The sequence below is a fragment of the Ovis aries genome, chromosome 16 (assembly GCF_016772045.2).
Source record: "Ovis aries strain OAR_USU_Benz2616 breed Rambouillet chromosome 16, ARS-UI_Ramb_v3.0, whole genome shotgun sequence".
Lineage (NCBI taxonomy): Eukaryota > Metazoa > Chordata > Mammalia > Artiodactyla > Bovidae > Ovis > Ovis aries.
Genome location: NC_056069.1, coordinates 66,503,567 through 66,573,135, shown reverse-complemented (window position 1 = coordinate 66,573,135; position 69,569 = coordinate 66,503,567). Strand labels below are relative to the sequence as shown.

The 69,569-nt window shown below is 53.6% G+C and overlaps 1 protein-coding gene and 1 long non-coding RNA gene across 3 annotated transcripts; one reads left to right on the top strand and one right to left on the bottom strand.

Annotated features, from left to right (window-relative positions):
• Positions 1-13,260: 13,260 nt before the first annotated feature.
• LOC114118700 (uncharacterized) lies at positions 13,261-18,506 on the bottom strand. Its single transcript, XR_003591881.3, has 2 exons — positions 17,478-18,506; positions 13,261-17,329 (listed from the first exon to the last, which is right to left on the bottom strand). It is a non-coding gene; the product is annotated as an uncharacterized LOC114118700 (long non-coding RNA).
• A 921-nt stretch (positions 18,507-19,427) lies between these two features.
• On the top strand, positions 19,428-60,750 carry TENT4A (terminal nucleotidyltransferase 4A). 2 transcript variants are annotated; one of them, XM_027980175.3, is made up of 13 exons: positions 19,428-20,204; positions 44,654-44,777; positions 45,563-45,609; positions 46,446-46,566; positions 47,467-47,574; positions 48,638-48,766; positions 50,869-51,082; positions 52,953-53,079; positions 54,063-54,163; positions 54,710-54,882; positions 55,132-55,290; positions 57,825-57,989; positions 58,594-60,750. In XM_027980175.3, the coding sequence occupies exons 1-13, from the start codon at positions 19,459-19,461 to the stop codon at positions 58,783-58,785; spliced, it is 2,406 nt and encodes an 801-aa protein (XP_027835976.1). In that variant the 5' UTR covers positions 19,428-19,458; the 3' UTR covers positions 58,786-60,750. The 2 variants fall into 2 exon arrangements, with proteins under 2 accessions (XP_027835976.1, XP_027835975.1); XM_027980174.3 differs by having other exon boundaries at positions 58,591-60,750.
• The last annotated feature ends 8,819 nt before the right edge of the window (positions 60,751-69,569 follow it).

Here is a 69,569-nt window from a genome sequence, read left to right as displayed (position 1 = left end):
CCTGACCCAGGGATCGAACCCGGGTGTCCCGCATTGGAGGCAGACGCTTTAACCTCTGAGCCACCAAGGACATTAAACATGCCAATTTACAATCTAATAATTAAAATGGTATTTTTCTGGTTGAAGAATGGACAGAGTAATGAACAGAACAGAAAGAAACTTTAGAAACATACATCACAATAGTTAGAGACATACTGGACTGGATCGCTAATTATTTGGAAAAACTAAATCAGATTTCCTATTTCAGTTTACACACAATCAGCTCAAATACATTAAGGTTTTTTTTTTTTTTGACTGCATCAGGTCTTAGCTTCGGCACGGGGGGCTTAGTGGTTGTGGCACAGCGGCTCAGTCGCCCCTTGGCACGTGAGATCTTAGTTTTCAGATCAGGGAGGGAACGTGCGTCCCCAGCATTGGAAGGCAGATTCTCAACCACTGGCCCACCAGGGAAGTCCCAAGATGCATTGTTTTAAATTCGAGATATAAACTCGTATGTTTAATTCCGCCATAGATGCATACTATAAAGCAGACCTTATGGTGGAAATAAACACATGCATTCAACTGGTTGAGGGATGTCTAAGCCTGACTCACAGTCAGAAAAAAGTATTCTATGAATAGTTCATGCCTTCACTGTGCTTGATCATTACTCTCGAAATACTATACTAACCCACTGTAATGTTTCATGTTTCACGATCCACCAGTTGAAAACAGTAAGCATGTTCTTCGCTGGAGTTATTTTCTCAGACAACACAAAAGTCACAAATGTAGAGGGTATTTCCAGTATTGGGCCTAAGTTTACCGTGAGTGTTTTTTCTGCCATGAAATTACACATCAGCCTTCAGACATTAGGAGACTGGGTCCTGAGTGGTCTCGACTTGAATTTAAACACGTCTAGCTTTCAGATGGACAGGGAGGCCTGGCGTGCTGCGATTCATGGGGTTGCAAAGAGTCGGACACGACTGAGCGATTGAACTGAACTGAACTGAGCTTTCAGAAATGTTAACTAGCAACTGTAAATGGTGTGCCAGTGTGGGCAGTAATTGTTCACAGCTACTTTAAATGCTTGCATTCTGGAAATGCCTTTGCCTCCTCAGCCAGTCTGTTTTACTTTAGGCATTTTGCAAACAAGATGCTTTCGAAACAAAACTTTCTAAGTCCCCTGATGGCAGGGGGTGGGGCGGGGGGAGTGTTTTGTCATTTTATTGTTTAGAAATGAAATGGATTCATCTGCCTGCTACGAGACAAGCCTTTGTTACGTACTGACCTAATTGCGGGATTTCTGCATATATTACTTATGACACTTCAAATTTCACAAACTCATTCTTAGAGGTTAGTGGTTAAGAAGCAAGGTGAAAGTTTCACCTCCCTCCAATAGCTCTGTCTGGTGGAAAACACGTGCTGTGATTTGTGCCTCTAAAACAAGCTGAGTCCATTGTCCTGAGAAAGAGCCAGTTCTTTGGGAAACAACTTAGCCAAGATCACATGCGAACGGCATGATGAAATGTAGGGTTTCATTATAAAGCACATGCAACCCACTCCAGTATTCTTGCCTGGAAAATCCCATGGACAGGGAAGTTCCCATGGCAGGTGCAGTCCGTGGGGTTGCAAGAGTTGGACATGACTTAGTGACTAAACCACCATTTCAAAAGGAAAGGAAATAATTTTTAAAGTTTTTATTGAAGTGTAGTTGATTTACAATGTGGTATTAGTTTCAGGTATATAGCAAAGTGATTCAATTATACATACATATTCTTCAGCTTCTTTCCCCTTATAGATTATCACAAGATACTGAGCAGAGTCCCCTGTGCTAGACAGTAGGTCCTTGTTGGTTACCTGTTTTATTGGGCTTCCCTGGTGGCTCAGAGGTTAAAGCATCTGCCTGCAATGTGGGAGACCTGAGTTTGATCCCTGGGTCGGGAAGATCCCCTGGAGAAGGAAATGGCAACCCACTCCAGTATTCTTGCCTGGAGAATTCCATGGATGGAGGAGCCTGGTGGGCTACAGTCCACGGGGTCGCAAAGAGTCAGACACGACTGAGCAACTTCACTTCACTTCAGTGTGTATCTGTTAATCCCTATCTCCTAATTTATCCTCCCCTGTTTCCCCTTTAGGCTTCCCTGGTGGCTCAGACGATGAAGCATCTGCCTACAATGCAGGAGGCCTGGGTTCGATTCCTGGGTCGGGAAGATCCCCTGGAGAAGGAAATGGCAATCCATTCCAGCACTCTTGCCTGGAAAAATCCCATGGACAGAGAAGCCTGATAGGCTACAGTCCGTGGGGTCGCAAGAGTCTGACACACTGAGCATCCCTAAATCTGTTTTTGTGTCCGTGAGTCTCTTTCTGCTTTGGAAATAAGTTCCTTTTTATCTTTGTTGCTGTTCAGTCGCTCAGTTGTGTCCCACTCTTTGTGACCCCATGGACTGCAGCACACCAGGCTTCCCCATCCTACACTATCTCCCAGAGCTTGCTCAAATTTGTGTCCATTGAGTTGGTAATGCCATCTCATCCTTGGTCACCCCGTTCTCCTCCTGCCTTCAGTCTTTCCCAGTATCAGGGTCTTTTCCAAGGAGTCGACTCTTCGCATCAGGTGGCCGAGGTATTGGAGCTTCAGCTTCAGCATCAGTCCTTCCGGTGACTATTCAGTGTTGATTTTTTAAAAATCATTTTTCCTTTGGATCTCACATGTAGGTGATATCATTCCCTTCTGGAAGTGAATTTTAAGAATATTATTTGATTGAGCCAAAGATAAAGACAAAATAAATTGAACATCTCCTTTTGGGCTTCCCTGATAGCTCATTTGGTAAAGAATCCACCTGCAATGCAGGCGACCCTGGTTCTGTCTCTGAGTCAGGAAGGTCCCCTGGAGAAGGGATAGGCTACCCACTCCAGTATTCTTGGGCTTCCCTGGTGGCTCAGCTGGTAAAGAATCTGCCTGCAATACGGGAGATGTGGGTTGGGAAGATTCCCTGGAGAGAGAAAGGCTACCCACTCCAGTATTCTGGCCTAGAGAATGCCATGGGATCGCAAAGAGTCAGACATAACTGAATGAATTTCACTTCACTTTTCCTCTAAGTGACATTTTGGGGAACTTTTAGCACCCGATAATCCATGTCAGCAATTGTGTTAAATTCACTGGACACCACTTGACTGATCGAGTGACCCATTTCAATCTTACTGTTTTAACTTTTTTTGTTCCGTTGCTCAGTCATGTCTCTCTGTGACCTCTTGGACTGTAGTCCACCAGGCTCCTCTTTCCATGGGGTTCTCCAGGCAAGAATACTGCAGTGGGTTTCCATGACCTTCTCCAGGGGATCTTCCCCACCCAGGGATCAAATCCGCGTGTCCTTACACGTTTCTTGCACTGAGGGCAGATTATTCACTGCGGAGCCACTGGGAAAAGCCGTTTTTCTTGGTAAGGACTTATGTTTTCAAACCAGCGTGGAAAAGTTTCTCCCTTGTCCGCTAAGCTGAGTTCTTTGGGATAGCGGCCAGCTCAGAGCCTGGCACCCTGGCGTGGGGTGGTTGCTTCTTAAATATTTATAGATTCGAATGTCTTTCTTGTCTTCAGATTCCTTTTTCTGCTGCCTGTGGCAGGAGATGAACCATGTCTTGTCTGCTGCTTGTTTGAAACTTCTGTAGCTCTTTTTAAAGATCTGGACCCAGATGTGTTTAGGGACGTTTCGGAGAAGGCAACGGCACCCCACTCCAGCACTCTTGCCTGGAAAATCCCATGAACGGAGGAGCCTGGTAGGCTGCAGTCCATGGGGTCGCTAGGAGTCGGACACGACTGAGCAACTTCACTTTCACTTTTCACTTTCATGCATTGGAGAAGGAAACAGCAACCACTCCAGTGTTCTTGCCTGGAGAATCCCAGGGACGGGGGAGCCTGGTGGGCTCCCGTCTCTGGGGTCGCACAGAGTTGGACATGACTGAAGCGATTTAGCAGTAGGAGCCTCCCCTGAGATGCTGCGATATCTCTGCCCACTGTGAGAAGGCCCAGTGCCCTCCCTGTCAATCAGGAAAAAGGGGAGGAGCCGCTGGAAACACGCCACACCCGCGTGCATTGAGCGCCTCCTGCCGGCCAGCCGCGGAGCCGGGGCGGTGCAGGGCTCAGTGTCCCAAGACTCCTGCTGGGATGAATCCTGCGGTCCACCTGGAGCACTGAGTAAAAGGGTCATAATCAAGTGATACCAGAGTTACCTCATTCCAGACAATGGGAGAAGCCCACCTCTCCTTTTCAAAATCACTTGGGTGATGTTCAGAATGACTGTCAGCCTCCACCTCCCAGTCCCATCTCACTGTGGCCAGGAAAAGTCCTGCAAAGATTTTGGCTGCACCCAGGTCTGGGAGGTTCAGGTTACACTGGGAGAGGCAAAGACGAGGTTGAGAGAAACTTTCAGAGAATGCAGGTCAGAGACAAGAAAGCTGGCAGCTCACTTGGCTCAGAGGCTGTGAGCAAAGAACTCTGAGAGTCTGGGCTCCAGCAAGTGGAGGAGTGGTTTGGGGAAAGGCTGGTCTGGAGACTGAGGTCCAGTTGGGAGGATCTTGAATGTCAGTTCTTTTATTCAGCAAACAACATTGTATGGGACACCCTGTTGAGCTCTGCTGAAGGGTGGGAAGGTTGGCAGTCTCCCTGTCCCAGCCCGGGGCAGGAGACGGGGACATCACCAAGGTCACCTCACTCTGAGCTGGCTCATGGTTCATGGCCCATGGTTGGTCCTATGAAGACTTTCTGCCCAGAACTTTTAGCACCTGCTTCCAAGCCTTGACCTTTTGCTCCTTGGGGCAGGACCTTCCCTGCGACCGAGGTAGGTAAGTAGAAGCCCTCATTCTGACTTTCTGATGGGAGGAGTCACACAGACGGTCCCTAAAGTGTTCCCTGCTGTCCATCCTGCGCCTGTCTTGTGGGAGGGACTCCACACAGGTCTGTGCAGTAACTGTGTCATGAACGTGCAAGTGGATGCATTTATTTACAGAAGAATCGAGACAGACACAACCATGAGGACAAAGCAGAACCTTCACCATCCGAAGTGGTTTCTTATCTCCAGACATCCTGATGGCAAAGCATTCACCAATCTTGAATATTTTTAAGATAAAAAGAAATGGACTTGTTAATGGCTGTTTTTAAACTTAGCCAGACTGAGGCAGAGCCTGCAAACCCCAGAAGCAGCTTGGACCACAGCAGCATCGTCTGTGAGTGGGTGGACCACTGGTGAGAAGCGGTACCTGCAAGGTAGCATCCTTCATCCAGAGGTGTTGTGGGAGCTGATTATTGGAGCATCCTTCCTCCTGGTTGTTCTCCATCTTCTATCAGAGGGCCACCCATCACATCTTCTCCCTCGGGCATGGCTTCAGCCAGCAGAATGAGACTGTATGTAGCATCACCACATCCCAGCAGAACACTGAGGGTCACCTGCGGCTTGGCTAGGTCTCCCTTTTCCCTCGCCGTGGGGCTGAGAGGAGCTGCTCCTCCTGTGAGGGTCCCTGAATGGTGCAAGTGTGATGAAGATAGTGCGGGGGAGGTGTTGCCCGTGTTATTCCTAGAAGCCGGTGAGATGGGGTCATGGGTCGTTCAGTTCAGTTCAGTTCAGTTGCTCAGTCGTGTCCGACTTTTTGCAACCCCATGAATCGCAGCACGCCAGGCCTCCCTGTCCCTCACCAACTCCCGGAGTTCACTCAGACTCACATCCATCGAGTCAGTGATGCCATCCAGCCATCTCATCCTCTGTCGTCCCCTTTTCCTCCTGCCCTCAATCCCTCCCAGCATCAGGGTCTTTTCCAATGAGTCAGCTCTTCGCATGAGGTGGCCAAAGTACTGGAGTTTCAGCTTTAGCATCATTCCTTCCAAAAGAACACCCAGGGCTGATCTCCTTTAGAATGGACTGGTTGGATCTCCTTGCAGTCCAAGGGGCTCTCAAGAGTCTTCTCCAACACCACAGTTCAAAAGCATCAATTCTTTGGCGCTCAGCTTTCTTCACAGTCCAACTCTCACATCCATACATGACCACCGGAAAAACCATAGTCTTGACTAGACGGACCTCTGTTGGCAAAGTAATGTCTTTGCTTTTGAATATGCTATCTAGGTTGGTCATAACTTTTCTTCCAAGGAGTAAGCGTCTTTTAATTTCATGGCTGCAGTCACCATCTGCAGTGATTTTGGAGCCCCCCAAAATAAAGTCTGACACTGTTTCCACTGTTTCCCATCTATTTCCCATGTAGTAATGGGACCAGATGCCATGATCTTCGTTTTCTGAATGTTGAGCTTTAAAGAGCCAACTTTTTCACTGTCGTCTTTCACTTTCATCAAGAGGCTCTTTAGTTCCTCTTCTGCAGCTGGGAGGAGCTACCCCACGTCCAAGGAGTGGTGGCTGCACGGGCGCAGGAGTGCCTAGAGGAGATACTCCACATTCAAGGTCAGGAGGGGCAGCAGTGAGAAGATACCCCTCATCCAAGGTAAGGAGCAGCGGCTGTGCTTTGCTGGAGCAGCCATGAAGAGATACCCCACGTCCAAGGTAAGAGAAACCCAAGTGGGTCATTACTGCAGCATAAATGAGCAAAGTTGACTAATGAAGCAATTTTAAAATTTAATTTAATTCAGTTTGTGGCCGTGCTGCTTGACTTGTGGGATCTTAGTTCCCTGACCAGGGATTGAACCCTGGGCCCAGACAGTGAGAGCTCAGAGTCCTAACCACTGGACTGCCAGGGAGTTCTCGTGATTTGTATTTGAAACTGTTAAACCACACAGAGTAGGCCAAAGGAAGTGTGTGTTAGGCCAGTGTGTTCTTTGAAACACAATGCCCATGCCCTCCCAGGCAGGAAGGTTGATGTGATCTCAGTGCTTCTGGCCTGTCTAAACTTCTGCCTCCTGCAAGGTGTCTGGGCCAGGACGGGCAAATGTAGCACGCAGGAGCACCCTCCAGGAGCACCCTCCTTCCAGCCCCTTCCTGTAGGGGGATTTGCTGACCCCACCCACTCAGAAGACTCTTGAGAGTCCCTTGGACTTCAAGGAGATCCAACCAGTCCCTCCTAAAGGAAATCAGTTCTGAATATTCATTGGAAGGACTGATGCTGAAGCTGAAACTCCAATACTTTGTCCACCTGATGCAAAGAGCTGACTCATTGGAAAAGACCCAGATTCTGGGAAAGATTGAAGCTGGGAGGAGAAGGGGACGACAGAGGATGAGATGGTAGGATGGCATCACCAACTCAATGGACCTGAGTGTGAGTAAGCTCTGGGAGTTGGTGATGGACAGGGAGGCCCGGCGTGCTGCAGTGCATGGGGCTGCAAAAAGTCAGACACAACTGAGTGACTGAACTGAACTGAACTGAACCCACTCCTTTAAAATACCAAGTGAAAGTGAAAGCTTTCACCTTTTCTCTGCTGGTGGTAACACCCACACCTTAATCACAGCCAGTGGTCTGTGAAGGAAGCACAGGTGCTGGTTTGAAGCTTCAGGAACAGGTTCCCTCTCGCTTGCTCAGTCATTTCCAGGGGGCTGCCCTGTGCTTTGGAGAACATGACGTCCTTGTGTTTCTCCCAATGACTGTTTTGTTTCTGCTGTGGCCGCCATTCACGTTGGGGGGCTCTAACCATTGCCCTGTGTGTGTGTGTGTGTTTGTGTGTGTGTGTGCACTTAGTCGTGTCTGACTCTGTGCAACCCCATGGACTGGAGCCCATCAGGCTCCTCTGCCCATGAAATTTTCCAGGAAGAACACTGGAGTGGGTTGCCATTTCCTCCCTCCAGGGGATCTTCCCGCCCCAGGAATCGAACCCGTGTCTCTTGCGTCTCCCTGCTTTGGCAGGTGGGTTCTTTACCACTAGCGATAGTTGGGACACCTGGCCTGAATCAAATTCAGAAGGAAGGCAACGTGAGGATGAGGATTTTTCTCAGCAAACAGCCGATTTGGTGGACCGGGCTGCCCTGGCCCTGTCTCCATCTGCCCTTATGGCTGCGCGGAATCCACTAGCAATGTCTCCCCAGCAAGTCTTCGCGTCCAGGCCTGCCTCCAGCTCCAGGGCTGCTTGGCTGGGCCTGCGAGGTCTCACTGTCGTGAGAAAAGAACCCACAGCTCTGTCAACTCGCTATTTTTAGGCCTGAGTGGACTTCAGCCAGTTCCCCAAGTGTAGTAATTACTCAGCTATTTTATTGAACAGAGCCTTGAAAAATGACAGCACACATCCTAACTCCACTCAGAAATTCAAATGGGCTGAAAAATGCCACGCAGTGGGTCCAGGCAGACAGTGACGTGTCTACTTGCCCCGCCGTCAGGCTGGTCCCGTCCCCATTTGTCTGTTCTGCTCACCGACACCCCCTGGGCGAGCTCACCGCCCGCGCTCCATGCCAGCAGGGAAGGCTTCCCTCCCAGTCGCGCCTCTCCAGACCAGCTCCTCGTCCAAATGCATCACTTCTGTGGCCGGCTGCCTCCTGGGTATCTCCCCGGGATGTCAGGCCAGGACATCATAAACCTCATGTTTCCAAAGGAGCTGCCTCCTGCTGCCCTGTGTCTCCATCTAGGAGAGGAAGCCTCTCAGTTGCTCAGGGCACCACCCGGGGTCCCTTTATTCTCCCCTCTGCCTCACTCCTCAGTCAATCTGAATGATTCTGCCTTCAGACTGCACCCGCGCCCCCCCCCCCGCCCCAACCATCATGGTACCAGCATCCACAGTTCTTCGGTGGGATGGCCAAGGCCCCAGACTGGTCCCCTGTCTGGATCCCTCCCTCTCGCTGGTTCCCTTCCACTCAGGGCAATTCGTTGGGAATGTAGACTCTGCCTCCATCCCTGGGCTCAGAATCCTCTTGCCCTGGCCCGTGAAGGGGGACATGTGTCTGTGGGTCTTGCTGCCCCTCGTCTCTGGTCATTCCATGTCACACACGGATGTTCTTGACCCGAGTGACGGTTCAGCAGCAACTGGGAACCGACATGTTCCGGCCCACGGGCCCAAGGGCTCCATTTGCACAATAGAACAAAACAGACCCCCGGAGAGTTTGTCTGAGGATGAAGATCTATTAGAGAAATAGAAAAATGAATGAGTTCATCAGACCTGCGGAGCAGTGAGCTCTTCTCTTTCATCACCAGGGAAGTTGGAGCCTGACCAAGAGCGAAAAAACAGGAAGCAGGGCCCTTGACTGCATCTTTCCACTGAGAGCAAGAGGAAACTAGGAAACTGAGGGTGTAAGGAAAATTCTAGCTTCTTTAAGAACCTCTGAGGGACTTTCCTTGTGATCCAGGGGTAAGAATCCACCTCGCGATGCAGGGGAAGTGGGTTCAAACCCTGGTCGGGGAACTAAGATCCCACATATGGCAGAGCAGCTAAGCCTGGGCATCACGACTACAGTCTGCGCATTGCAACAAAAAATCCTGCATGCAGCAACTAAGACCCAATACAGCCAAACAAATAAAATATTTTAAGAAGAACCTCTGAGAAATAACATGAATACAAGTGTAGGACAGATGCTCTGTGCCCGTCACTCTGGTAAGCACTCCACAGGTGTTGACTCTTCATCTTCACACAGTCCCATGCACGTGTGTGTGTGCTAAGTCCCTTCAATCGTGTCCGACTCTTTGCAACCCCGTGGACTGTAGCCCTCCAGGCCCCTCTGTCCATGGGATTCTCCAGGCAAGAATACTGGAGTGAGTAGACATGTCCTCCTCCAGGGGATCTTCCCGACCCGGGGATCGAACCGCATCTCCTAAGTCTCCTACATTGGCAGGCAGGGTCTTCACCACTAGCGCCATCCTGTGCATAAGTCCAAATTATTGTCACCGTTCTGCCAAAGGAGGCGACTCGGGCCACCCAGGTTAATCAGCTTGCCGGAGGCCCCACAGTCAGGAAACAAACAGGAGAGTGATTGCAATGTGAACTGGTTCCCGCAGGCCCTGTTCTTAAACAAAGAAACTGATCTTGGTTTGAGAACTGGCTGTCCCAGTCAAGCGCTAAGGCAGAGGGAAATTTCAGCAAACCCCTGAGATGAGAGCCTGGGTCCCCGTATACCTGGCACAGCTTCCCTGTGCAGGGCAGTAGCTTACGGATGCCGCGGGCTGTGGAAGGAAGGTTTGGACCTGGCTGCGGGTGACCTCCGTCAGAGGGGGACCGAGCCCGGGGCTGCAGGAAGCGCCTGAGACTCTGGGGTGTAACGTGTGAACACTCAGGCAGAGCTTCTGGTTGTGGAGGCTTCTCCAGGGAGCGGGAGAAACGCTGAAGCCAAGGAGCCTCCGTGAGGCGAGAATGAGAGATTGCCAAAGAGAACCCTCCTGTTTCACCTTCAGGTTGCCGGGCTACACTGGAGGTTTACAGCCGCTTGCATCTGTGGTGCTCCTCTGGCGGGAGGCGGAGTCCAGCAGGTGGTGGCGGCCGCAAGGTGGTCTGCTGGGCTTGTAGAGGAGCCCCTGGTCGGCTTGCCCAGGCTGGGGCTCCTGCGTGTCCTCCATCTGGGGGTCCTGGCCTGGGCTCCTCGCTGGAAGCTCCCGGCTCCTCCCTCTTCCCTTCCTCCACGTGGAATCAATTACGGGCCCGATGATCTTACCTCCAAAACATCCTGCGGCAGCGTCAGCGCTGCGGTCTGCCAGACGCGTTTCCTTTCTGCTGGGCTCGTGGCTCTACTACACTTTATAGACTCCCTCAGTTAGGTGGGGCCGAGAGCATGAGTTCTGGCCACCGGGCTGCCCACTGCTACAGATGTGGGCCATGCCAGGCCCGACCCCGAACCTCCCACCGGACCCAACATCCTGCTCCTTCCCTCCCCTGCCGGTCCTTGCCGGGTACCGGGGGACCCTGCTGGGCCCAGGGAAGCCAGCACCCCTGGACAGGGTAGCCTGCATCCCTGAAGGACCTTCACATGCCCTCCCTGCCCACACCCAGGCCCCATCAGGCCCAGCTGGATGCAAATATGAATGAGAGACAAACTCACTACGGCCTGCTGCTGAGACCTGAGGGTTTTCCTTCCAAGAGGCACAGCCCCTGACCTGAGCAAGTTTATCTTCAACTAAATTTTCCTTTGCAAACCTAACACCAAGCTCGTTATTGACTTTCCAGTTCTCTCCTCAGGCCCTAGGTCTTCAGCCACTATCACCCCTCATCCAGCCTTGTGCATCTCAATTCCATCTCCTGAGGCAGAGTGAAAGTGAAAGTCGCTCAGTCCTGTCAGACTCTTTGCAACACCATGGACTATACATTCCATGGAATTCTCCAGGCCAGAATACTGGAGTGGGTACCCTTTCCCTTCTCCAGGGGATCCTCCCAACCCAGGAACTGAACCCAGGTCTCCCACATTGCAGGCGGATTCTTTACCAGTGGGGCCACAAGGGAAGCCCAAGAAAACTGGAGTGAGCAGCCTTTCCCTTCTCCAGGGGATCCTCCCAACCCAGGGATTGAACCCAGGTCTCCTGCATTGTAGACAGATTCTTTACCAGCTGAGCCACAAGGGAAGCCCAAGAGTACTGGAGTGGGTAGCCTATCCCTTCTCCAGGAGATCTTCCCAACCCAGGGATTGAACTGGGGTGTTCTGCATTGCAGGCGGATTCTCTACCAACTGAGCTATGAGGGAAGCCCCCTGAGGCAGAGTGAGTCTCCTTAAACAACTCAGCTCCTGTCGCTCCTCAATACAAATCTCTTCTTGGGCATCCAATGCATCTCACATGCCGTTGGGTGGAATACGGCCTTCCCAGGCCAGGCCTCGGTCTACAGTGCCAGCCTCAGGCGAGATTTCTGTGGCCACCCCTGGACCTGGAAGCGGGCAGTGTGGTTCTCCTGTCCTCAGGGATGTTTCTCTCCCCAGGCCTAGAATATCCTTCCTCCGCACGCATTTCCTGCATCTCAGGTTAGATGGGAAGGGGCTTCCTGGGATAGCTGTGCTGCTGAAACGTGATGACCCCCGCCCTGGAGGAACCATGGGCAGAAGTCTTTGGTGATGCTCACAACAAGGGCGCTTGAGGACACAGAGCCATCTCCACGGTTGTCACACTTCCCAGAAAAGGCCAACCCTGAATTCAACTGAGAGTCTACATCCAACAGACCAATTTGCAGAAAACAGAGGAGACTTCCCTTGGAGGTCCACGGGTTAAGACTCTACGCTTCCACTGCAGGGAGCACAGGTTTGATCCCTGGTTGGGGGACTAAGATGCTACATGCCACAGCCAAAAAGCAAAAATAAATCAGTAAGTGGGGTCAAGACCTTAAACAAAGGAAAAAAAGAAAAGAAACTAGAGATGGCAGCGAACATGTCAAGTGATACCACAGGGAGATGTGCCTGCAGGACAGACTGTGGGACGAAGGAGCCATATTCTTCAACAAAAGATTGCCACCCCTTCGGCCCCCAGAAGAGGAAAAGATGAGGGAGAAATCACAGATGAAAAACCTGGGAAGATTCAAACTAACCATTGCAATTACAGAGCTTATGGGGGAAAAACAACCAATTAAAATTTTGTAAGATAATCAGATATCAATGATCCAGGAGTCATGTACAGATGTGAGAGTTGGTCCGTAAAGAAGGCTGAGGGCTGGAGCATTGATGCTTTCGAATTGTGGTGCTGGAGAAGACTCTTGAGAGTGCCCTGGACAGCAAAGAGATCAAACAAGTCAATCCTAGAGGAAATCAACCCTGAATATTCATTGGAAGGACTGATGCTGAGCTGAAGCTTCAATATTTTGGCCACCTGATGGGAAGAGCCAATTCATTGGAAAATAGCCTGATGCTGGGAAAGATTGAAGGCACAAGGAGAAGAGGGCAACAGAAGATGAGATGGCTAGACAGCATCGCTGACTCAATGGACATGAATTTAAGCAAACTCCGGGAGGCAGTGGGACAGGGAAGCATGGCGACTACAGTTCACGGGAGTAACAAAGAGTCGAACACAGTCGCAAAGAGTCGGACACAACTTATCAGCTGAACAACAACAGATATCGGTTATGGATCAGATGTTTGATGATATTAAGTAAGACATTATCATTAATACATTGAGTGATTAATACCATAGCTATGTTTTAAAACAAGAGTGCTTATAACTCAGAAATACATACTGAGATATTTATGGATGAAATGATATATTATCTGGGATTTGCTTCAACATATTTGGAAGGAGAGAAAGTGGGTAAGGATGTTAGTGAACACATTTGACCATAAGTTGATAATTACTGAATCTGGTTAATGAGTACATAGGGTTTCATTATATACTTTCTTGCTACTGTTGTATAAATTTGAAAATGTCCATAATCAATGATGAGGATGATCACTCATTTTACAGAAATGCTCACCCCCAAGGTTTACTATTTTTTTAAAAATTTATTAAATTGATTTACAATGATGTGTTAATTTCTGCTGTACAGCAAAGTGATTCAATTATACATATATTATACATATATATTCTAGATTTCCTTTAAGTAGTGCCCCCAGCTCTTGAGACTTTCAAAAAGCTCAGCCTTCACCTTGGTAGGAACAGAGCTCTTTGAAGAACACCTGTCTTCATGGACAAGAATCCCAGGGGCACAGCTCAGGTAGATGGCTCTTGCCTTCTCTCTCTTTTTCCCTCATCATATTATTTGCTTCCCAGTGACCAGAGATTATCCACAAGCCACAAGTAACCCACTGACTCTTCCTGTCTGGCTCTCTCTGTGTGGTAGCATTTTCTGAGTCACTTGCTGTTGTTGTTCAGTTGCTCAGTTGTGTCTGATTCTTTGTGACCCCATGGACTGAAGCATGCCGGGCTTCCCTGTCCTTTATTATCTCCAGGAGTTTGCTCAAACTCATGTCCACTGAGTTGGTGATGCTATCTAATCAGTTCATCCTCTTCTATTGCCTTCATTATTTCCCAGCATCAGGGTCCTTTTCCAATGAGTTGGGTCTTCATATCAGGTGGCCAAAGTATTGGAGCTTCAGCATCAGTCCTCCCTATGAATATTCAGGGTTGATTTCCTTGAGGATTGACTAGTTTGATCTCCTTTCTGTCCAAGGGACTCTCAAGAGTCTGCTCCAGCAACACAATTCAAAAAGATGCTTGCTCCTTGGAGGGAAGACTATGACAAACCTAGACAGTGTACTAAAAAACAGAGACATCACTTTGCTGACAAAGGTCCATATAGTCAAAGATACAGTTTTTCCAGTAGTCATGTAGGGATGTGAGAGCTGGATCATAAAGAAAGGTGAGCACTGAAGAATTATGAGCAATACTGAACACTTATTTTAAGCCACTGAGTTTAGGGGTGGTTTGTTACTCAGCAGTAACTCACTAATACAAACACATGCACAATCTGATTTTTGTCAGTTACTTATATCACCTATTTAGTTTCTGTGAGCAACTGAGTTAGGAACCTTGAATTAGATAGAGGTTTTCAAACTTTACTGTGCTTAAGAATTGTCCAGGGAGTTTACTTAAAATACTGATTCTGGGCCTCACTTCTAGAAAGATTCAGTAGATTAAACGAGCCCCTGACATCTGCATTTTGACCAGCATGTCTGATTTCGGTACAGATCATTTATGAAATACACATTGGAAACCATTTGCTCGTGAGAACACTAAAACCATGATGTAATCACAAATATTATCTCTCTTTAATATCAGGAAAGAGAGAGAGTGGGTTTTGGCCAAAGAAGGGTAAATGCTTTGTCTGATAAGCAAAGAGAAAGATGTGCCCCTTCCCGGAGTCTGAGATTGCATTTTGCTGTCCGTACTATTTCTTTTTTTTTAAATATGTATTTACTTTTCTTCGGCTGCATCGGGGCTCAGCTGCGTCATTCGGGATCTTCTGCTGCCGCCCGTGGACTCTCTCTGGAACGCCAGCGCTCAGTAGTTGTGGTGCCTGGGCTTAGTTTCTCCAGGGCGTGTGGGATTTTAGTTCCCCCAACCAGGGATGGAACCCAGGTCCCCTGCATTGCCAAGTGAATTCTTAACCACTGGACCACCAGGGAGGCCCCAGGATTGTTTCTTCATTTACATAAGGAAATGTTTCTTCGAAATCACATAAAAGGTTTACGATCAAATGCATAAATAGCAAAATCTGGATATAATTACAAGAAGTTGACTGGTGGCTGAGGAATCAGGCTAAGAGGGATTAGCTAGAGGTAAACAGCAAAGAGGGAGTGGGAGGTTGGGGGGGTGGGGTGGGCAGGAAGCTTAAAATGGGGAAAACAAGTAAACAGTGACAAGCTGCGTAATGGATCCTGGAAGCTCGGCAATGCAACTGCTGCCTTTCATTCCCACCGGGTCAGTGAGGTGATGACTGGTCATCCCACCAGTTCATTAAGGGCCCATCATGTGCCAGACACAGTCCTGGAGCTGGCCCCCACCAGGGAAAAGGACAGATAAGGATTCTTCTCCTTGTGGAGCTTACATTCCTATGGGGTGAGGGGACACAGATGATAAACAACGTAAAGAAAATTTACATCAGATGGCACAGTGGGTCGATTTGCGTTCCCTGGCCCCTCCCCCTCAAAAAAAGCTCTGGTCAAGCTCTCCCCCAGGGTGCCAGTAGCACGTGCCCTTATTTGGAAATAGGGTCACCGCAGAGGTAGTCAATTTAAGATGAGGTCAAGCGTGAGCCCTGATCCAAGGTAAACGGTGTCTTTATAAGAAGGTAGCAGACACACAGAGAAAACTTCATGCAATGCTGGAGGCAGACAGTGGAGTGATGTACCCACAAGCCTGAGGAATACCTAGAATTGCTGGCAACACCTGGGTGGCACAGTGGTAAAGAATTCGCCTGCCAATGCAGGAGATGCAAGGGACAAGGCTTTGATTCCTGCGTTGGGAAGATCTCTTGGAGTAGGAAATGGCAACCTGTCTAGCATTCTTGTCTGGAAAATTCTATGGACAAATGAGCCTGGGGGGCTGCAGTCCTTGGGGGTCACAGAGTCAGAGGTGACCAAGCACAGGCACGCACACTTCAGAAGAGTAAGTTTCTCCCCCAGAGCCCCCCGAGAAAGGCAGGGCCCTGGCAACACCTTGATTTCTGACTTTTAGCCTCCAGGATTGTGAGAGAATGAATTTCCGTTGTTTCAAGCCATCTGGTTTGTGGTATTTTGTTATGTGGTCAAGGAAACGAATGGAGATAAATGCTAAGAAAAATAGAGCAAGGAAGGGAAGGAGAGAATGCTGACGATCAGGTTTGCAGTTTAAACAGAGCCACTTGGAAGTCCTCCCTAAGACCTGAGAGCGGGGAGGGACGTCTAGGGTAGGAGCGTCGCAGGCAGATGTAACAGTAAGTGCAAAGGCCCTGGGGTGGCAGAGTGTCCACTGCCTTGTGATTGAGTGGGCAAGGTGATCAGACAAGGCAGGGACTTGCAGGTCATAGTCCGGCTAAGTGAGAAACAGAGCTCCCAGAGGGTTTGGAGCAGAAAAGTGGCATGATTCTTATTTATTTAAAATCAACACTTTTTTTTAAGGCTCACTCAGGTGGCTCTGGGGAGACAAGGCCAAAGGGGGCAAGAATGGGTTGGGGAAAGCCAGCTAGAAGGGCCTGTTTAGGTTAAACCTATGGAAGCTTGGGGCTTCCCAGGTGGTACTAGCAGTAAAGAACTGCCCTGGGCCAGGAAGATTCCCTGGAGGGCATGGCAACCCACTCCAGTATTCTTGCCTGGAGAATCCCACGGACAGGGGACAGAGGAACCTGGGGGGGGGGGGGGGGGGGGGGGCTGTGGTCCATGGGTCACAGAGTCGGACAAAACTTAAGCGACTTAGCGCAGCACATGGAAGTTTGAAGGGGCTGTGGGTGGAGGGTGGGGTGGATGGAGGCTTTTGGCTGTTTGGAAGGTGAAGCCTAGAGGGTGTATTGGCTCTGGAAAGAGGAGCCCTTGGATGACTCCGACGGCTTTGGCCTGAGTCACTGGAAGCAACGAGTTCCAGAATAACAACTGACTTGTTTTGTGTGTTTTCTGTGGTTTATTTAACTGGACATGTTCTAATCCTTGATCATAATTTCCACATGTACCATATACAGGTGCTGAGCAATGTCTGAACAGAAATAGCCACTTTTATCAAGTAACATCATTTGAGGGAAGAAAAAAAAAAAACAACACCAAAAACCTCAGTATGTAATACACGGACTTTTTCATGCTGGTAGGAGAAGGCAGTGGCACCACACTCCCGTATTCTTGCCTGGAGAATCCCAGGGATGGGGGAGCTTAGTGGGCTGCCGTCCATGGGGTCGCACAGAGTCGGACACGACTGAAGCGACTTAGCAGCAGCAGCAGGAGTTTCCAGTGTCAAGCACTTAGCACAGTCTACTCATCTGAGATACCGACGAAGACGAGACCATTTAAAATACGCTTTGTTCCGACGAAGACGAGACCATTTAAAATACGCTTTGTTCTGAGGTTTGACGGGAAAGGCGTCCAGGCTGCGGGGTGGGAAGGAGGCAGGCTCGGTCAGGGAAGTCGCCTGGCCCAGGAACGCCCTCCCCGGGTCAGGCCAGGCCGGGTGGGGCCGCCGGGTCCGGCAGGCAGGCAGTCTTAGCTCCCCTGGCACAAGGAGACTGTGGACCTCACCGAACGTGTGTGGTCAGCGGTGTGTGCCAAACACCTCCAGCGTCAGAGCGCTGGGCTCAGAGCACTCTCTGGACACGGGAACACACAGGGCAGACGGCTGGGCAGAGTCGCTGATGAAGCCCGCAGACCCCGGGCCAGCCCGCAAATCCAGGCCACCACGGCCTGCTTCCCTGATGGGCAGCGCTGCCGGGCCGGCCTCGGGAGCTAAGCTGCCAGCTTGAGCTTCCTTTTCCGCATAGAAAATCATTTTTAAAAGCATAACAACAGCAAACCAACAAACAAAATAAGCCTGTGAGGCGGGATGTGTATTTTCCTTTGAAAACAGAGTGGAGAGAGAAGCTGTGAATATTCAAAACTGTTCCTGGTTAGTAAGATGGGGTATGAAAAATGTAGAACTCGTTTGGGTTTTTGAATTCAGAGAAGGCATAGCACAACGGGTATGCGCTTTAGGCGTTACAGCCACAACAGAAATTCAATGTTACCACCTACTGCTTGAGTGAGGGTGAGAAAGGACTTAGAAATCTCTTCGAGCCCGGATTTTTCTTCAACTAGGAAATGAGAATAACAACGCCTACCTCACAGGGACGCTGACCTTAGCCCACCCCGGCAGCCCGTAGCGTTGTTATAGGATTCATGCTTTATTACTTTTGCTTTGCTTTATTACTATGTAGGTCTTTTTATGTCTCCTAAAATTTTTTTTTGGGGGGTGTGTGAATCTTAATCTATTTAATTATATTAAAAAAAAAAAGCCTGTGAGGAAACCCGCAGATGAGGGTTTCCCTCCCGCAGGGTGTGGGGCGGCTCCTCAGGAGGACGCCGGTGAGCACGTGGGCGGCGCCGACACCGGGGACCGCGGCGTGACCGGCCGCCCGCGGGACCCTGGTGGACGCGAGGGCGGCTTTGGGGCATCTCTGTTCTGTCCGTGGGGCAGCGACCGCCCCGCCGAGGGGTCGGTCAGCTCCCTACATACGGTCTCGGCCGGCGGAGGGCGAGGACGCGGAAACGTCCCCCACAGGCGGTGCCGAATTCGGGCTCCTGCGCATGCGCGGCGCGGCCGGGCGGCCGCCGGACACCCAACGCGCATGTCTCCACGCCTCGGCCTGCGCGTGGTGGAGGGAGGTGCGGCCGGCGGATGCAGACGGGGCCGAGGGCGGTGCGTCGCCTCGCGGCTTTCCCCTCTGCCCCCGCCGCAGCCCCAGTCTGGTCTAGAAAGGCCCGCGAAGCCGGCGCCCCCTCTTTCCAGCCCCTCCCCCGTCGCGTATCCTTCCGACGCGGTGCCCCGCCCCTCGCTCCCTCCCTCCCCCCGCGCCCTCTCCTCAGACGGAAGGGAACGCCAGCACGCAGGCGCGCTAACCCAGGCGGCGGTGTCTAGTGAGGATTTGAAATCGGCCGCGCGTGCGCACTGGCGTCCGGGCCCGGGCACTGGAGGCCGCGTTTCCTGCCCGCCCGCCGCCCCCGCCCCCCGCCCGGCTCCCTCCCCGCCCCTCATTGGAGCGGAGGCGGCGGCGGCGCCCCCTCCTTCACCCGCGCCCCGTCGCCGCCGAGCGTGTCTTTTCGCCGCCGTCGCCGCTGCTGCTGGCAGGGACGCGGAGCTATCGGCGCGAGCTCGCCTGAGGGCCCGGCTCGCGGCGGCGGCCGCCCTCCCGCGGGTCCCGGGCCGCGCGGCGCCTGGGCCCGCCCCCCTTCGATGGCCTCCGCCGCCGGCCCGTGTGGAACGCCGCCGCGGCCGCCGCGCCGCCTGAAGGGAGCCTGACAGGCCCCAGGAGCACCGCCGCCGCCTGCCCGGGGACCTCCTCGTCTCCTCAGAGACCGCCGCCGCGAGCCGCGACCCCGACGGGAGCCGCCGCAGCGAGCCGGCCCGAGGCGCGGCTCAGGCCCGCCCGCTCGTGCGTCCGTCCGTCCGTCCGTCCGTCCGTGCGCTGCGCGGCGCGGCCCGGGGGCGGGGCGGGCGGGCGCGCGGGCCCGCGGGGCGGGCGCGTGGATGGATCCGCGCGTGGCCTGGATCCAGCCCGAGCAGAAGGGGCCAGCCAATGCCCTGTGGATGCAGATCTGGGAGACCTCGCAGGGCGTGGGCCGCGGCGGCGGCTCGGGCTTCGCGCCCTACTTCTGCCTCAACTCGCCGGCGCTGGACACGGCGGCCGCGGCGGGGACGGGGGCTGCCGGGCCGGGCGGCGGCGGCGGCCTAGGGGGGCCCGCGCTGCCCGCCGCGTCGCCCCCGCCGCCCCCGCCGCCGCCTGCGCCCGGCGCGGCCGCTCTGCCCCCCGCGCTGCTGACGGCGCTCGGGCCCGCGGCCGAGGGTGCCCGGCGCCTGCACAAGTCGCCGTCGCTGTCGTCGTCGTCCTCGTCGTCATCGTCGTCCTCCTCGTCCAACGCCGAGTCGGGCACCGAGAGCCCCGGCTGCTCCTCCTCGTCCTCCAGCAGCGCGTCGCTCGGCCGGGCGGGCGGTGGCCGCGGCGGCGCCTTCTTCCACTTCGCGGACGGCCCCCCGAGCGCCCCCAACGGGCACGCCGGGCCGCGCGGGCCCGCGCCCGCCGGCTCCCCGCCGCCGCAGCATCAGTTCCACCCGGGCCGCCGGAAACGCGAGAACAAGGCCAGCACGTACGGCCTCAACTACCTGCTGTCCGGCAGCCGCGCGGCCGCGCTCAGCGGAGGGGGCGGCCCCGGGCCCCAGGCGCCGCGGCCCGGCACGCCGTGGAAGAGCCGCGCGTACAGCCCGGGCATCCAGGGGTGAGTGCGCGCGGCGGGGCGCCGGGGAGGGGGGCGGCCTCGGCCGCGAGGGCTCTCCCGGGGCTGCGCCGCGGGCGATCGGACGTCCCCACCCGGCGCGCTCACCTCGTTTGGAGGGTGGGTGTTGGAAGCCGAGGTCCGACTCTGCGAGGAGCTTTTTTAGTTTCTTATTTTCATATTCAGAGTATAAACGAGCGGTGTGTCGAGATTCTAGAACTAACGGTGCAGGAAAGGGCCCACTGCGTTCTGTGCGTGCAGGTGTTTTCCTTTTCTCTCTGGCTAAACTGGAAAGGTGGAGAAGGAAACAGCAACCCACTCCAGTATTCTTGCTGGAGAATCCCCATAGACAGAGGAGCCTGGCGGGCTACAGTCCATGAGGTCGCAGAGTCGGACACGACTGAAGCCACTTAGCAAACTGGAAAGGAGGTCGCATACTTTCCAATACTACCCCCGCCCCCGCCAGGTTAGGGACCTTTTGTCAAGTGGGGTGCAGAGGGGTGTTTTATGTTAACTTGCAGAGGCTTTTTAGTATTGTCGGGAACTTGAATCAAGTTGAAGGCAAATGTTGGTTAAATGTTAACTTTTTTACTCCCCCCCCCCCCCCCCCCCCCCCCCCCCGCGAAAATCCATTTAGAACAGGACTAGATTTTTCGGTAGCGATACACTTTAACCAACAGCGAATTTAGAAACGACTTTCTCGTGAAGGGGCTTGCATATTGTGGTTTAATTTTGTGCCGAAATTGCCAAATAGCGTCTTCTGCAGTTTTTTTTTTTTTTTTAATAAGTTAGTAGTGTTCAGAAAAAGTAAAAAAACGTTTGTAGCTATTGGTTATTCTCTGGGAAGTGTCATCTCTATTTTAAGCATTTCCACATCAGCCTAATGGGGATTAGAAGTTCCTTTTAAGGTTAGAGCAGTTACAGAGGCCAGGACCTGTGAGGAAGGTGGGTGTGTGTGGGGGAGCTGTCCCAGGTGAGGCTGTCTGAGGTGTGAGTGCTACTTACCTAGCCCTTCTTGAGCTCTTCTGAGCACCTGGAAACAAGGTATCTGTAGGCAGGGTTTTTTTTTTGTTGTTTTTTTTTTTTAGTCAGCATTTTTAGGATTTAAGTTATAAACTTTCTTGTACAGTTAGGCGCTGATTTAAAGGTCACGTAAGGATCTTTCAGGGTGTTAAGGTTGTGAAACATTGGTTTTATAAATCCCACAGTTGCTTGGTATTTGGATTATTTGTAAAAGTAACTAATTGTTTGTTTATTTTCTAGGTCTGTTTATTCTCTTCTGAAATGTGTTGTGAAACCTAAGTTGATACTACTTTAAAGCATGTGTGATACACAGTAATAGCTGCTCTTTCTGCAGCTTGTTTCACCTGGTGTGGGTTGGAAGCAAGTTACTTTCAGAAATTCCTGAAGCCTTTGAGTTAGGGCTTCCCTGGTATTTCAGCTGGTAAAGAATCTGCCTGCAGTGCAGGAGACCCCGATTCAATTCCTGGGTCGGGAAGATCCACTGGAGAAGGGATAGGCTACCTACTCCAGTATTCTTGAGTTTCCCTGGTGGCCCAGCTGGTCAAGAATCTGCTTGCAATGCAGGAGACCTGGGTTCGATCCCTGGGTTGGGAAGATCCCCTGGAGAAGGGAAAGGCTACCCACTCCAGTATTCTGGCCTGGAGAATTTCGTGGACTGTATAGTCCACGGGGTGGTAAAGAGTCTGACACGACTGATCGACTTTCAGTTTGAGCTAGTACTTCAGCCCTGAGTAGGAGTCCCACCTCTTCTTGCTGTCTCCCTCCAGTTGCTACTTGTGGAACTTTCTGAGCAGAGGTGGTGGGGGGTGGCTGTAGGTTTCCAGCCTGTCTCCCCTGGAATTGACTGTGTCTGAGCCCTAGGAAAACAGGAGGACGTGTGGTCTTCACCTGTAGAGCTTCGGGTGTGATGCTCTTGTGGGACCTGCTCAGGCTCTGCAAGCGGTGTCCTTGCCTGTAGTTTCTAGTAAGCCTGGGCACATGGGTTGCTGTCTTTCCTTAAGGAGCGCACGACCTGCCAGGCGCTGTGCTGGCGTCTAGGGGAGGGGTTGGTGTGGGCTGTGGCCCTGGGATCCTGACTCGGGGGCCCCTCTCGTGGGCTGTCATCCTCTCTAGTGAGGTTCAGTCAGGGCCCACCCCGCCCACCTCCCTCGCTCCCCTTAGGTTAGAGGCAGAGCGGACACCCTGCTTGCCACTACAGGCTCTTCTGGGGTCTCCGCTTCTGGGGGCCTGCCTCCTCCACTCCCCGAGTCCGTTAGAACTCAGCTCCGCAAGGTGCAGGGCTGAAGAGTGGGCTCCCAAGCTGCCAGGAGTTCTGCCTTTCAGCCCCTTGACTAGGTGGGGTTTCTTCCCCCTTCCTCGCGGGACTCTGTGGGTGGCCCTGGGTCTGTCTACTCTCTTCCATACCTGCCTAGAGGAGGAGACTGCTTGGATTGCCCACCTGTGCCTGGAAGGGTGAGTGTCCAGCACCTGGTTCCCTGCTCTGAATCCTAGCGGACTGCCGCTTTAGAAGGGCAAAGAGGAGGCGGAGTGCACCCCAGCAGCGGTCCAGCTGGGGGGTTCGCCTGTGGGGGGAGGAGGGGGGCCTCCCTGATGGTCAGTCATGTCCGCCGGCCTGCTGGGCTTCTGGGAACTCACCTTTTGGTGTGGAGAAAGATCTGTGTCTGGAGCTTGCTCCTGGTCACCAACTTCTCTGGAGAGATGAGGAAGGCCACCAGAACACCTCTCCTTTGTGGCTTAGAAAGAAAAGGAACTGAGGTCAGAGAGCCGCTGTCCACCCAGCAGATGAGACTCTTGTTGATGAAAAGTTGCCGGACAGCGTTTCTGGAAGGATGGTGTCTGCAGCCCTCCAGAAATGGTTCACACTTGCTCGTGTGGCGGGAGTTTGAGCAGCCTCCACTGAACCCCATTGGGCCTCTGCCTGGCAGCCCCTGTAGCAGCCGGCACCATCCCTTCTTTCTTGGGGAGCTTTCTGCCCTTGGGAACTCAGCCTGATGGCTGCCTTGAGAGATGGCCAGCCTGTCTTCATATGAAGAAAAAGCATGTGAAAGTGGATGGGAATGAGGGTGAGAACTTCAGCGTAGAGAAGGTCACATGCTTCTCTTGTAGCTGCCGTTGCCTCTAGTTCTTAGTCTGTTTCTTTGGTTGAATCTCAGTCTTTGGGGAACCGTGTGGGCAATGGGAGGGGTGCTCTACCTGGGGATGCAGGCAGGTGGCGGACGGGTTCAGGGCCCCTGTGACCTGGCCTCTGCCTACCTCGCTGAACTTTGCCCAGGTCAGCCTCAGCAGCTTCAGAAACCTCAGTTTCAAGGTAAAGAAAAGTGCTGCATAGCAAGTCAGGGTGTGGGCCCCAGTTCCGCTCTCACATCCCCCCTGGTGCTCTGTGGGCCCCTGGGAAGGAGGTCCTGGGGTGAGAGAGGAGGCCTGGCGAGCCTGCCATCGGGTCCTGCCCAGGCTCGGGCTCCGAGTTTGCCCTCTCAGGCCTGCCCGCGTGTGTGGGGTCACCCAGCAGCCTCCCCTCAGGTCTCTGGACGTTTCATTTTTAAAGGTCTTCTGTTCCCCCAAAGAGAATTCACTCAGCCTGAGTGTCCGAGACACCAACAAGTGTCATACATAGGGGTGTCCAACCGCTCCCACGGGACCTGGTCCGGATTCCTCCTGCCCTGGGTCTGTTCCCTTCTCCCTGCTCTCCTGAGTCAGCGCCTGGAGGAGGTCATGACCTCGCCCCTCCCTCTGGCCCAGCCTGCGGTCCAGCAAGCTGCCTCCCCTGGTGCGTCCTCAGGGGACCGGTGGGAGGGCACAGGGGAAGGCCCAGCATGACTGCCATGGACCCTGGGCTGCCTCCTCTCCTGCCTTTGTCTCATCCAGATGTCGTCCTCTGAACGTGCTGGGATTCGCGGGAATGGTATTTGGAGATCTGCCTTGAAAGGTGGCACACCTGGGCCTGGTTTTTCCAGTGTTCATCCCCAGAAGCCCTTGGTTGTGGAGGGCAGCAAGGGCGATGTGCTGGGCATGCATTTGCTGCTGCCCGGGCCATTCATGAAATCCCTGCCACGCAGGCACTCACCTGCATGCCAGTCACATAGCTCTTCCTGCCCCTTGCACCATGGCTGGTCTCTCTGCAGAGTGAAATTGAAATCTCACTCAGGGTGCTGGCTGTGACGCTCAGGGAGAGTGGCGCCTGGTTGCTGGTAAACAAGGACGGGCTGACCCTCAGGGAAGGGGCTGCCAAGGAGGGGGGGGGGAGGGGCAAGACAGAGCCCTGGAAGTGGAGGGGCAGCTTGTTACGCCAGCTGGGGAGGGGGCCTTTGAAATGGGGGCCCTCAGAAGGTTTTGTAAAATGGCTTCCCGATAGCTCCTGTGTGGAGGGCAGGGTGGGATGGAAAAGCCTTGCCAAGGCCGGGCCACTGCGGCCACTGAGACATGGCACGTGGTGGGGCTGTGCACTCCTAAAAGGAAGTCTTCAGTGTTATGAAGTTAAAAAAATTTCATAATTGAAGATTTGTCAAAGTAAAGTGTCAGACTTTCCTTTTGTTTGCCATTTAATTTTAAATTTTGGTCCCCGTTTTAAGTGGGCTCATGTGAATGGAAGGAGAGGTAGCAATCATCCTTGAAAAATGCTGTTGTTAAGGTGATTTTGGTTTAAGCTTTGGTTTTTTTGGTTGTGGAGTAAAAGAGGATTGCCATAAACAGGCAGACACAAACCTGTGATGTTCGCGTTCACAAACCTGGTTTTGATGATGCAGCCAGAATGTGGGCTTACGGGGTGTGGGAGGAGGGCTGACTGAACCCGGGAGCCGCCGGGTTGTTGAAAGCCACAGTGCTTGCTGGGAACAGTTGCCGGCCTGTCTAGAAGGCTCCAGCTGGCCCGGCAGGGTTCCTCTGCTCTGAAGGCTGCGCAGGGGGTCTGGCAGCGGAGGAAGGGGAGGTGGGTGGGCTCTAATCGGGATAGGAGCCCGAGACACCCGCCCACAGTGCGCTGCACGTGCGACGTCTGACGCTGAGCTTTCAGCGCCACACCTCGTGTGCTGCTGCTGTGTAACACATCCAGGCTCCGGGCTGCCCGCCGCTCTCACCGACTGTCTCACAGGCTCTGTGGGTCGGAGGGTGGGCTGGGGGCTGGCTCCTCCACTTGGGCGCTCACTGGGCTTAAGTCCTGGGTTGCCCACTGCATCCTCCGCTGGGGCTCAGGAGCCGTCTGTGAACTCACTCCTGTCATGGCGTGATTCTCCCTCAGGGTCCTAGGACTGAGGTCCCTGGTTTCTTGCTGGCCGCCAGCTGGGGCCTCTCTCAGCTCCTTTAAGCCACCAGTGTCTTTTGTTCCTGGTCCTTCTGTCTTCAGACTGGCCAGGCTTTGAATCTTTGGTAGCCTCTGCCAGCTGCAGGAAGCCTTCTGCTTTAAGGACTTGTGGAGTTGGTTCAGGCCCACCAGGGGACTGTGTTAAGGGCTTGCAGTAATACGGCATGGTCCCAGGAGCCACGAGCATTTCCTCATGGCCACAGGTTCTGGATCTTCCGGGGTGTGGGTGGGGAGGTGTTCTCTTGTAGGTAGACCTGTCTGCCTGGGGACTTGGGCTGCGCTGTCCTCTTCCAACACTGCTCTCCTTTGACTGGACACTAGCCCGTCACTATGACTGGCAGATTGTCTGTCTTCTGGTCTGGTTGTCACCACTGAACTTGGGCAGCCAGAGCTACCGTAGCTCTGAGGGCCTGTCTGTGCCTTTCATGTGGACTGTTCTTAAAATATGTTATCTGAGCAGAGTTTATGTGAATGTTGTGGACATACAAAAATCTCAGTGATTGAGAAGTCCTGTGTGTGAGGTGTCCTGCCTTGGCTTGCTTAGCGAAGGTGCCCTTCCTGCGCCGGGGGAGGGTGGCCGGTGACTTGCCCAGTCACCCCTGGATTACCCCACGGTCCCTCCGTGCTTTCAGAAGACGCAGCCCAGGTTTGGGGACTGGTGCCTTGCTCAGAAGCCCCGCCTCAGGGCTCTCCCCCTGCCTGTGGAGTTACTGCTGCTCTTGAGAACTGGCGCCAACTCTCCTGTGTCCTTTTGGGGGAGGGTGGGCTGTGTCCAAGCCTGGATTCCCAGCGCCGGGCACAGTCACACTATGTGCACTGCTGCTGTGTGTCTGGGGGGCGAGTGAGCGAATGAGTGAGAGAAAGAAAGGAAGAGAGTCTGGCAGGTGTGGCAAGTCTGCTGAGTTGAAATAAACCAAAGGCTAAAAATAACTTTCACTGTTTTTCTTAGGATTTTTGAAGATTTTATTGCTAACTGAGGTTATTTAAGTGCAGAATGAAGTAAAATTTATCACAGTGTATCTGCCTCCTTTCCTGAAAAGTGGTGAAGTCAGGTTTACGCTTTGCAACCCAGAATGTGAAAAACAGAATGTTCAACAAAAATTCTATTTGGTGTTAGAAAGGCATCTCCATTTAGTTTTTAGCTGGTCTCTCTCTCTTATTATGAAATTAATACCTAACACAAGGAGGTAGAAAGCTTGGTGCCCAGTGGGTGTCCTATGACCTGGTCCCACATGCCCTGGGCTTCTGAGGCCTGGGTTCCCTTTGCCGTGGAGAGGAACGGCAGAGGCTGCACCCACGCCGGCCTGAGGCGGCTCTGCGCGGAGGTCTGTCCTTCTCCACACTCACAGGTGGACAGCGCTGAGGTTCCCCTTGGCCGAGAGTGGCTTCAGTTATCCGAACCATGTCCTTTTCTTGTGGGTTTGTGCTCCTTTTAACTCCCAAGTCAGCTGCTGTGCATAGCCATTTCAGCTCTGTGTGGTTGGAGATGAGAGTGAACTTCTTAAGTGTAACAGGTGGATTGTAGGTAGTTTCTATCTTTTCACGTTTGGAAGGGATTTTGCTAGAAATACCATCGCACACATTACTCGCTGGCTTGCTCGGACGCTGTCAGTTGTGTCCAACTCTTTATAACCCCATGGATTATAGCCTGCCAGGCTCCTCTGTCCGTGGGGGTTCTCCAGGCAAGAATACTGGAGTGGGTTGCTGTGCCCTCTTCCAGGGGGTCTTCCCCACGCAGGGACTGAACCTTGTGTCTCTCATGTCTCCCGCATTGGCGGGTGGGTTCTTTTCCACTGGAACCATCTGGGAAGCCCTTGAAAGGCATTTCAGATCTTAACATTTCTGGAATCCTGGGAATCAGAAGGAATGGCTAGGGTGGAGGAGTTAAAAGGAAATGAAAAATCAAAACATTTGCCTGGTGGTGGTGGCTGCGTGGGGAAGCATGTGCAAGGCCTTGAGCTCACTGGGTTAGCCCCATCTCGGGTAGCCTGGTTTTCCTGTCTGGATGTGACTGGCTTCTTTGAGGGTCCTGACTTCTGAACCTCAGTTTCCCACTGTGGAAGGGGGCCCGCCCCTTCGCCGGGCCTGTCACATAAAAGGCAAGCGGGTGAGTTGTCACATGGAGGAGTTAGGAAGACCACTGGTTTCGTTCCTCCCTCTTCTCTAGAGAAATCGAAACCAAAAGTTAAATGGTTCTTGTTGCCAACCGAGTAGTGGCAGCGTTCCCTCTCAGGCCAGAGCCTTTGTGTTGGAGAGACGGCTACAGGGCACTGGGCGGGCCGGGGGCACGGCTGGAATAGCCCCACCGCGAGGCTGGGAAACGCTTTCTCCCTTTGATCCCAAAGAAACTTTTCTGCTTTTAAAAATTTAAACAGTGCCCAAGTCTTGTGTCCTCTAGGTTTAAGCGTCCTGTTTTCCCAGAGCTTCCAGGGTCCTCTGTGTATATTTACCGGGTGTGTGGGCGCTGCCCTGTGTAACTTGATTAGAAGCCTTTGGGAGTTTGGTCTTGTCTTGAGTAGAAGGGGCGGGTGTTACGCTGTTTCTCTGAGCTCCTTGCAGCCTTCAGCACGTGTTCTAGATCATGTCACAACTTGCGACTGAATAGCAGCTGTGTGTTGTGCAGGACAGCGGGGTGAGAGTCTGGGCGGGTGAGAACTAGGGCCACGCCGCCCGCAGGACGTTCGTGAGGATGGGGCCTGGTTCTGTGCTGCCCAGCGTGGGGGGCCACTGACCCACTGACACTCACAGGACTGAGGAGCTGGGTTTTCATCATAGTTAAATTTACTTTAAATTTAAACAGTTTTACGTTGGACAGCACTGAACTGCAGTAACTTAAGATTCTTTACTCAAAACACAGTGCTTGATTCAGTAACTGCTGCCTAAATAAATCCAAACCCTCACACCAGCAGAAGCCATGCTGCTCACCAAGTTACCACCAGAAAGCCCTGGAACAGTGTTTCTGAGTTTCTAGTGGAATTCCTTTCCCAGGGCTGGCATCTGCCGAGCGCACAAAGCATAAACTGGGTTCCTGGCGGAGGACCCCGACGGCCGGGGGGTCTGCTCCAGCAAGTGGGCGGCAGTCTCCTGCATCCCAGCCTCTTCCGCCGGGTGGTCTCGCTATCCCCGCCCGCCCCACATGAGGTTTCTCCCTGTAAGCGTTTTCCTTTTGTGTAGACGGAAAAGCACAGCCTGCCCAGGCCAATGTGATCTGGCCAGAGGTGCTGCCTGTGGGAGTGTCAGTCTGGCGCTGACCCTGGGGAGACAGCTGGAGACTGGGCTGGAGCTCACAGCTCTGCAGACCTGACCGCAGTGTGTCTGTTGTGGGTCATCTGCTGTTTCGCTTTCCTGGAGAGAGCAGACCAGGGGAGGGGGACCAAGGCCCTCCCTGCCTCAGGACTTTGAAGATCTGATGACCAGTGACAGAGCTGGGGGGCCTGGGGGGCCCTTCCGGCCTCTGAGGTCCGAGGAGTTCCCCAGGCATTCTGGAACTGCCTGGGGAAGCTGTGGTGAAGGCCACAGGACTCCTGCCATCGGGATTGTTCTTAGAAGTTGGGGGTCTATGAACAGTGAAGGGTTTGAGGAGCTGTTGACTTGGGTTCTTCCAGAAGACAACCGAGAGATGGAAAAGCAGGGCTGGCGAGCGTGTGGCTCCGCTGCCTCGGTGTCAGGGCTGCTCTCACTATCCTGCTTCCTCCCAGGTCCTTGGGCTCACTGTGAAGAGCAGGTTAAGTCTTGGTACATGATGTGTCTTGCTCAGGGTGCAGCTAGAAAGCCAAAGAACAGGCAAGCGCCTCAGCCTAGGCCTGCTGGACAAGAAACCCCGCTTCCCCACTGCCTGCTGGGGAGGGGTTGGTGCCCTCGGGAAGGCCCAGAGGAAGGAACGTGGTGAACATTCAGGGGAGCCTTGGTGCAGCGCACAGAGAGTATTCTGTTATTCAGAGGCATCTCCTCTGAATTTAAGCAGATGGGCTAAAACCTTGAGGTATAACTCTGGAAATGACTGAAATATAGGTAAGAGGATACTTTGCCTGGCTTGTGAAATGCAAAGGGATTCCAAAGTATTGTTACGAGTTATCTCCTGGAAAAAAGTGGATGATGAATCTGTCTGAAGAGTTGGTATCTCTATCAAAGACTGACTCACGAGGAACCGACGTACAAACCTCAGTGCAAGGTGAAGGTTAGAGGTAAGAATACAGAGCTGAGTCCAAATTCCAGAGACCAGGCACCTGTGAGAATTGTCAAAGGTTAAGGCTGGAGTGAAGGAAAGCTGGCAGAATTGGCCTCTCAGGATGGGTTTTAGAGTCAGCCCTTGGGAAGTGAGTAGCGGGCCGGGCTGGGGAAGACGGCTCCGTCCCGGGGCAGCTGGACAGGGCAGCTGGGCCTCTGCTGCGGGGACGGCAGTGGTCCTCAGTGCATGTCGTGGTGTTTATCAATCGTTGCGGGCCTCCCGAGCTCCCACTTCTCCAGGAGGAGGAGAGGGCGTGAGGCTCAAGCCGCTGAATCTGAGTGTGCTGTAGGCTGACTTAAAGAATGGTACTGTTTTTATAAAACAGATTTGTGTGTTTTTTTTTTTTTGGTAAAAAGTAGAAAGCTTAAAGTCACTCAAGCCTACCACCGGGAAATATCCACAGGCCCTCAGGTGACTGCCATTGTGGACATCTCTCTAAGTCCCATTTGGATGGACACATGGCATTATCAGCAGATGTACTTCAGTGTTCCTTAAATACAATTTACTGAATTATTAATTTTGCTTGAAAGCGAAAGTAGGATTCACTATCAAATAGAATAATAGTTTCTAAGAGCTCTTGTGGAGACGAAGAATATAAAAAAGATGATGAAAACCTTATGTGGCTAAGTGTAAAGAAAAGTTGGATTAAAAGTTTTTTTTTTTTTAATTATTTATTTTTGTGCTGGGTCTTCGTTGCTATGTGAGCTTTTTCTCCAGTTGTGGCTGGCAGGGCTCCTCTCTAGTTGCAGTGCATCTCGTCGCGGCTTCTCCTGTTCTGGAACACGGGCCCGGGAGCGCAGGCTCTGTGGTTGTGGTACGTGAGGCCCGCTGCTCCGAGGCCTGGGCACGTGGGGTCTTCTCTTGTTCTGGAACATGGTCTCTAGAGCGCTGGCTTTGTGGTTGTGGTGCGTGGGATCCGTTGCTCCAAGGCCTGGGCACGTGGGATCTTCTTGTCGCGGCTTCTCTTGTTCTGGAACATAGGCCCTGGAACGCGGGCTCCGTGGCTGTGGTGCGTGGGACTCACTGCTCCGAGGCCTGGGTGCGTGGGGTCTTCACTGGTCAGGGATCGAACCTGTGTTCCTTGTGTTGGCAGGCGGACTCTTTACCACTGAGCCACCAGGAGAGCCCTAGAGTAATAAGGTTAATAAGGTCACTTGCGTCTGCTTGCTGCCATACAGAGATGTGAGCCCTTGCTGGGGAGTTGCCACCCGCCAGAGTCACGTGTCGAAACCCTAGTGCACGTGGTGTGGTGGTGGTAAGAGGTGGGGTCTTTGTGGGTGATGGGCTCGGATGAGGGCAGGTGGTGCCTCATCGTGGGATGAGTGGCTTTATGGGAAGAGGACCGTGTTCCCGCGTTCTGTCTCCACCACACGGACACGGAGAGTTGGTAGTCCGTCCGCCCGGACGAGGCCCTCACTGTTGCCCATACGTGTGGGGAGCGGGCGCTGGGCTTGCCGTGCCCGGAGCCGTGTAAGGTGCCCGTCTGCGGGGCCCACGACATGGCCCTCTGTCCGTCCCCAGCTCCTGACACGGGCGCCGTTGTCTGTAGCCGCGCGTTAGACGTTGGTGTCTTGTTCCATCACTGTGATCACTGCCTTCGTTTATGGAGCTCCTCCTGAGTGCCAGGCCCCGTTCTGAGCACTGTGGACTCGTTGCGTCTTGATGATGATGCTGTGTTTCCCAGGGTAAACAGGCCCAGAGCGGCGGGGGTCCTGCCCTGCCCCCGCAGTCTGCAGTCACTCAGCCTCGATTCTGTACTTATGCAGACGTTGTGCTGGGCACCAGGCTGTCCCCACATGCCACCAGCTTTCCATGTTCTGGCGGGCGTCTTTGTGGGGCTGCCCTGTGTGTGAGCACTGGCGCTGGTTAGGATCTGAGCCCTCGCTCCCCCTGGCCCGCAGCCCCTGGCTGCTCCACGGGCCAGGGCCAACCCGTCTGGTGTACAGGAGAGCTCGTGGGCGTGTGCTCCCCGAAGCCTGCTGGGGGCCAGCGTTGTGACCTCAGTGTGCTGCCCACCGTCTCTTGGTGTTGTCAGAGATCTGAGGCAGGACAGAGCTCTGCTTAGGGACGCTGGTTGCTTCTGGATGCCCACCTGTCCGAGCCTGCCTCCCATCCTTACCTGGTCCTTTCTGTGGCATGGGCCCCGCCTCAGGCCTTCTTGCAGCCGCCCTGCCATCCTCAGACCAGGCTCTGCCTTGACTTTCGGTGCTGGGTGCTTGTTGGTTTCATCTTCCTGTTGGCGAGAGTCTTCCACCTTTTCCATGTGGACAGCCTGCCTTCTCTCTTTCCCCTCTCTGTCCGCCCTCCTTAAACTGGCCCTTCCCAGGCTGTGGCTGCAGCGGCTCCGCTGTGCTCCCTATGGCTCCTCACCCTCCTTTCGCCCCGTGTGTATGACCACATTCTTAGCTAGGTTTTCCATAGCATGAGGCACAGGAGTGGGTTTTCCTGACCCAGCCGGAGTCTGCTCCTGCACTGGGCTGCCATCCTGGTGGCCTCCGGCACCCTGGTCTCTGCCTCTCGGTTTGCTGTGCCGTGGTCCTGGGCTCTGGTCCCTGAGGATGCGGCATGAGGGTGTCTGAGCCCCCCCACTCCCCTGGCATGTTCCCTTCCTGGCCGTCTGCAGGCTGGAGGGGCTGCTGTGTCTTTGGCGGGCTCTTTGGCACCCGTGGCCCCTGGGTGGAGAGGAGAGTCTTGGGGCGAGTCTGTGGGCCACCTTTTGGGGCTTGAAGCCCGTCCCCTGAAGAGCTCAGCTTCTTGGGGCCCAGCTCCCGTCCTTTCATGGACTCGGGGTCTCCAGGCCTGGCGTCCGTCTGCTCTGAGGTGAGGTCAGCCCAGGGATGGCCGGCCCTCGCCGTCAGTGTGTTGGCCCCAGGCTCTCTCTGCTCCAGGCAGCATGGGTTCCTCTGGCCTGCAGGGCTGCCCTGATCTTTGAACATTTGTGATTGCCCTCTGTCGTAGCTCTCGCACCAGCTTACTGGGAGGCTGCCTATGACCCCACGCTGTGGAGTAGCCGTGACGTTGGCCGTGGCCACCATCCGGAATCTCTGCGGGGTGTGCTGTGCTTTGGGTTGGTTTAGTTGCTTGCTTGGCTTCCTCCTCTATGGCCCTGACCCAGCTCCACGAGATGACGGCCTGCTTTTCTCTGTCTGGTGCTCTCCATTGCCGGGGTCAGAGCCTGCTCCACCGGGGTTGGCTGAAGGAGCCAGACGATGACTTGCATCTGCTTTCTGGTCTTCAGTGTGGACTTAAACCTTCGGGGCCAGTGAGTTCTGTGCTTTGTCTTCCCTGCCTGCCTGTTTTTCCTCGTTTTCAGCGCTGTTGTGTCACCCCCTTTCTGTAAAATGTTTTCCTGGTCGTTTTGGGGGCCTTGGGAAGCTGGTGTGTGCTTTTGCTGGTGTCTTGAGCCAAAACCTGGGGCCCGACCCTGAGACTCGCGAGGTGGACGTGTCTCCCTCATGCTGGGCAGAACTGGAACAAATGATTTACAGCCTGCTCTACACACGTCGAGACCTTTTGCCGACTGAACGGAAAGTAAACATTTGATAGTTAAAAGTTATGTTTTTATTCTTCTGGTATCATAGGTCACACTTGACTTTGATGTATACACAAATACTGGATACTGTGAAATTAAGTAGCTTTAATTACAGTGAACTTTGAGAAATGCTGACATATGGGCATGTGGGGAGACTTGGCTCTCATGTGGCCAGTGGCGCACAGGCGCCTGGCAGTGATGAGCGCCCACGTGGTCACGTGCATGGTCTGCCGGGAGTGGGCTCAGGCTCACCGAGTGCCCCCCTGGGTCCTGGGGACATGGATGGTGGTTGGCAGCGCCCTCCATCAGGTGTGCCACCCAGCGTTCTCTGGGGAGAGGTGCACACGGCGTCTGGCGTCGGTGCCCAGCGGTCGGGGCCAGGGACAGAGCAGCTGGCTGGGCGGAGGTCTGCAGGAGGCGGGGGGCACACTGGGGAGCTTGGAGGTTCCAGGGGGCTCTCGCAGCAGCACGAGCAGAGACACGTGAACCTCGGGTTCCTCCCAGCAGGTTGTGTGTGGGCCGCGAGGCTCGGGCTGGATGCCAGCCCCTGAGCATCTCTAAGGCGGGAGGGGGAGGGGTTCTGAGGTCGTGCTCGTAAGGTTGTTGCAGGTGAGTGGCCCCAGCAGGCAGGCATGTGTGTCAGTTACTTGTCTGCATAGTAAGAATACTGATACGATAACACTGCTAGTGAAGTTTAGCAGTTTCTAACTTGGGAAGATCCCCCGGGTGAGGAAATGGCAACCTGCTCCAGTATTCTTGCCTGGGAAATCTCATGGACAGACTGCAGCCAGGTGGGCTGCAGTCCACGGGGTCCCATAGACCCAGACACGAGGGCGCACACATGCGACGTCTGCACGCAGCCTCAGAGTCCCACCGGACACAGCCCTCGGGCAGCAGCACTGTTGACAGGAGCCGGCCAGCGGGGGCCAGCCGGCAGTCCCTGGTATGGAGTGGCCAGAAAGACCAGCCGGGGTGGTGGACGTCGCCTTCCTCACTGGTCCACTCCGCTCAGTCATCCACGTCCCAGAGGTGGTTCTGGGCTTGTAGGGTGGCTTTCTTAGAAGGTCTGTCTCTCTGCTAATAAGCCAGTGACCTGGGCGTACTTTAACCAGAGCTCTAGGGCTCCACGGCATTGGAGATGAGCACAGGAAGAGGCCCCTGGGCCCCCAGGTGCCGAGCAGGGGCCCAGCCAGAGGGAGCGCGTGCGTGGGTTTGGCCTTAATGTGGAGGCTGAAGGGGGCCCGCCTGAAGAGGAGTGAAGCTCAGCAGTGTCTGACTTTGGTCTTTGGAGTAAAGTCAGTCACTAACCCTGCATGGGGACACTTTCTCTTGGCTTTGATTATAAAAGCAGTACAGTACTTACTGAAGAAATTTGGAAAATAAGGAAAAAAAAACGACCCATGCTACTTTTCTGTTCTTAACATATTTCTTTCTCATTTTTAACGCTGCTTTAAATGTGTCATAAATGGGTCATTTTGTATGTTTGTTTAAGTCTAACTCTAGATAAATGGCTCCTCGTGTCTGAAAAGGCTCTTTTAAATAATTTTTAAGGATGGAATTAATGTACATTGTTTCTCAAATAACTAGGAATAGATAGATACAACTTTTCACTTTTTACAAAAGCCTGTCCTGCGTATTTCTGCCCGTGTCTGTGTGTTGGGCGACTTGCTGAGCGTGACTCCCCAGCCTGTGGCTGAAGGTCAGGATCATGAGCTGCATGGCTGTGGGTTTGAGTCCTGATCAAATAATACTTGCCTGAAAGACTATAATGGCACCCTGTCCCATCGCTTTATAGCGAATACATGGTGAAAAAGTGGAAGCAGCGGTGGATCTCATTTTCTTGGGCTCCACAATCACTGTGTTCAGTGACTGCAGGTATGAAATTAAAAGATGCTTGCTCCTTGGAGGAAAAGCTTTGACAAACCTAGACAGTGTATTAAAAAGCAGAGACATCACTTTGCTGACAAAGGTTCATATAATCAAAGTTTCCGTTTTTCCGGTTGTCATGTACGGATGTGAGAGTTCCACGATAAGGCTGAGTGCCAAAGAATTGATGGTTTCGAATTGCGGTGCTGGAAAAGACTCTTGAGAGTCCCTAGGACTGCACGGAGATCAAACCAGTCGATCCTAAAGGAAATCAGTCCTGAATATTCATTGGAAGGACTGATGCTGAAGCTCCAATACTTTGGCTACCAGGTGGGAAGGGTGGACCCATTGGAAAAGACCCTGGTGCTGGGAAAGATTGAGGGCGGGAGGAGAAGGGGGCAACAGAGGATGAGATGGTTGGCTGGCATCACTGACTCGATGGACATGAGTTTGAGCTAGCTCTGGGAAATAGTGAAGGCCAGGGAAGCCTGGCCTGCTGCAGTCCATGGGGTCACAAAGAGTTGAACATGAATTGGCAGCTGAACAACAACAAAGACTATTTGGGAGATGCTAGTGAAAATGCTGGCAACGTGGATAGCATTGTGTAGTCTCCCAGAATAGTACTCTTTTCAGACTCTTAACCATATTGCTGCCCAGAAGATTACCCAGCTTACCTTCGTGAGTGTAAGCACGTCTGGAAATAGGACAGAAGATGTAGCTGTCTCCATCTGAGAAACGATCCAGCTCCTGGAGCCAGGAGCACGGCTGGGCGGTTCCCTCTGAGCCTTGCGGCCTGAAGGGCTTGTGCTGCGGCTGTCGTGCGGGGCTGGGTGGTGGGGTCCTGAGTTGTTGCATGTGGCTCAGCCAGGGGCCTTCTTGGCACCCTTTGCCCTGGCAGCCTCTTGGCTGTGAGCTCCTCCAGACTATGGGTCCTGGAGGGCATGCGGGCTCCTCAGGACCCCAGTGTCAGGAGGCTGAGCCCCACTGGTCATTTGCATCCCGTGACGGGTTGAGGACTTGCTTAGTGAGTGGGAGTTCCTTGCTGGCTTGCTCCAGCTGGTGGCTGTGGCAGTTCATGGTGCATCGTGGCAGAGCGATGGTTCTGAGCAGTTGTAACCACAGAAATCTCCGCTCACGCATCTGTGAAATGCTGAGGTTGGCTTTGTCCTGGTCTGTAGGAAGCTCTCAGGTGTCTTACCAGTCTTCTCTGTGTAGAAATTATGTTAGCATGTCTTTTCTGTTCTCGCAGTGGGTTTGTAAAGACATGCCTTAAGTTAACTGCCTCTGCCATGATTAATTAAGAGCTTCTGATATCTGACCTCTTGCTTTCTTCTGTGAGGAAGAGGAGATCGTTGTGGTTCTTGGGCCATTTGGAGCCCCAGGGCCCTTGCTTGGCGTGTGCAGTATGGTTGGGTTTGGTCTGCCAGGGTGAAGAGGCACTTCCCCTGATCCACACAGAGGCACCTCTGCTTCCCTCAGTTCAGGTGCTTGGACGTCGCCTGCACGCAGTTCTGTGTGAGTCATCCCAGGACCGATCTCTGGAGGGAAGGGGAGAGAAAGCTTGCTTTTTTTTAAAAAAAATTATCTTTGGCTGTGCTGGATCTTTGTTGCTGAGGGTGTGCTTTCTCTCGTTGTGGCCAGCAAGGGGCTCCTCCCTTGTGGAGCGCTGGCTCTCAGGTGCCTGGCTTCAGTCATGTGGCCTGCAGGCTTAGTTGCCCTGCAGCATGTGGGATCTTCCTGGACCAAGGGTCAAACCTGTGACCCCTGCATCAGCGGGCAGATTCTTAACCATTGGACCACCAGGGAAGTCCGAAAGCTTGCTTCTGCCAAGAGCTGAATTTGCATGGACCAGGGTGACAGAGTTGATGATTCCTGAGCTGCAGAGCCCTCTGGCCTGGCCCTCTTGTCCTGGGTTGGCCTTGGCCTGGCCTGGCGCCCCAGGGTCCCCCGTCCGTCACTGCGTCCTCCTCCTCCTCCTCCTCCTCCAGTCACTCAGCCCTCAGGACCCTCAGACCCTGGCAGCGGCTTCTCCAGAGGGCCTCTCTCTGCACTGGGAAGGCCCCGCAGCTTCCTGCAGGGCTGTGCTCTCAGGAGTCCCTGGACACAGGTGGGTGCTGGCGGATGCAGTGAGGCTGAGGTGCGGCCCCGCAGGCGGGTGGTGGGAGCCCTGGTTTGGCAACGACTCAGAGCACTTTGGAGGCACACCGGCTTTTGACCTTGTGGTTTCAGTCTCCTTACACTTTTGAGCTTAGGTTAAAAAGTTAACCTTTGACGGTCTCATTCACAGTGTTCTAAATAGTTGGTAGAGATAGTGATTGGTCTGTAACATTCTTTAAATGCAAATGATTTGTAATTAGCTCACTAACCATGTTTTAGAAAGGATTGTCCACCCCCAAAATAGAAGTCATTTGGTCATCCCCTGCAGGTCTGTCTGTCCAGGAGCCTGTGCTTTGCAGCCGCAGGGGGAGCAGGACTGTTCGTGCCGTCGTCGGTCGGGCGCCGGGCTCTCACTGTAAGAGAATTCAGGTGGCTTGAAAATCTCTAAGGCTCCAGTGGTTCACTCCAGATCTTTTCACCAAGGTACTGTTGGTGGCAGAAATGCAGAACATAAACATTGTGGAGCTGAGGAAGGGCGCTTCGGTTTCTGAGAATCCACTGGCTTATCAAGGCTTGTAAGGAGAGCTGGAAGGAGTGGGGGAGAGAGAGAATGAGAATACATCAACAGTGGAAGGTTCTTTTGCCTTTTTCACTGTAATCAAAAAGCCTGGCTTTCCACAGGCATTTGGAATTGACCAGGTTCATGGAGGGTGTGAAAGGGAGGGTGACTCGTGGTCAGCAGTAGGGGGGCTGTGGGGGCGGGGGCCGGGGCGTGGGGACCGCGGGGTGGGGAAGTTGGACGACTGAGTGCCCAGGAGCACGGTGCTCGTGGGCGTGGGCGCTGAAATGTCCTGTCACTGAGCTGGAGGAGGTTGTATTCATTCGTCTTGTTTTTCTTCTCCTCCTAAGCGATGAATGAAGTCTGATCTCTGACCGTGGCTTTCCTTAGAAAAAGCCACGGGGATCTCACATATAGGGGAACAGGCAGCCCTCTGTGCGTCCCCCTTGCAGACCTGCATCGGCAAGCGCTTGGCCTTCCCATTTGCCCCACTCCTGCCCACACTGTTCTAAGTACATTTCGTTGTCTTCGCTTCTGGTCCCTTGTGGAATCGTGTCTCCTGCCTGCTGTGGTGCATCGCCTGCCCTCTTGTTTGAGTGCAGAGATGTCTCCATGGAACCACTTGCAGACTGTGCTGCGCTGGCAGCGGGAGAAGGAGCTTCTCTGCCTGGGGCTGAGTGCCAGGGCCCCAGGCTGGGGAGGTGCTGCTGCCAGGCGCCCCCTTCGGAACCAGCCAGCCCTCGCTGGCTTTGGTTCAGATTTAGCCAATGTCGGAAGCCATGTAACCATGCCAGGTCAGCTTCTTCTGCAGGCGAAAATCCTCCTCCTGGAATGGGTCATCTGTTCTCTTGAATAGCTGTATTAGCTGTGAAATGACATAGTTTGGTACCCAACTTAATTCTGTCTTTTGCTCTTTAAAAAATTCACTGACTTGGATTTCGTAAATATGTACAGCAGCCATGTACCAGGTATTTACTAAATAGATACTGAAACAAATGCAAAAATTAATTTGGCTAATTAATGTACTAAGGTACTAAAAATTGAAAAGTCATTACCTTTTGAGTGGGTTTGAACTCTTATAAGAGAATGATTATAAGAAATGTCTTTTCTCATTTTTCAGTGAATCTTATTTTCTAATATTTAGGTTAAAAGTACATTTTAAAATAGGCCTCAGAGGCTTGTTTTCCAGTAGTTCCTTAATTAAAATTCACCGAAAATTCTGGTCTCACCATTTTCATCTTTCTTAAAACAGCCAGGAAGGGCATCAGTTCAGGACTTGTCCGTGGTGGTGTGTCAGTTTGAGAGCCTTCCGCCCTGACTGTTGAAGCCGCGTGTGGCCTTCGTGGCCCATCGCCAGGGCTGGAGTGTGTCAGAGCCTGCCTTGCAGGCACGGCGTGAACTGCTCTAGTTCCTCACCTGCCAGCAAGACTTCCCCACCACGTCCCAGCTGATGGCACCTCTCCAGAGGCTAGAGCCACCCCACACACAGCCATCCTGGGCTCCGCTTCTCGTGCATGACGCCTTTAGACCCTGTGATGGGCAGCAAGGACACCCGGGTCTCCTTAGCTGAGGGTGAGGTCTGTGTTGTGCAGAGGTTTCTGGAGGCGATTCTCTGCCTAGTGTCTGCAGAGTCACAGTCAGGCCTCATATCCCGTGATCCTCTGTGGCTCTCACTGCCTCCCCATGGTGCCTTGTGGCCAGCTTCTAATTCACGTGTTCCTTTGGATCTGAGGTGCCGTTACTTGCAGGAACTTGACCCATTTGAAATTGAAATATAAACTTCATATAGACAACTTTCTGTTCATCAGCCAGCTTAGAGGTGTACTGTTATGAAATGTACTGTGAAGAAAGAAAAATACTTAAGTCTGCATTTGTTTGATGCTCAGCCATTGATTGAAAGATGCATCCCAGTTTTAGACACATTGAAATGTTAAGGGAAAAAAGAGTACGTTTTTGTGATAATGGAAGAATAATAGTCTTTGCCCAATTACAAGTTACATCAGTTACTTGGAAAATGCTCTAATCAGGCACCATTATTTACCAGGGTCTTGTTGAGCTGTTAAGTCACAGTTTTGTGAATGTAGCAGTATGTATGTATATAAATTATATCAAGAACCATAACGCTTTCTTTAACAGTTGTTGCATGGTGTCTGACTCTTGGTGACCCCAAGGACTGTAGCCCGCCAGGCTCCTCTGCCCATGGGATTTCCCAGGCAAGAACGCAGAAGTGGGTTGCCATTTCCTGTTCCATTCTCTGTGTGTATTTAGTGTTATTTCCGGATGTTAAATACAATTAGCGGTGTAATGAGCACACTCATGGGTGAACTTGTATGTGCTTCCTCAGTTGTGTTTCCTCCAAAATGCATCTTTTTTCCTTGTTACTTTTTAAACATTATTATTATTTTTTATTTTTTTTTTTATTTTTTATTTTTAGTTTTTTATTTTTTAAATTTTAAAATCTTTAATTCTTACATGCATTCCCAAACATGAACCCCCCTCCCACCTCCCTCCCCATAACATCTCTGTGGGTCATCCCCATGCACCAGCCCCAAGCATGCTGCATCCTGCGTCAGACATAGACTGGCGATTCAATTCACATGATAGTATACATGTTAGAATGTCATTCTCCCAAATCATCCCACCCTCTCCCTCTCCCTCTGAGTCCAAAAGTCCGTTATACACATCTGTGTCTCTTTCCCTGTCTTGCATACAGGGTCGTCATTGCCATCTTCCTAAATTCCATATATATGTGTTATTATTATTTTTTAATTATGCACAATTTAAATTATTTTTTGGCCACACCATGGAGCATGCAGGATCTTTGTTCCCCAATCAGGGACCCAAACCCACGCCCCCTGCAGTGGAAACTTAAGAGTCTTAACCACTGGACACCAAGGAAGTCCTGTTCACTTTTCAATTTATACTTAGATGAGTACATTCTAATAAAACCCCCAAATTCCAGCAGCACCCAGGTGTCTATAGAGTAGGAGGTGGTCACTCTTGCCAGCTTGTCGATCACCTGGAGGAGGAAGCCTGGTGGCCTTGGCTTGTGGCCTCTTGGACCTTTCAGTGAGTTATGTGAACACAGGGTGTGCGTGTGTGTGTGTGCACACCCAGAGCCCAGGTGTTTCAGGCTCAGTGAGGGAACCTTCGTTCAGTCATATCCGTGATCAGCTGACCCCAGAGTGTGAGGTTCAGCCCGAGAGTGGGTTTTTCTTCTGTTTGGTATTTTCGTTTAAGACTTGGGCTCTGCCTCTGTATTACGTTTTCAGATGGAGAACGAGGCGGGAATCTGCCTGCCTTGCGTTCGTGGATACTGGGTCAGGATTCAGTTTGCAGAGAGGGAAAGTCATCGTGATGGTTCCCTGACCCCAGAGTGCCAGGACTGGGGAGGGGCAGGCGAAAGGGCTGTGGGTGCGCCGCTCTTAAACTCTCTAAGAAGGCCCCCGGGGCTTCTGTCGGGGCTCGCTGGTACCTGTAGGAGCAGGAGGTCCCTGATCTTTTAAGCGCCTGGGCCCTCCAGGTTACCGTCGCTCCGGCCGGTTTTGCGATCCCGCTTCTCTGATTCATGATAGAGGAGATGGTTCTGTGATGGTCACAGCATAGAAATTTCCTTGAGAGATGTGGGAACGGGTGACGCGGGCCCCGGGAGACACGATGGCTAAACTGCATGCTGATGTGAGACTTGAGTGTGGATTTTACACGGAGATCTTGTCAGCTGTGAGACTCCTTAGAGGTTTTGCTGTGTGAGAAGAGAAGAGCAACCATGTTCATTTTAGTTCTTGAGTAGAAAAGATCAAACCTCTTCCTGGCCACAGTTCTGTAAACCCCTTTGGAGAACTGAGGGTGCGTGCGTGTTCACTCTTGGACGCAACAGTCGTCAGGAGGCCCTGCCATGTGTCCTGGTGTGGTCGGCAGCGCTCGGTGTGGGAGTGTGCTGCCCCGACCATCACAGGCTGTGTCTTAGGCTGGTGGATGATGCTTGTGGTGTCCGTCAGTCCAGTCGCTCAGTCGTGTCTGCCTCTTTGCGGCCCCGTGGACTGCAGCACACCAGGCTTCCCTGTCCATCACCAGTTCCCTTACTTAAACTCATGTCCATATTGAATAGCAGCATCCCAGCTGTTTTATGTAGGACTGTGTGCCTTTTCCTAGGATACTTGGCTGTTTAGGTGACTTGTACTCAGGCATTGAGCTATCCAATGCAAGAGTCAGACACCTTCTGTGTGCTCATTTTTGATGACATTGTATAGGGAAGGCCAGGTCTTCAGTGACGAGGTCATCAGCAAACTATGTATTTGATCAAAACTTGATTGATCCCACACATATTGATGGAGTACCTGCCCCAAGCCAATGCTGAGACAGGCCGTGAGCAGGTGCCCTGTCCTAGAGGTCGCGTTCCCCTGACTGAGCCGGACTCCCGGCCACCCCCATGCCTACTGGGGGCGGGGGCGCTGCTCCTCCCGCCCGCAGGCCCTATTGGGTGGCTCTGTCTGCCCCCCAGCCCTCTCCTGCCTTTGGAGCTTCCTTCGTCTCAGGGCTCCTCCAAGAGCCTGAGCCGGAGGAGGCAGCTGCAGGGCTTTCTGATCTGTCCAGATGGTTGTCAGACCTAGTCGTGTCTTTCTGCACCATCGGGGCCTCCCATTCCAGAGCCACAGCTCTACCTGCCTGGAGGAAGAGCCCCAGGGTGGACCGGAGCCTTCTTGTCCAGCCAGGCCTCCAGCAGGATCCCTTCTATTCCCAGAGGCAAAGCAAGCATCCTCTTCCTGACACGTGCTACAGCAGTGGTGAATTTATAGATGCGGTTTATTACGCATCTCAGACACACATTCAGTGTGTCTCACTGGTGGAACAGGACAAGGCAAGTCAACAGCCATCTGACGCCGCCGCTGGTCACACGCGGCCCTGAGGGCAGGCCCCGGGAAGCTCAGGGGTGGCAGCGTGTGGCTGTGTCTCTCGCAACTGTCCTTTCCACTCTGTGGTGGTATCTGGGGGGTTGGAGTGGCCTGTCTCCTGATGCTTTCACATGTTAGATGTGTGAAACGTGAGCTCGGATTTGACCGCATCGGCTCTGCTGTCCTTCTTCCAAGTCTTCCAGCCAGTTGCCTGACTCCTCCAGGCCTGTGTCCTCAGTCAGCGTCTCTGCACCTCTGTGCTCTGCTCTTATCCACAGCGCTGAGCTGCAGGGGAGTGTGTGCCCCTGGTGCTGGGGTGGGCTGACTGCTCACCGACAGACGGCTGACCCAGGGGTGCGTGCGGCCTCCCGGCAGGTGCTGGGAACAAGGGCTGACATGCTCGCTAGCAGGAGGGTCCCTGGCTTGGTCACTTACCTGGCACATCTGTTCCTGCTGATGACCGTGCTGAGCTCGGGGAATTGTGGTTCACAGCTCTCACGACGTGCCATCTGAGCCACTGGAAGGGTTGCGGGAAAAGGCTCAGGATGTCATTGGCTCTCAGTCATTGTTGAGATGATAGAAGCTTTACCCTTTAAGTCTTGGAAACTTGATAGCTGTTTTGGTAAAATTACCGCATTTCAGTGTGGTATGACTTACTACCTTTTCTGATTGACTAAAAACTGGACTCATGGCTTAAGCAGTAGCAGGCTTGGGGTGGCGTTTCATTTGAAAAATTAGACATGGTGGGCTCCAGGTTAGGTCCCCGATGGGTGGTGGCCTCGCTGACACTGCCGACGCGCCGTGAAAAGGGTGTGTAGGGCTTGTCTCGTGCCCCGCCCTGGCTGGGCTTTCAGTGGCTTCATGTGGCTTGTGAACTGAGTGCTTGGACTGTCCGTGCAGGTGAGCTGTGTGGGGAGGCGATCCTGCGGGCAAGAGAGCCACAGCTGGCTGTGAGCTGGAGTCGGTGGAGGATGAGATGTCAGCTGTCTGGCCTCACCTTCATGGCTAGGCACCAGTTGGCTCCGTCAAGTCTTACCTGCTCTCAGGTAGACTGTCTTACTCACTATTAAGCTGATGTTGATGTTATTATTGAACGAATTTCACTTCTTTTTCTTTTCCGTACTAGTAATCAAACTTGGGATGGAACCAGGTAGATTTGACTTGATACATAATTTCTGGGAGTAAGTTATTTGCTCCCTTATCTTTAATCCCGTAAAGTAACTGAGGGTGACATGTCCTTCTTTCCAGCAGAACGATGACCCTACCTTGCTCCCCCAGGGGACTGGCAGAGAAGTGACTCTGGGGGCTGGGCTGTGAGGTGGCTTTCGGAGCCCACCGGTCTCTCCTGAAACCACTGCTTTTTATTTTATATCTTTGTTAGAAACGCTGGAGCGGGGGAGGGCTGAACTGACTGGTGTCCCTCACACCTTGGTCGCTGGCTCCCAAGTCGTGGCCTGGGCCCTTGTTGCTGATCCGGGGCGTTATCTCAGTGGGTCGGGCAGACCTGGCTGCTGAGACTCGGGCCTGCCAGGCTCCTGAGGTCAGGTGTCTTCTCCTGGCCTGGTCTGTCTCGGACCCCGCCGTGAGGGCGCCCCTGGGCCTGGAGCACACCCGGCTGAGGTGAGACCCCCGGGTAACTGGGGGCCCTGCCCTGCTTCCGTTGCGAGCACCCTTCATCTTCTCAGTTTCTTAACGTCACGTCACTGAGACGCTCCTTTCGGATAAGACTTCAGATACCAGTTGGAAGCTTTGGTACGATGCGCTCGTGTTACTCTGTATGTGCTAAGCCATACTGCATCCCCACAGAGGGGTCATTTCACCCTGCACTCCGGAGGAAACAAGAAGCTGGATTTTAAGTGGCCAGAGATACGCCTTAGTGTCGTGCTGATCTGATCACAGAACGAGATGTGTGGTTACATCTAATGGTAACTCTAGTGTGTTTCTCTTTTGTCCGCTAGACTTCACGAGGAAATAATTGACTTTTATAACTTCATGTCCCCTTGTCCTGAAGAAGCTGCCATGAGAAGAGAAGTGGTGAGGAGGATCGAGACCGTGGTCAAGGACCTCTGGCCGACGGCCGACGTGGGTATATGCGCCGTGTGCTGTGCCACTGCAGGCACCATGTGTCTGCGGGCCTGCGCAGACCCGGCGGGCGGGGCCCCCGCTGTGGCGCTGGGAGGGCGGCGGCCTCACCTTGTTAGAGAGCTTGTTAGAGAGGCCTGCGCCCCTGCCGAGGGCGACCTCAGGAACCCGGGCTGGGGGTAGGGCTCTGCGCAGCTTGCCGCCCCCCACCCCCACTGGTGGTTCTGAGCTTCTGACGTCTTCAAGTGTGAGGACTGTCTGCCTTGGGGAATTCTTTTTTGGAATCTTGTGATTATTTTCCTTGTTTGTAATATACCCTAAGATAAGTTTACCCCTTCCTGCATCAGACTGCATAGTAGGGTTCCATTGTGTGAACCCTGGAAGTGTTTGCTCGCAAGCTGCTTCCCCAGTGAGTGAATCACATGTGCTCATGGAGGCGCGCTCCGTGGGCCCTGGGCACTTGGGGGGCAGTGGGAGACGGCCCTCTGGTGCCCTGGCGTCCCTGCCCCCACCGCAGGAGTTTCGTCCCTGCCCTTGGGTGCCCTGGGACAGAGCCCTGTGCTGTTCACAGCCTGGACACCAGTGCTGCGCGGCTGTGGGTGCCACCAGGGGCTGTTTCGTCTTTTGATTCTGAGCTTTGGAGAATTCCCTTTGGGGCAGGCTTTTAACTTGAGGCTTGAGAGGATGCTCTCCGGTCAGTGGGGCCCCAGGCAGGAGCCGAGTGAACAGTGGCAGAGGGCGCTGCCCGCTTGTCCCGGGTCTGAGCCGCGCGCCCTCTGTTGCAGGTGCAGATATTCGGCAGCTTCAGCACCGGTCTCTACCTTCCCACCAGGTGAGCGCCTGCTCCGCACAGATAAGGGTGTGGTGGATGAAGCTGGGGCTGAGAGGCGGCGTCTGTGTGCGTGCTGAAGGCTGAAAGCAGCTTCCTTGTGTGCAAGTCTGAGGCTGGAAATGCAAACTGAAGGGAAAGGCCGCAGAGCACGGGGCAGATCGCAGGGAGCGGACGTCGACTTGGCCGTTCTGCCCCGGTCGGCCCCGGTCGCTTTGCCTCTCCTCTCGCCCTGACCGCTGACGGGGATGGGGAAGGAGGGGGTGGGGAAGACGGGAGCTGTGGAGCAGCGCAGCACAAGCAGTCCGCGCTCTTTGGATGCTTTTGAAAAGATACCTTTACATCTTAATGAAACTCAAGCAAAATTGCATTTGAATAGGATTTTGTGAGGATTTTTAATTGATAGAAAAATATCAAACAGGTGTTTGCATTTTAAAGCCATTCCCCAGCGTTTCCTCATAAAGAGTTTTTTAGTGTGCATCATTTTATTAAAAACTTGCATTCTGCTAAGCCAGTTCAATCCTCCAAGACTGAAGAGACTGCAGCCTCAGGATTTTTGGGGTGGCATTGGCGAGGCTGGTGGGGAGCTGGATTCACTGCAGGTGTCCGGGTCCACTCAGATGGGAGGGCCAGGCCTCCACGGTCCCTTTGTGGTGTGGCGACTCGGTCAGCGTCTGCTCTCCACCCGCGTTACAGTTAGTTCACAAACTTCCTTTTCTCTCACTAAGAGGGAGAGGCTGGTGGGATGATGTCGGCCCTGGAAGCACTGTGGGCCTGCAGCCGGTGTGTTGCTGTGCAGATAGGGAGCAGGGGTTTACTCTTGCTTCTCTCCCGTCCAGTGACATCGACCTAGTAGTCTTTGGGAAGTGGGAGCGCCCCCCACTGCAGCTGCTGGAGCAGGCCCTGCGGAAGCACAACGTGGCTGAGCCGGGCTCCATCAAGGTCTTGGACAAGGCGACGGTGAGTGCCGCTGCGGGGGGCCCCGCCCGAGCAGGGGGCGCACGGCCACCTGCTGCAGCCTGTGGGATTGGCTGGCGTGGTTGGCGGTGGGCACTGGTTCTGTCTGAAAACTCTCACTTCTCGTGTGAATGCACTTGTGTTGTTTTGTAGCTAGGGTTTCTAGCTGACGATATGTTTAGAGACCGTCTGGAGTACACATTATACTACAAACACTGCACTAAACTCTCGCTGCACTAAGATACACTACTGGGCATCCTTTGTGAAGCCGTGCAAGGAGGGGATAATCATACCCAAAGCAGGGCGCATTCAGAGGCTGCCCTCTGTGGAGAGTGGGGCCCAGTGATCAAACCATGGCGTTTATTACATAGAAAAAGGTTACCGTTTGCCAAGTTACACTTCAGAAAGAAGAACTTGCCTGGTCCTTTCCTGTTCCAAAAATGTCCACATGTGAAAAAACATACTTCCCTCAGGCAGAAGGTGGATGACCAGGCCTGTCTGGTGTGTGTGTCAGGGTCTGTCCAAGTCCAGAGCTCCGCACAGCCCAGGAGCCCTGTGTCAGTGGCCTGCTCCGTGACGCTCCTCAGTCTTGGCCCCGCCCCCTCTGTGGCACTGTCCCTCGTGCTGGGTGGCTGCTGGTCTCTGAGCGGGCATCGGTGTTTACATACAGAGCAGCCAAGGGAGCTCAGCCTGACTGTCCTGAGCAGCCCCCAGAATGTGAGTTTGGCAGTGTTACTACTAGTTCCCAGGATCAGAGGTTCATCCTGTGAGTATGGGATGTGTGTGTGTAAACTCCTTTTGTGTTTAAGGAGAAAACTCTCTGTATAACTTGGGAAACCTTTGATACCTGACCATAAACAACGTTGCCTATTAAAGCAAGTTTCCTAAATTAAATCTCTGCAGGTACCAATTATAAAACTGACAGACCAGGAAACGGAAGTTAAAGTCGACATCAGCTTTAACATGGAGACCGGGGTGCGGGCAGCAGAGTTCATCAAGAATTACATGAAGGTGCTGTCACCGCAAGTTAGCACAATGCAGATAAGGGGCTTAAGTCGGCTGACGTTTCCCTTTTAAATGTTGAAACCTTTAAACTGATGATAATCTTTAATGAGAAAGATGGTTGCAGATGGATTTACCTTAGAGTATTATTTCTTTGGAATTACATAGCTGTTTCGCAGCTTTGCCTTCCTTTCCTAATAATTTTAGACACTTGCGCATCATCATAGAGATCCTTCTAGTTGTTACACAGTGACCATCCCTGCAGCTCGTTGTGCCTGATTTGCAAGTTGAGTATATCACAGTGGAGCATAGGTTTGCTTTCTTTGGGGTGGCGGGAGGTCTCAGTGCCTCAGGATGGGAGGCGTTCCTTAAGCTGACGGACTCTGAACTCTGACTAGGTGTGTGGTACAGTTAAGCGGCGCATCCTTCTCCATTCAGAGAGCTGCGTTGTCTGGACCCTGCCTCTGCCCCCAGTTTGAGGCCTTGCTCCTCGGGAGCCGCTCACTCTGCTGTCAGGCTTGTCTGCAGAGTCCCCTCTGCCACAGCAGAGCTGGAGCGCAGCGGAGGCGGCCGGGCCCCTGCACCCCTCCGCAGATCCGGTCGCTCCTTGTTCCCACGCCCTGCTTTCCACCCTTGTCCTGCGTTTGGCAGTGTTGCGTCCTGCTGGTCTTCTGCCTCGTGAGCTGCCCAACCCCACTGCTTGTCTCATGGGTGCCCCTTAGTGTGGGCGTTTTGCCTGCTGGTTCTGGGACCTTCCCTTACCCACAGAGCCCTGTGCTCAGCGCCTGAGAGGGGGCAGGGACTTGGAGGAAGCACCTGTTCACTCCCTGCGCACCTGGGCCTGGGGTCTCCACGCAGGCTTCCCGCCTCAGCCGCACTAAACCATCATCTGGGGAGGTGCCCCCAGCAGGGCCCTAGTGAGCCCTCCATGGAGTGAGGAGGCCTGGCCTCGAGCCTCCTGAGGAGCAGGACGAGGAAGTGAGCTTCCTGTCTGTGTGTGGAGTCTGCCCAGTGCGGACTCTTCAAAGCCACAATAACTAACCAGATGCTGTCTTTCTTTTGGAATTTGCAGAAATATTCATTGCTGCCTTACTTGATTTTAGTACTGAAACAGTTCCTCCTGCAGAGGGACCTGAATGAAGTTTTTACAGGCGGGATTAGCTCGTACAGCCTCATTTTAATGGCCATTAGCTTTCTGCAGGTGAGTACACTTTGTCTCAAGAACCCTTGACCTTGAGGCTGACATGGGGGTCATTGTTCCCTGGTGTTCTGACCAGTTGCTTCTTGGCTTCCAGGTCTTTGCTGTCCCTGCACAGCTCTGTTTTGATGTAGTAAAAATTGACTTCTAATCTTGATGATGAAACTTTTGATCAATACTTTTTTCCTTTGCACTTGTTTTTTTGTGTGTCTGTTGTAACTGTTAGAGGGCTTATCTCATTTTATCAATCAAGTATATATTGACCTAACTCTGAAGAAACATTATGTTTAGAAAAATTGGAAGACATGCCTTGAGAGACAGTGAAAACCTTTTCTTGGTTCTTGACTGTCAATTTATACTGAAAAATTCATCTCAGAAAAAAAGTCGAGTCCCACATACGGGGAAAAAAAAAAATGAGAGCTTTTTTCCTGAGTGATGAGAAGTTGGTATTTCGTCTTTATCTGTTGCCCGTATTTTGTTGAGTAGCGTGAAAAAACCTATTAGGAAACCTGAGTATTAAATTCTGTGGTGCACCGACGACCTGTCTTTATGCTGCGTTTCTAACATGCGGTCTCTGTGTGAATCAAGGCATGATTGTGCTGTTTACACTTGTCAGCCCCTCTGCTGTGTTCTGGCCGCACAGCGCTGCTCCTCTGTTCTGTATCTGTGGTGGCGCTGAGGGTTTTGTGTCGAGACTTGGGTCATTTGTCTCGATACTGTTGGCACTGCTGATGGTGAAGCGGCTGGGCCCGGCGCCCTGCACCCCAGGGTCTCCTCGGCGCGCCTCTCAGGAGGCCCCGTGAGGGCCCGAGGGCAGGTCGGGCTCTCTCTGCCGTGTCCTTGCTGCACCTCTCTCATGCTGCCCTTAGAGCCCTTCTGCCCGAGGTGTCGGACCTTTTTTTTTTTAAAGAACTAAGCATGAGCTGTGTCCTTAATTTATTTCCTCCCACTTACCTGAACTGTCCTGGCAGCCTTGTAGTGTGACCAGCCCACTCTCGTGATGCTGGGTGCCTGGCTCAGTGACCCTGTGGAGGCCACCTGGGCCTGGGCGGGGCGGCCACTGTCAGCTCCACCCCCTTGGTGCCCGGCCCTTCCCACCTCCGTCCTGTGCCCGCTGCATCGTCTGATCCATGTCGAGGCTCACTTGCTTGCCCTGGGTAGCGCTCAGACGGGGAGACAGAGGAGGGAGAAGGCCAGACAGCAGCAGGACCACGGCGCTGAGCCTGCGTGAGGGCTCCTGAGCCCGGACACGCCTGCAGCCTGGGAGCCGAGCTTCCTCCACGGCCACCGTGCCGTGAGCGCTGTCAGCCACTGCTTCTGCCGGGACTTGGACTCGATGTTCCTGTTCTTGACCATCACTGTCCAGCAGCGCGGGTGGTGCTGTTTGCTGGTCCGGTGGGATGGCTGCATGCGCCTGTGGGGCTCTGGCAGGACCGGCAAGCTGAATGTTTGGTTTGTTTTAACTTGTTTAAATTCACAGCTTGAGGCCGTCACAGTGGGCCGAGCACTCAGATTCCTGAGCCTTTTAGTGACTCAGGAGGGTCAGTAGACAGGGGCTCAGCTTCAGAATAAATCCATTAGCTGCTGCAGGGACAGGTGGAGTGGAGCTGAGGCTGAGCTGTGTGCTGGGCAACAAGGCGAGTTTGCTGTAAATGCTGGCGCAAGCTGGTGGCCATTCACAGAGTTAGGCCTTTCATTTTGAGCAGTGATGCTCTTCAGGCTCACACTGCCCCCTGCTGGTTGCATTTCAGAATAACGGAATTAATGCTAGTATCTATAAAACTGCCTCCGCCATCTAGGTGACTCTGCATTGTACAGAATACGGTCCACTCACCTACCACTATTTGGGAATTGGGGGTTAATCAGATGTCTGTGTAGAAATGTGTGGCTTCTGAATTTCAAAGGGTTGGAGTATAATTTAAAAATTCAGATGAGCAGATTTTCTTTCTCTTGAACACCCTTGGTTGACAAGCGATCCAGGCTCCAGTTGTGGTGGGTGGACGAGGGCCCCTGACTTCGTCCTGGGCCGGCCGTCTGAGCTCGCCGCGCGTGCGGTGTCTGCAGTGCCCAGAATCCACACACACTGGGGTGCCTCGCTTTCACAGCTGCATCCGAGAATTGACGCCCGGAGAGCGGATGAGAACCTTGGGATGCTGCTCGTGGAATTTTTTGAACTCTATGGAAGAAATTTTAATTACTTGAAAACTGGTATCAGAATAAAAGAAGGAGGTGCCTATATCGCCAAAGAGGAGATCATGAAAGCCATGACCAGTGGGTACAGACCGTCGATGCTGTGCATTGAGGACCCCCTGCTGCCTGGTAAGGACCTCGCTCTGCGCGGGCCCCCGTCTGCAGGCGCTGTGCTCTGGCCGCCAGTGCCTGCCGGGGAGTGCTCACAGGCGCCCGCCACGGGCAGTCACGGGGTCTCATGTGGAGTCCCGCTGCACTGCCGGGGTCAGGGTTGGCACGTCAGGATTCCTTGTTAATACTTCTAAATAACTTACTGTAAAGTTGCAACTTCGTTTACTTTCTGTAATCAGAGAAATGTAGAAAGTGTGAATTAAGAAAAAAACTTCTATTTTCTCTGAATAGAAATGTATTACCTGTCCGTCATAAAAACCATCTGTTTCCCGGAAGCTTGTCACATAGGAGAGTGAAGTGTGCCGGCACCCCCTCCCCTTTTGCACTCTCTTCTCCAGTCTTCCACATGTGGATATTAACATTGAGTGTTGCCTCCTTATTAATTGGCATGTGTGCTCAGTCCTGGTCAATTTTCTGCGACCCCATGGACTGTAGCCCACCAAGCTCCTCTATTCATGGGATTCTCCAGGCAAGCATACTGGAGCGGTTGCCATTTCCTGATCCAGTTAATTGGATGGCATCACATAATACAGACAGCTTTGCTGCTTGTGGTTTTACTTTAACAGTAAACCTGAGAGTCCTATTCTGTACGCAGAGGGAGGTTCCGATATAAGGCTGGCTGCCTTGCAGAGCCCCAGGTTAAGGTGCGTTTCCCACATCTTTGCTGACCGTCTTTGAAATCTTTGCCCACCTGGTAAGGCCAGGCATGTCCATTTTCACTTACTGTACTTTTCTTTAAGATGGCTGAGGTGAAACACATGGATACTTGTCAGTCCCACAGGTGTTTGTGGAGGGTTTATTAGGTGACAGGCCGCTCTTTGCGGGTGATAAAGTCAGAGGCAGCAGGCGACAGGCCAGGTGGTGAGATGGTCCGCTCTGGTTGCAGAGCCCTTCATGGTTTTCTGTGTGAGCTCACGCGCTTTGTCTGTCCGTCCACTGTCCTCCCTGGTTTTGTAAGGTCCTCTGTGGTCAGGGAAGCCTTTCTCTGTTGACATGTTGTACTTCTGTCTCTTGCATCTGTATTTGGTATTTTTTATTATTTGTGTGTGTGTGTTTCTGCTAAGTCAGTTCAGTCATGTCTGAGCTCCTTCTGACTCTATGGACTGTAGCCTGCCAGGCCTCTCTGTCCATGGGGTTCTCCAGGCAAGAATACTGGAGTGGGTTGCCATGCCCTCCTCCAGAGGGTCTTCCTGACCCAGGGATCAAACCTGCATCTCTTTTATCTCATTTATTGGCTGACAGGTTCTTTAGCACTACCGCCACCTGGGAAGCCTTTTGTCTCTTGCATTATATTTGGTGTTTTTCTAGTGTTTAGCTCATGTGTATGTTTTTCAACACCTTCAGATTTATGGTTTTTTATTTGTGGCTCCTGGGGTATGAAATTTATTTCTTAAAAGTCTTCTGAAAGACTCTCCTCTGTGGTCGCGTGGTCTGTGTGGCGCTTCCTCAGCGGTGCATTTCCCTCCCCCAGGATAGGCCTCCAGCCCCGGCATGTCTGCGTAGGGTCAGCTAAGTGGCCGGCAGTTCCTTTGTCTTCAGTGTTTGCTGAAATGTAATTGAAATAGGAAAACCCAACAGTTATTGAGCAGCTACATGAGTAAACCTGGAAAAGAGAAAATGTTGGTGCTTAAGGATATATTTCCTAAGAAAAATACCCCCACCTGAACTTGAGGAATGAGTTACATGTAAATTGAGCTTGGAAAGTCTGCTGTTTCAACAAAGCCCGCTCCTTACCTGGACTCCCTTAATGACTTCAGTGCCGCTTCATTTCACTTGCTGTCTGCAACTGTGAGAGGCCGTGCCCCTGACGGTGGCTGTCTTGTTTCAGGAAACGATGTGGGCCGGAGCTCTTACGGGGCCATGCAGGTGAAGCAGGTGTTCGACTACGCCTACATCGTCCTCAGCCACGCCGTGTCGCCGCTCGCCCGCTCCTACCCCAACAGAGACTCCGAAAGGTACCCCGTCCTGGGGGCCGCTGCCCCTGTCATTTGCCTCCACGGAGTTTGCCGCCCTGTTTTAGGAGAACCTGAGAACGCTGGGAAAGGAAAGCCTTTCAGGGGTTCAGGGTGGTCATGGTGGTCAAGAGATGAAAGGTTTTCATTTAGAGAGCTAGGATTTTCCCACGGTATTAGTTTTAGGGAGGTCATTTCTGTCTTTTAAAGCTGTGGAGTATGATGCTTTTTTCCGGCTGCCCTCAAGAAGTGGGTGTCTGGCCCTGAGGGATGCGTCCCGCCCCCAGGCCCTTCCCTACACACTGGCCAGCCCTGAGGGACGCATCCAGCCCCTGCCCCCCTCCCTGCACACTGGTCCTTCCTGCCCCTGTTTTGAGTGCTCACTTTTCCGGTGTGCACTTTTAACTGGTGAGAAGTGTTTCTTCCTGACTGCAGATTATGTGCCCATGGAGGTGGGGCTGGGATGGAGGGAGAAGCTGAGGGGAAGTGAGGAGCAGGGGTGATGACTGTCGCAGGAGGTTGCTGAAGCTGGGCCGGTACGTCCATCCTCAGAGGTTATAGAGGACGCGGACTCTGAGGCTGGCACAGTGGTGGGGGCACGGGGGACTCGGTGGCTCCTGTCCCCTGGGTGTCTGCGGGCAAAGCTTTGGGCCTGTTCTGGGCACTCTGTCTCCCCCATGTGGTGGGAGAAGGGGCCCCTGTGTCCCTGGGGCTAGGGGGTGGGCTTCCCTACCTGGCGGGGACCTCGGCGCTCCTTTGTGGACAGATGGAGGGCCCAGGGCTTGTGCACCTGTGCCCCCACTTTTTCTGTACTGTGTAGGTTTGGATTCAAACAGCAGAAGTCAGTCGTAAGATTACCTTAGCTTCCCCAGCTTTCACGTAGCAGAGCTCGGTGTTAGGATGTAAAGTGGCTGTTGGATAGGATGGTTGGCCGCACGGCACGCTCTGTGCTGCACTCACGCCAGTGTACCCTTACCCTTCCGCAGCACCTTAGGGAGGATCATCAAGGTGACTCAGGAGGTGATCGACTACCGGACGTGGATCAAGGAGAAGTGGGGCGGCAGGGTCCACGGAGCGCCAGACCCCGGTGAGAGGCCACCCCTCCTGTGGCTCTGCACGTCCTGACACGCCCGCAGAGCAGTGTCTGTCTTCTAGTAACAAACCGTTCATACTAAGAAAGCAGCTTGTTTCCTGTAAGAGTTTAAAGCTGTAAGGTTTAGGCCAGTGCTGTGCACCCATGGCAGTTTTGAAGTTCCCAGGAGCTGCATTGTAAGTGGAAAGAAGCAGGGGAAATTAATTTTCGTAGTCTGTTTTATTCAGCTGAGTGCTCAGAATATTGTCATCTGAACGGGCAGTCAGCACCCAAAGCTGCCGGGTCTCTCGTGCCATGTGCTCTGCGTGCAGTGTGTGTTCACACCTGAAGCGCCTCGGGGCCAGGCTCTGTGTGACTCAGGTGGACCTGCACACCCGTGTTGTTTTGAACGTAGTTAAGTGTACTCCAGTGGCTGAGATGTGACTTAAATTGATGGATGTGAAGTGAAACTAGCAGCTGGCTTTGTCGGCCTCATGCACAGCGTCAGGCACAGTGGGGCCTCGGGCTGAGGAGCGTGACAGCTCCACCTTCCTCCCACAGACAACAGGGTCAAGACCGCAGAGCGGATGGGCGTGTGTGAGGGGGACCAGCCTCCTCGACGAGACCCCGAGCCTCCCTTGGGCCCGCGCCTGACCCTGTCCCTGCCTGGCCCCCAGCTCCGGTCGTCCGGCTCGTCCGCCTCCTCTGTGTCCTCGCTTTCCGGCAGCGACATCGTGAGTGGCGCCCTCTGAGCTGGAGGGCTGCCGGGGATCATGGTGTACAAACTTGTGGGGAGATGAGACCAGAGGTTGGGGCGTCTCAGCTGTGATTCCATGATGTTCTTCAGTTTTGACTTGACCGGGAGGAGCCCTGGGCAGAGGGGGGCAGGCCGCATCCTGGGACCCCCTGGGGCTCGCCCGTGGCCGCTCCTGTTGCTCTGAGAGGCACGAACCTCGGGTGCAGCCCTCCTCTTGTCCCCCCAGGACTCGGACACGCCGCCCTGCACGACACCCAGCGTGTACCAGTTCAGCCTCCAGACGCCCACCCCGCTGCTGGCCAGCCTGCCCACCGCCCTGCCCATGCCGAGTGGGAAACCTCAGTCCACCACATCCAGGACGTTGGTCATGACAACGAACACCCAGGTATGCGGCTGGCTGGGCCCTTCCCAGTGACAGCCTGGGACCAGGTCCAAGGTGCTGCGTGTGGTAGAACTGACCAACACGTTAGGTTAGAGAGAGAACCTTAGACATTCTTGGAACAGGTACGTCTGTCCGGTAAGACGTTCTCATCCTTGGGCTGATAGAATGTGAGTCCGGTCGTTCTGTAGAAGTTCTTGAGCTTCACCATATGCTGTGTTTGCACCGGGGGACTCTGAGTGGGCCCAGTACTGGACCTTGACGAGGGCCACATGGTCTTTCTGCAAGTGATGTTGGCGCGCTTCATGAGGCCATTGTCCTGGGCTTGTGCTCAGAGGGCCCCTGGTGCTGTCCCTCAGCCGAGGACAGGGTCCTCAATTTCCTCGAAGAATCTCATTGTTTGCACTGTTACTCAGATTTGATACCAACTTTGACTTCTCTTCGTCATTCGCTGCATACTATTTATAGAGTTGTTTCTATTATAGTATGTCCTTTTCAAAAAAATTTAGACAAAATTAGTCTAAAAGGTAGTCTTTTAGAGGTGATTTTTGATGTTTTAAATTTGTAGCTACTTCCCAAATACACATCGACTCCACGTGTATAAACTCATCACATTAACGCACTTCTGAAGTAGAGTCGGCTTTCACAAGCGGTTGTAATCTGAGCAGAAGGTGATGGGGGTGCCCGCATGTCCCCATGTCTCTCTGCTTTGCTGGGCTCCCCTTGTAGGTAGGGCGTTCTCAGGACACACCCCAGACTAAGGGGGTGTGGAGGCAGCAGGCGCAGGACACGCAGTGATGGCCGTCAGCACAGCCCCCCCGAAATCTTTCACTGGCACCTTAGTAAGCAAGAACCACAGAGGCAGTGCCTGCAGTGTGGACGAGGACCGCGGAGGCGGTGCCTTCAGTGTGGACGAGGACCGCGGAGGCGGTGCCTTCAGTGTGGACGAGGACCGCGGAGGCGGTGCCTTCAGTGTGGACGAGGACCGCGGAGGCAGTGCCTGCACGCAGGCGAGGACCGCAGAAGCGGTGCCTTCAGTGTGGACGAGGACCGCGGAGGCGGTGCCTTCAGTGTGGACGAGGACCGCGGAGGCGATGCCTTCAGTGTGGACGAGGACCGTGGAGGCAGTGCCTGCACGCAGGCGAGCACCGCGGAGGCGGTGCCTTCAGTGTGGACGAGGACTGCGGAGGCAGTGCCTGCACGCGGGCGAGAGCCGCTACAGGCAGGCGTGGGGCTGGCCTCTGCTCGGCCGGCTCCCTCGAGAGCCGTGTGCAGGTGCTGCCCGTGCACCTCCAGGGCGGCGTCAGGGCCACGTGCTGCCTCTGGTCCTGTCACCTGCACAGGTAGTGAGGCAAAAGCTAAGGCCACTCAAGGGATTTTTTTTTTCTTAAGCAAAATATTTATTCACTTTACTTGGCTTCCCTGGGTCTTAGTTGTGGCATGTGAAATCTAGCTCCCTGACCAGGGATTGAACCTGGGCCCCCAACGTTGGGAGCGTGGAGTCTGAGCCACTAGGCAACCCGGGGAGTTGTCGTTCAAGGTTTAAGACAAAAAGCTCAAAGCTCACTTTCTCATTTTATCGCCAAACTACAAATGTCACTTCCAGTGGGGAAGTGACTGAGGGAAACCCCACTTGCAAACCTCACGTGCACAGTCTCTTGAGTGTCTCACTCGTGGTGAAGTCTCCCGTATCAGGATGCAGTGGTGACACCAGCCAGGGCACAGAGCTGTCAGAGACCCCGGGAATGGGCTCTTCTCTGTGCTTCTGGGGGCACAGAGCCCCCACTGAAGAGAGGCCCTGGGTGGGAGGAAGCGTGAGGAAGGGGTGCCATCCCTGAGACCAGCTCCTGCCATAGCTGTTCCCCAGGAGGCCACAGCCACCCTCCTGAGGTTTTGGGAGCGAATGCGGACAGTTAAGATGAGAGCAGAGAGGGTCTGGAAAAGCAGGGGAGGGGCTCCCGAGCCAGCATCTCTGCCCTGATGGGAAGGTGCTGCAGAAATGGGAGGGGAGCGGAGGTGGGGGTCATCCCGTCTGCAGGCCTTCACTCCAACTGGCCCGGGGCCTCTTACCCTGCTTGACCTAGGGTGCTACCCGGAGACTCAAGGGACAGTTTCTCCGATAATTGTAGTTCTCTTGAATTTTTTGTTCACCAAAACCTCACGGCTTGGGTGAATGGACATCTTCATGTTGTCATTGTGCTTCAGAGCAGACTGTTGTGAGGTTGTAGTCAGACACAGACTGAGGAGCCTGTTGTGAGATTATAGTTGGACAGACCAAGGGGCCTGTTGTGAGCTTGAAGTCAGACAGAGAAGCCTGTTGTGAGGTCGTAGTCAGACATATTCTGTGGAGTTTGTTGTAAGTTTGTAGTCAGAGACAGACTGAGGAGCCTGTTGTGAGGCTGCAGTCAGTCAGACTGAGGACTGTTGTGAGGCTGTAGTCACACAGCGTGAGGCGCGGCTGTGAGTGGGGCCCTTCTCGGGGCTCCTGGTAAGAGCCGTGTCGCATGGGCGCTCACGCCGTCTCTGGTCCTCTCCCCCAGACCAGGTTTACTATCCCGCCCCCGACGCTCGGCGTGGCCCCTGTGCCCTGTAGACAGGCGGGCATCGAAGCTGCTCCAGCGCTGAAGGCCGTCCACCACGTGTCCTCCCCGGCCATCCCTTCTGCGTCCCCCAACCCGCTTTCCAGCCCCCACCTGTATCACAAGGTATGGCTGCGGGGCCGCGGCGCCGGTCCCCCGCAGGCTGGCGGTCGGCCCGCACTGGGTGCCTTCTCCGCGGAGGGAGTCCACACGTGCCCTTTGCCTCGAGGGGCAGCCTGGTCATTCAGCCTCGTGTTTGCTTTCCCTGTAATGAGCAAAGCGTTGAATTACTTTAAAATTTAGTGTAGTCTAATTCATTGAGTTTGTTAGCATAGAAGTTAAGTGCAAAGTAAAGAATATTTCCCATTTTTCTGTTAATTTCCACGGTAGGAACTTTGGTTTTCAGGAAGCAAACGATGAAGCCGGAACGATGATGCTGCCCATGGCTTTGCCTCTCCCCCCACGGCACTGACCCCGGTCTTGCTGCGGGTGCCCTGGACTGGGCCGGGTTTTCTGGTGCCCAGGGCCCTGGGGAGGCATGGGTCCACTGCCCTGGGGCCCCTCTAAGTCTTCCCTACACGTTAGAAATGAGGTTCAGGGAAAAGGCTGGAATGTCAGGAAAAGCCATGCTGGGGTCCAGGCTCTTGGCGCGCGGTGGGGGCGGCGGGGCTGCGGGTTGGGGTCTGTCCAGGCCGGCCTCGAGCTGCGTCCCTCTTGATCTCCTCAGCAGCACAGCGGCATGAAGCTGTCCATGAAGGGCTCCCACAGCCACGGCCAAGGCGGCAGCTACACCTCGGTGGGCACTGGCAGCGTGCGGCCTCCTGTGGGCAACCGGGGCCACCACCAGTACAACCGCACCGGCTGGAGGAGGAAAAAACACACACACACAAGGGACAGCCTGCCTGTCAGTCTCAGCAGGTAATGCTCCCGGCGGTGCCGCCCGGCCTGCCTCGCAGACTGCAGCCGGGCGGCTGCGGGGCCCCGGGACCGGAGACCAGCCCCGGCCGGCCATGCTGCATGTCCCCGTGTGGTGGTCACGTCCTCAAGAACAGCTCCCTGTGTCGTCTGTGAAGCCTTATTAGACGTGGATGCTATCTGCTGCCTCCCAGGCGCCTCCTTCAAGGCCGGAGCGAGTCTGCAGGGAGCCGGGGGCCGCGTGGGGTAGGGGCGCCTCCCGGCACCGTGCCTGCCCTGCGGGTTGGGCACTTTCATTTCACGTTGTTGGAGCAGCAGAGAGCGAACCCCATTATTTGTTGGGAGATCATCATTGTTTTACTGCCCTCACGTTTTGTTTCAAATTTCAGAACTGTTTTTCTATGTAAATATTGAAAACTTATGATTTGTGCAATAACTCAGATATTTTTTATTTAATTTCATATTTTCACATAAGTTATATTGAAGGGAAGAGGGAATTTTTTTAAACAAGCTTAGATCCTTTCCCGAGTTGCATTTTCTAAGTTGGGTTCATCGTGTCGGCTGGATGTCTGATGAGCGTTGTTGTGAACACCACGAATGAGGGGCTTGGGTAATTTTTATGTTCCTTCTTCAGGTCAGACGTGAGGCCTCTCAGCCTGTGGTGAAGGAGCCGAGTCCCCGCTCCCCCAGGGGTTCGGCTCCTAAACATTCTGACCAGCTGCCCGCCGGCTCTGCCGTCCGGCCTGTCTGTGGTCCTGCTCTGACCTTGGAGTTTTAATGTTTAGGGTTTGGTTCTTTTTAACTGTAGACAACAGACCCAGCATTTAAAGTGCCAGAGTATAACTTTGTACAGGGAGAAAAGGTTGTCACGTGATAAGATCTTAAACAAGCGTGAGCCGTGAAACGCTTTAGTTTTTAGTCACGCAGCCTGTCATAATGGGTCTGGCGAGCGTCATCACAGACAATGGTACCCAGTTTTAGGAATGTGGAGAAAGGAGTTATGTTGATTCCATTGTGGAATCTGTAGCGGTATGCATTCGTTCTGTTAAGAGCATCTATAGGAGAAGTACTTGAGCTGCTTGGCGCGCCGTGGGGGGTTTTTAACACATCGTTGGAGAGCACAGCCCAGTGTCGGCCGGAATGGCCGGCGCCCGACCCGAGAAGCATCTTCTGCAAGTGTGTTCTGCCACGACAACCACTGTCTCTGTTACCCATCCCGAACACCGACGCAGCCACCCTGCCTCCCCCTGAGTTTCCCGAGCGCTGCGGGTGTCCCGGGAGTTGGGCGCCTCTCCTGGGTCATCTGGTTCCCATTTTTAAGACGGGGTTCTGACCCTGCCACACTACAGGTGGGATGGTCTTTGAAGTCCACTAGTGAGAAACGGGATGAGAAGCTTACTGCCATGACCCCGGTGGTGTGCAGAAGCGGGGCGTTCTCGAGGGCTCCGAGCGCTACACGCCCCGCTGTGTCCGCGGCCCCCGGAAGGCGGGCCCGGCCCGCTGGTGCGGAGAGGGGCCGCCGTGCCTGCAGGCTCCCTGGGGGGCTTCCGAGCCGAGTAGCACAGTTTGTCTGCGGTTCGTGATGATCCAAGGTTATCAAAAATATTTAAAGATATTTAAATTGTGAACCTATTGATAAAGAAATATTTATAAAAACTGATACGTAGGTCTGTACTAATCTCTACGCATTAGCAATATCGACTGTAACCCTCCACTAAAGAAGCACGGCGGGGACGCAGGAGCACCGCGGGTGGGCCCAGGACGGAGCCCCAGGCCTGGGTGCCAGGCTCAGCCTGTCACGGTGAGCGGATGAATTGGCCTGGCTCCCTGTGGCCACACGCTGCGGGCTGGCAACAAGATATATCATGTTTCGATTTTTTTTGTGCGTGGACAACAATGTGGAAGCTAAAATTGACATATTTTTATGTGAAGTTTTTCTATTCTTTGATTTTTAATAAACTTGGGAAACCAGGTGGTGGCTGTGTGTGTGCCTTTTTCTTCCCAGGCGGGGGCGGGCTGCCTTCTGCAGGCTTCGTTCTTGCCTTGTCCAAGGCCGGACAGCCAGCGATCATGTTGTCATTGGTTCATGAACTCGGATTCCAGTGAGGTTGCAGGCTGGGCATGGGAGAGTGAGCCCTGTCCCGGGCTAGGTGACAGGACGTGCCAGAGCCGTTTATTGACACTCTTCATGTGTGGTTTCTGACAAGCCGATGTCACATGGCAGTTAACTTCCCATTAGAATCCTTTGTTCCACCTCTCTCTCTCTCTCTCTCTCTCTCTCGTCAACATTATACGACTTCAAAATAGCACATTTGAAACCACCGAAAATCATAGCGTGGCTTAAAATGTAGCCTATGATTAGAATGTATAAAGAAATTTATGAAAATTCCCACTCCCTTGCGTTACGGAGCTGCTGGCCTCGGCCCGAGGCCTCTAGCCCGATGCCCCAGAGCCATCAGGCCTGGAGCCAGCATTGTCAGGCCGGTGTCGTGGGCCTGGCCTGCCTTCACGTCCTTCCAGAGAAGGCTCCTTCTGAAGACTCTCTGAGCAGCAGTCTGCAGACACCAGGCCTGGCTCCTCAGGCACCCCCCTTGCCGTGAGGTCACAGAAAGCCTCCAAGGGTAGCTGCCGGCCCACAGCCTCAGTGGAGAAGGGAGCTGGGGCTGGGGGTGCAGGATGTGTGCCAAGCCGCTGGAGTTGTGTCCCAGTCTATGACCCCGCCAGGCCCCTCTGCCTGTGAGATTCTCTGGAGGTGAAGGGTTATGGGTGCATGTTTCTGAGCAGGGTGCCTCGCGTGGCCTTGGGCCAGGACTCGAGTGGCCTGGGGGAGCTGGGTGCGTTTGAGGCACAGGAGGCTGCCTGGGTGGGGCGCAGGAGCTGGCTGGAGGGGCAGAGGGAAGGTTCCTCTACCCTGTGGCCACCTCTGGAGGGCGGGCTGGAGGAGGGCCTTGGGTGGTCCAGCTGAGAGGACAGCTGCTGGGTTTAGGAGGTAGGGAGGGCCCACAGGTGGAGCTGTAGGGGCGCCTGGAAGACTCGGGGGCAGAAGGGGGTCTGCCCACAGCGCTCTTTGCACCAGGTTGGACAGCGTGATTCCAGGTGCCCGAGGCCTCCTGGAGGGGCAGGGACTCGGTAGGCGAGCCACGCTGGGAGCCTGAGGTGTGGGCTGTAGAGACTGCAGTCTCAAGTGTAAGCTGAGTCTCGGGGGCGCTCAGGGACGGCGAGGGGCTGCCAGTGCTGTCTGACAGGACCCTGCGTCCTACTGGGACACTACATGCCGGCGTCAGCCGTCTGGAGGGGGGTCCCTCAGCCCACTGTATCTGCGGCCCGGCCCCACGGCCTCAGTATGACCTTCTGTTGGTTCACCACGTTGTCCTGGGCCCATCAGCAGATTCCCAGGCTTCTAGATGCCCCTGTGCCCCCGTCCTGCACCCCCCGCCACCCACAGCTGGGTCTCCAGGATTTCGTCTCTGAGTTGCTTTGGGATCTCAAGTGTGCTGTCTTACCGCCATTCGAGGGACCTGGTAGCTGGGCCCCAAGCTGCCTGTGTGCACCGGGTCAGTGACGTTGGTAAATCAGAAGCGAGTGTGTGTTTTTGTCATGCTGTGATGGGTTTTTAAGTTTGTTCTTTATAGTTGACACATTAATTGCAGGTATACAGGTACTCACCTGGGCTTCCCTGGTGGCTCAGATGGTAAAGTGTCTGCCTGCAGTTCAGGAGACCTGGGTTCCATCCCTGGGTCGGGAAGATTCCCCTGGAGGAGGGCATGGCCACCCACTCCAATATTCTTGCCTGGAGAATCCCAAGGACAGAGGAGCCTGGCGGGCTGCAGTCCATGGAGTCAGAAAAGAGTCAGGCATGACCGAATGACTGCCACACACATACAACATTGTATTTCAGTATCTGTATAGTTTACATGGACTGGGTTGCCATGCCCTCCCGACCCAGGAATCTTCCTGACCTGGGGACCGAACCCAGGTCTCCTGCATTGCAGGCAGATTCTTCACGGTCTGAGCCACCAGGGAAACTCACTCCACTGAAAGTCATTATGAAATACTATCTGTGTTCACCAGGTGATGATCTGATGAAGCTTTGAGGAAGGTGTGATGCTTATATCCTTATACTTTAGAATTTGCAAAGCTTCTGCCAATCCTCAGGTGATTTAGATGACCAAAGGAAGCTGACTTAAAAAGGACAGGGGCTACCATGAAACACACACAGTCCCAAAGACCCCATTCAGTTCCGTTTAGTTCAGTCTCAGTCGTGTCCAACTCTTCGACCCCATGAATCGAAGCACGCCAGGCCTCCCTGTCCACACACTCCTGGAGTTCACGCAAACTCATATGTCCATCAAGTTGGTGATGCCATCTAGCCATCTCGTCCTCTTTCGTCCCCTTCTTCTGCCCCCAATCCCTCCCAGCATCAGAGTCTTTTCCAATGAGTCAACTCTTTGCATGAGGTGGCCAAAGTATTGGAGTTCCAGCTTCAGCATCAGCCCTTTCAATGAACACTCAGGACTGGTCTCCTTTAGAATGGACTGGTTGGATCTCCTTGCAGCCCAAGGGACTCTCAAGAGTCTTCTGCAACACCACAGTTCAAAAGCATCAATTCTTTAGTGCTCAGCTTTCTTCACAGTCCAACTCTCGCATCCATACATGACTACTAGAAAAACCATGGCCTTGAAAACAGACCTTTGTTGGCAAAGTAATGTCTCTGCTTTTCAATATGCTATATAGGGTGGTCATAACTTTCCTTCCAAGGAGTAAGTGTCTTTTAATTTCATGGCTGCAATCACCATATGCAGTGATTTTGGAGCCCCCCCAAAATAAAGTCAGACACTGTTTCCACTGTTTCCCCATCTATTTCCCATGAAGTGATGGAACGAGATGCCATGATCTTCGTTTTCTGAATGTCGAGCTTTAAGCCAACTTTTTCACTCTCCTCTTTCACTTTCATCAAGAGGCTTTTTAGTTCCTCTTCGCTTCCTGCCATAAGGGTGGTGGTGTCTGCATATCTGAGGCTATTGATATTTCTCCTGGCAATCTTGATTCCAGCTTGTGCTTCTTCCAGCCCAGCGTTTCTCATGATGTACTCTGCATATAAGTTAAATAAGCAGGGTGACAATATATAGCCTTGACATACTCCTTTTCTTATTTGGAACCAGTCTGTTGTTCCATGTTCAGTTCTGTTTCCTCCTGGTCTGCATATAGGATTCTCAAGAGGCAGGTCAAGTGGTCTGGTATTCCCATCTCTTGAGGAATTTCCCACAGTTGATTGTGATCCACACAGTCAAAGGCTTTGGCATGGTCAATAAAGCAGAAGTAGATGTTTTTCTGGAACTCTCTTGCTTTTTCGATGATCCAGCGGATGTTGGCAATTTGATCTCTGGTTCTTCTGCCTTTTCTAAAATCAGCTTGAACATCTGGGAAGTTCATGGTTCATTGCTGAAGCCTGGCTTGGAGAATTTTGAGCGTTACTTTACTAGTGTGTGAGATGAGTGTAATTGTGTGTTAGTTTGAGCATTCTTTGGCATTGCCTTTCTTTGGGATTGGAATGAAAACTGACCTTTTCCAGTCCAGTGGCCAGTGCTGGGTTTTCCAAATTTGCTGGCATATTGAGTGCAGCACTTTCACAGCATCATCTTTCAGGATTTGAAATAGGTCAACTGGAATGCCAGCACCTCCACTAGCTTTGTTCATAGCGATGCTTCCTAAGGCCCACTTGACTTCACATTCCAGGATGTCTGGCTCTAGGTGAATGATCACACCATCGTGATTATCTTGGTCGTGAAGCTCTTTTTTGCACAGTTCTTCCATGTATTCTTGCCAGCTTTTCTTAATATCTACTGCTTCTGTTAGGTCCATACCATTTCTGTCCTTTATCGAGCCCATCTTTGTATGAAATGTTCCTTTGGTATCTCTAATTTTCTTGAAGAGGTCTCTAGTCTTTCCCATTCTGTTGTTGTCCTCTGTTTCTTTGCATTGATCGCTGAGGAAGGCTTTCTTAAAGACCCTGTACCTAGGGCTAACTCCCACTGTCTACGAGCTGCTCAAGGAAAGGTTTCTTTACTGTGTTTCCATGGCTCCGTGGGGGCGGGGCAGTCCCCCAGTAACGGATGAGGAAGCCCTAGGCCACCCCTGCTGGTGTCATTCACCGTCCATCTCCTGGGGTCCCTGGGTCCTGGAGAAGGACCAATTCGTGATTCAAAGTCCCCAGGGTGAATTCTGGAGCTTCCCTGGTGGCTCATATGGGGAAGAGTCCACCTGCAACGAGGGAGACCTGGGTTCCATTCCTCCCTGGGTCGGGAAGATTTCTGGGTCGGGAGGAGGGCATGGCCCCCCACTCCAATATTCTTGCCTGGAGAATCCCCATGGCAGAGGAGCCCGGCGGGCTACAGTCCAGGGGGTTGCAAAGAGCCAGACTCGACTGAGTCACTAAGCAGCAGCGGTGGCGGCAGGGTGAATTCTCGAGCAAGGCGGATGAACTGGATGGACCTGGTGTTAATGGGTTCCCAGGAGGAGAGGCGAGTTCCACCTTCAGGGAAGGTGCTTGGTGGGCATCCCAGCCGCCGTGGACCAGCCCTGAGCTCCTCGAGGCCTCCCGTGATCCTTGGAGAAACTGCTGAACTCAGCCTGAACCCCTTTGCGTTATGCCTGGTGTCGGGGGCCGGCCGGGAGCCACCTGGGTGGATGTGTTCATACGGTTATGAGCAAACCACCTGGACTTGGATTTTCTCTGCCAGTGTTTGTACTGGAAGATGCTGACCCTCATAAAGATGATGCTAGAAAAGCGTGCTCCTCCCAACGTCCGGTCCTTCCGGCTCCTCCCTGGTTCACCGGTCTTCCCCTGCACCTCCCTTCTCACGTGCGCAGGCCCTCCTGGTAAGACAGGTGATCCCTCACTCTGCTCCGAGGGTGAGGAACACGGGAGTGGGGTTGGGGGGTGCAGCTGAGGCTCCGAGCACTTAGTGGGCCCGAGTGATACCCGTGACACCACCAGCACTGTAGCTCACCCCGCATCCATGCTGGGCACAGGTGTCTTGCATCCCCTCGGTGAGTCAGGGGTGGCACAGAGGTCAAGGAACTCGGCCAAAGTCGTTTAACAAGAGTGGACTGACTGGACACAGCTTTCCATGGCCTCAGGGCTCCTTGCCCCTTTCCCAGAAATGAGGGTCTCAACCCCCCCCCCCAACGCAGCTCACATTCACACCCCAGCTCCCCTCGCAGACATGGCCTTGCCTCTTGGGTCAGGAAGAAAGCCCCAGGCCTGCTCCTTCCCCAGGTGGTAAACACACAGGAGGCGCGGCCCGGCCTTTGTTGGGTTCCGCTTGTCCTCTGTCTCAGACGCCTGCTCCTGTCTCCCTGGATTTGATGAACACTCGAGCTCATGTGGTTGGTTACTGGATCCGACAGACATGAGCCCTGCTGTCAGGCGTTCAGGCGTCCAAGTGCTCCCATCGGTGGTCTCTGCTCCCACGTGGCCCTGGCAGGGACCCCAGCTGGCCCCTCACCCGCTCTGAATGGCAGCCCCCACCCATTCTCCGAACCTCTCCATGGTCTTCCTGGGGTGCATTTATCCCGTGACACTCAACGCATGTTTTGCGGTGATTCCTTCTTGTGGGTGGCCAAGGGTGCCCACCTTTGCATCATTGCTCTGGACAAAGTGATTCAAACACCTTTGCTGGGCATCTCAAAGGAGGCTTAATGCCGGGGCCCCACCTGCAGAGATTGGCATTAACTGTGTAGACGGAGCCTCCGCCCACTGGCTTTAAGCCATGGGATTCTCCCCTGAGGCCAGGGGTGACAACCATGGCCCAAAGCACCACCTGTCCCATTCCTACGACCTCCTCGATGAAAGGAAAAAGGTTCCTTTGCTGCCATGTCCATGTGGCTGTACACGTTAGGTGAACCACTGCCTGCTCTTACAGTGGGATCTGTTCTGTTCTACTCTCTGCTGCTCTATTTCTTTAAAAAGCAGAATGCTGGCGGCTCACAAGCTGCATCTCTCTCACACCCGTGACGGTCTGGACCGTCATCTGAAGCACGGCTCTGGAGCCAGGAGAGGAGGAGCACCACCTTGGACAAGGAGAATGGGACATGGGCCTGAGCTCAGCTCCTTCCTGGGGTCCACGGGGCCAGACCAGTGTCCTCTGCAGCTTTCAAAACAAGCTGGCAGAGTGGGCTCTGAGGGGCTTGGCCTTTGAGCATCGTCTCACCGACTGGAGCTGACAGCTGCATGGTCACAAGCTAAGTGCTGCTCAATGATGTTTTGGGTGCAGAATGAAGAGCGGTCAGCAGGCTTTCTTGGCTTCCCTGCTTCCTCACGTCTGGAATTTCCACCTGGTGGCGAAGGTGTAGAAGACGTGGGTAGGTCTGGTGCCAGGCAGGGGTCCTTCCCCATGGAGGGGGCCCTGACACCCTTGGTCTCCCCCTGGGTGTCCTGGGCCCCTCTCTGGCACAGGGGCAGGATAACGTCGGCCGTGGTTGGGAGCTCTTCCTTCATCCATGTCCAGAGGGCCCCCCTCCCTGGCCAGAGCTTCCCAGAGGGTCAAGGGCTGCCTGTCTCCTCCGTGCTGCACCCAGAATCGTCATTGGTCAGTCTGTCACCTTTCTGATATGCACTATACCGTGATACGAAGGTGGGGGGCTTCCTTGGTGGCTCAGAGAGGAGAGAATCCGTCTGCAATGCAGGAGACTTGGGTTCAACCCCTGGGTCAGGAAGATCCCCTGGAGAAGGGAATGGCTACCCACTCCAGTATTCTTGCCTGGAGAATCCCATGGACAGAGGAGCCTGGTGGGCTACAGTCCCTGGGGCTGCAAGAGTCAGAGATGACTGAGCGAAACACAGGCCCACACACAAGAAGGTGGTATTTCTTCTGTGTTGTTTGACTTTTTCAAATTTATCTTCTTTACTCAGGAGACTGCAAGCTTTCTGAGGCATGTGTGTGTGTGTGTGTGTGTGTGTGTGTGAGAGAGAGAGAGAGAGAGAGAGAGAGAGAGAGTTAAAGGGCTTGAGTGTGTCTTTCACAGGCTCAGTGCCACTCCAGACACCCTGAAATCCCTTGCTGAGATCTCACTGGTTTATGGGTGGGTGCACATTTTTCTCTTGTTCCATGGGCAAAGAAAAAGTGCTAAGTCATGTTCGACTCTTACGACCCTGTGGGCTGTACTCCGCGAGGATCCTCTGTCCATGGGATTCTCCAGGCAAGAATACTGGAGTGGGTTGCCATTTCCTTCTCCAGGGGATCTTCCACCCATGGATCAAACCCTGGTCATCTGCACTGCAGGCAGATTCTTTACCAACTGAGCTACAGGGAAGCCCCAGGGGCAAAGAAGTCAGGGGCAAAGAAGTCAGGGGCAAAGAAGTCAGGAGCAAAGAGCAAAGCTTAGGTGAATTTTTAAAAAATGCTTTATGTGAAGGAATGCAGCAGGAAATAGTAAGATTCCAGGTACATTTTGTAGGAAAACTGCAATCTAGACACACTTGCATTCAAAACATCTTGGGTCATCCTTGCAGCTGCAGCATCTCACTGCAGAGCCACCCGCTCCGAGGGCTTCCTGTGGTTCTGTGACAGCCAGCCTGCCGGCAGCACTGGGCGAGGGGCAGGCCATAAGTGAAGCTACAGAACTGGGGTCACCTGGACCCCCAGCCTATGGCAGGCACCCCTCCCGGCCGCCTGCACACACCCACACCCCACCCATACTCCATACCCCCACCCCGCACCCTGCACTCCACACCCCACCCAACCCCACACCCCATCCACAACCCACACCCCACCCATACCCCATACAACTCACACCCACCTACACCCCACACCCCACGCACACCCCACACTCCATCCACACCCCACACCCCAACCACACCCCACACCCCGCCCAACCCCACACCCCACCCGCACCCCACACCCCACCCATACCTCATGCAATTCACACCCACCTACACCCCACACCCCACGCACACCCACACTCCATGCACACCCCACACCCCAACCACACCCCACCCATACCCCATACAACTCACAGCCACCTACACCCCACACCCCATGCACACCCCACACTCCATCCACACCCCACATACCCCATACAACTCACAGCCACCTACACCCCACACCCCACGCACACCCCTCCATGCACACCCCACACCCCAACCATACCCCACCCATACCCCATACAACTCACAGCCACCTACACCCCACACCCCATGCACACCCCCACCCATACCTCATGCAATTCACCTACACACACACACACACACACTCCATGCACACCCCACACCCCACCCAACCCCACACCCTACACCCCACCCACACCGCACCCACACCATACCCACATCCCATCCACACCCCACACCCCACACCCACCACACATTGCATGCACACCCCACTGCCCATGCACACCCCACACCCCATCCATACCCCATTCCCCATCCACACCACACACCACACACCCCATACAACTCACACCCACCTACCCCCCACACTCCATCCACACCCCACACCCCATGCACACACCACACACCATGCACAACCCACACCACACACCCCACACCCCATGCACACCCTAAACTGCATGCATACCCCACACACCATGCACAGCCCACCCACACCTCACACCCCACTCCCCCGCCAACCTCACACACTATTCCCCATCCACACCCCACACCCCACTCACACCCCCCCCACCCACACCACACACCACACACCACATGCACAGCCCACTGCCCATGCACACCCCACAACCCATCCACATCCCGCTCCCCCCCACACACTCCGCACCCCACCCACACTCCACACC

Coding starts and splice junctions, on each gene's coding strand:
- TENT4A (XM_027980174.3), top strand. CDS start 19,459: ATGGATCCGCGCGTGGCCTGGATCCAGCCCGAGCAGAAGGGGCCAGCC. Junction 48,767..50,868: donor TGGCCATTAGCTTTCTGCAG/GTGAGTACACTT, acceptor TCGCTTTCACAG/CTGCATCCGAGAATTGACGC. Junction 53,080..54,062: donor CCCAACAGAGACTCCGAAAG/GTACCCCGTCCT, acceptor ACCCTTCCGCAG/CACCTTAGGGAGGATCATCA.